The sequence below is a fragment of the Hemiscyllium ocellatum genome, chromosome 47 (genome assembly GCF_020745735.1).
Source record: "Hemiscyllium ocellatum isolate sHemOce1 chromosome 47, sHemOce1.pat.X.cur, whole genome shotgun sequence".
Taxonomy (NCBI): Eukaryota; Metazoa; Chordata; class Chondrichthyes; order Orectolobiformes; family Hemiscylliidae; genus Hemiscyllium; species Hemiscyllium ocellatum.
In genome coordinates this window covers 10,252,473-10,324,561 of record NC_083447.1, presented here as the reverse complement: position 1 = coordinate 10,324,561, position 72,089 = coordinate 10,252,473, and the positions used below count along the sequence as shown (strand labels likewise).

General features: G+C 45.0%; 1 protein-coding gene across 1 annotated transcript; it reads left to right on the top strand.

Annotated features, from left to right (window-relative positions):
- Nucleotides 1-28,953: 28,953 nt before the first annotated feature.
- rab4b (RAB4B, member RAS oncogene family) lies at nt 28,954-70,992 on the top strand. The gene is made up of 8 exons (XM_060856242.1): nt 28,954-29,050; nt 41,414-41,494; nt 42,337-42,451; nt 45,244-45,306; nt 54,345-54,499; nt 57,559-57,654; nt 59,420-59,580; nt 61,499-70,992. The coding sequence occupies exons 1-7, from the start codon at nt 29,035-29,037 to the stop codon at nt 59,533-59,535; spliced, it is 642 nt and encodes a 213-aa protein (XP_060712225.1). The 5' UTR covers nt 28,954-29,034; the 3' UTR covers nt 59,536-59,580; nt 61,499-70,992.
- The last annotated feature ends 1,097 nt before the right edge of the window (nt 70,993-72,089 follow it).

The window sequence follows — 72,089 nt, the reverse complement described above, 5'->3', positions numbered from 1 at the left end:
GCAAGGTGTCATGGAAACAATGAAGGACCCCGAGAGGTCATTAGCACTTTTGCCTGACTGGGTTTTTCCCACATTTTCCCAGCTCGATTTGTCATGGGCTGGGGCATGAAGGTGATTGAAACTATTTTGTGTTACTTAATTAAAAGAGACTTCCATTAATCGGTGCCTTCAGGCCAATGCATCGCCTGGTGTGATGTTCAATTGCACACAACAGGATAGGCCGCAGGCTTTTAACTCCTAATTTTCCTTCCTGCTTCTCTGTAAGGGCAGTGACTTGCAAGTTTTCAAGATATTCAGGGATACTAATGAGGAGGGATATTGTTTGTTTCCAAGGCCAGGCTGATTATAACCGGCCTTTGAGGACAATTTAAAAAATACTTTTACGCACAAGGACAATCGAGTTAAACACTTCCCCAGTTAATGGCAATTTTGCTCAATCATTTCTTAATTTTAATCATATATGTCAATTTTTGTTCACCAGCGGTATTGAGGAATGGGGGAGATGATGGCATAATGGATTAGTAATCCAGAACATCCCGTCAGTGTTCTAGGGAAGTGGGTGTTGAAATTTTAGAATAGAATTAGGTTTATTGTCATGTCTACTCAAGTTACAAAAGAACAGGAGTACAGTAAAAAATGTACATTGCCAGCAACACATAGCGCCATCTTAGGTACAACGTACTTAGGTACAACGTACTTAGGTACAATATATTAGGTACAATAGTACAATCTTAGGTACAATACTTAGCTACAAAAAAATAGAGAAAATAAAGAAGTAAATAAACTACATTACAAATATACTTAGCACAAGCTAGGAAAATTAAGAAATAAAGTGAAAAAAATAGGCATTACAGTCTTTCTATAAGCTCTGCCACATGGTCTGACTCAATAAATACAATAAAATCCTGGAATAGAGAGTTAGCCTAATGGTGACCAGGAAACTGCTGTCAATTATCACAAAAACCCCACTGATTCTGTAATGCCCCATTCAGAGAGGAAATCTGCTGTCCCAATGGGTAAGTGATATTCTGTCAATTTGGGTCTGGGAGAAGGACATCTACCAGGAAACATCCTTGATTTTTAACATTTCCGGAAGGGATACCCCAGGCCATTAAGTCCCAGATGCGGAGGGACAAACTGGCACCCTGCCCCACCATCTTTGTTAGTCACACAACCCCTCAACCGGTTGCAACAGGTTAATTCAGAAAGGATCCATTCTCTTGTGAAATTTTTCTATTCATTCACAGGATGTGGGTGTCCCTGGCTAGGACAGTATTTATTGCCCATCCCTAATAGCCCAGAGGGCAGTTAAGAGTCAACCACATCGCTATGGGTCTGGAGTCACATGGAGGTCAATTTCCTTGCCATAAGGGCAACAGGGAACCAGATTGTTTTTGGCAATGGTTTCATAGTTATCATTTGACTCTTTCATTCCAGATATTTATTGATTTCAAATTCCACCATCTGCCCTAGCGGGATTCAAACCCGTATCCCTAGAACATTACCAGGGTCTCTGGATTACCAGCCCAGTAATAATACTGCTAGATTAACACCTCCCCACATAGCGCCTTTGTCATAAAACGTCCCACATGGAAATTCACAGGATTGTAACCAAACAGGATCTGAGCCACATAAGGACACATTAGGAGTGTTTAACTTGATGAGGTGAAATTATAAAGTGAAGGGATCCTGTGATGAAAGTTTCATTCGGCAACCTCCTGAGGCTGAGAGAATAAATTGGCATTTTGCATTTCCACATGTCAGAAAGATTACATCACCTGTATCCTGGGTCTCGCCCTTTTGTTGGGGGGGCGGCAGGGTGGTGTAGGGAATGGAAAATTGCTCTCCAATTTGCAAACAGTAAACTCTTTGCCGCAGCCTCGGGCCTCTATGTAAAATTCGGCCATCGCTGCCAACCTTTGTTTGTAATCCTGTCTGCTCATTGAAAGAGGAAAGGAAGGCTTAAGATTTCTATGGAGACCACCTAGGCCGCAGTCAACTTTCATCTCGTCTCCCCTCGTTCAGGGGCCTGGGGCTGGTCTAAATCCTTTAAAAGCTCACCAAAAGGAAATGTTTTTGTCCTTTTTCAGACCGAATCATCCTGGGTTTTGAGGACAGATTCTGTTATTTGCGTTAACAGTTCAGAACCGTATTGGCCTTAAAATGGTGTCAGCCATCGGTTTAGCATCTCGGTCTGCAAACACTGTGCAACACTTTTTACAAAGTGATTTTGATTTGATTTTAGATTTTATTGTCGTATGTACTCAAGTACAAAAGGAGTATAGTGAAAAGTGTACAATGTCACCACACCCGTGGGCGGCACGGTGGCACAGTGGTTAGCACTGCTGCCTCACAGCGCCTGTAGACCCGGGTTCAATTCCCGACTCAGGCGACTGACTGTGTGGAGTTTGCACGTTCTCCCCGTGTCTGCGTGGGTTTCCTCCGGGTGCTCCGGTTTCCTCCCACAGTCACAAAGATGTGCGGGTCAGGTGAATTGGCCATGCTACATTGCCCATAGTGTTAGGTAGGGGGTGAATGTAGGGGTATGGGTGGGTTGCGCTTTGGCGGGTCGGTGTGGACTTGTTGGGCCGAAGGGCCTGTTTCCACACTGTAAATCTAATCTAATCTAATCACCGTAGGTATAAGAACGTAGGGACAGAATCTTAAGAACAAGATAAAAAGAAAGAATGAAGTTAAAAGTTAAACATTGCAGTGATTATTGGACAGTATTTCAAAATTAAGAAATGTAACTGTTCCAACACAGGAAACTATGCAGCCAATCTGAGCACAGGAATCTCACACAAACAACAAGATGATAAATGTTATAATTATTTCACAAGACATTGAGTCCTAAGATGTGCAGGTTAGGGCTGAATGGCCATGCTAAATTGCCCCTAGTCTCCAGGGGGGGTGCAGGCTAAGTGGATTAGCCATAGGAAATGCAAGGCTACAGGGATAGCTTAGGGAAGTAAGTCTAGGTGGGATGCTGTATAGAGGGTCAGTGTGGACTTGATGGACAGAATGGCCAGCTTCCACACTGTAGGGATTCCATGGTTCTATTCGTTGCCCGTCCCTAAGTGCCTTTTGGACCGAGTCACCTGTCAGGCTAGCTCAGAGGGTAGTTTTAGAGTCGTAAAAAACACAAAATCGCCGAAGGTCTGGAATCAGACGGCAGATTTACCTCCCAGAAGGGCTTTAGTTAAACCAAATGGCTCGTTTTTTTTAATGAGCACAAAATGGCAGCCAGAGCAGGACTCGTGATGTGGAGGAGCCCGTTGCCAGTGCCCGTTTGAGGTGGAGCTGGGCTTGACGTTTCTACAAGCAGCTGTTTCCAAGGAACCATGGCATGGGGATCAGTTGATCCCTGAGACTGACACGGACACGGTTTGGGGCAGATTACACCACCCCATCTCAGCTCCCTGGGACGGTGGGGAAGGGGCAGTGCCACTACCCAGATAGGAGGCTTTGCCAACAGGACTGGCTTCTCCCAGGTACAGCGCACTCTGGATCGTACACATGGCACACCAAGAACATCATAATTGGCTTCATGGACAGAAATGGATTCCATTCCATGAATGTGCAAGTCATCGGTGATCATCGTCAATAGATGTGAAGCTGGAAAAGCACAGCAGGTCAGACGGCATCTGAGGAGCAGGAAAGCCAACGTTTCAGGCCAATTCTGACCTGCTGTGCTTTTCCAGCTTCACATTTATTGACTCAGACTTCCCACACTGCAGTCCTTACTGTCTCCAAATCATCTGTGGTCAGCAGTGTCTTCAAAGTTGGCATCAGGCACCACCCAGGCAGCTGCCTGAAGGGGTCCTGAAGAAGGGTCCTGGCCCAAACGCGACCCACCTGCTCCTCGGATACCACCTGACCTGCTGCGGTTTTTCCAGTACCACACTTTACCGACTCTGCCTCTCCAGCATCTGCGGTCCTCCCTTTCTCCTGGCTGCCGTGACGCATATATCCTGGAGAACTCTCACGTTCACTCCGTTGCGACAAGGGCTGGATGCCCTGCCAAGGCTGCCTGCTGAGAGACAAAGGCTACCCTCTGTGTCTCCGCTGCACGCCCCTCCCCTCCATCTACCCCGACCTCAGGCCAGGATGGGGTACAATGCCGAGGGCCACAGCAGAGATGATGATCAGCCAGGCCAAAAGGGGGAGGCTCCGAGCTTTGGGCGTGCCTGTGATGGGGCAATGCAGTCTGCTCCCGACAGAGTGTGCCACACAATCTGGGTACACTGTGGAAGTGGAAGTGGAGCGGGCAAAGAGAGGGTTTGCTAGACACAGGAGAGCTGGGAGAGCAGGAGCAATCTTCCAAGAACATTGAGCAAGAGCAATGTCACCTTCTACTTGATCGCACCCGGCCGTGTCAGAGGCAGTGAGACGGGCGGGACTTAATCGACACCCAGTTGTCATCCCAGAAGGTTAGAGCTGTCAGCAGTGACCACTTATTGACTGTAAATTTGGACATGTCTGTAAAATCATAAGAACTAGGTGTAGGAGTAGGCCGTCTGGCCCTTCGAGCCTGCTCCACCATTCAGTAAAACCATGGGGTGGCACGGTGGGTCAGTGGTTAGCCCTGCTCCCTCACAGCGCCAGGGACCCTGGCTCGATTCCACTCTCGGGCGACTGTGTGGAGTTTGCACATTCTCCCCATGTCTGCGTGGGTTTCCTCCAGGTGCTCCGGTTTCCTCCCACAATCCAAAGATGTGCAGGTCAGTGAATTGGCCATGCTAAATTGCCCATAGTGTTAGGAGCATTAGTCAGGGGTAACCATAGGGTAGGGGAATGGGTCTGGGTGGGTTATCCTTCAGAGGGTTAGTGTGGAGTTGTTGGGCCGAAGAGCCTGTTTCCACACTGTAGGGAATCGAACCAAATCTAAGATCTTTTCATGGACTCAGTTTCATTTTCCCACCTGCCCACCATAACCCTTAATTCCTTTAATGTTAAAAAACTCTACCCATCTTTGCTTTCAATAGATTAAAAACTCTCAATTTTTACAGATGCATCACAGAAAGCATTCTATCTGTATGCATCACAGCTTGCTATGACAACTGCTCTGCCCAGGACCGTAAGAAACTGCAGAGAGTTGTGACCACAACCCAATCCATCACACAAGCTAACCCAAGAGGTGATATGGTAGCTCAGTGGATAGCACTGCTGCCTTCCAGCATCAGGGACCAGGGTCCAATTCCACCCTCAGGTGACTGTCTGCGTGGAGTTTGCATATTCTCCCTGTGTCTGCATGGGTTTCCTCCCACAATCCAAAGGTGTGTGGATTGGCCATGCTAAATTGCCTGATAGTGTCTATGGATTAGCCATGGGAAGTGCAAGGACAGGGTAGGGGTTCGGTCTGGGTGGGATGCTCTTGGGAGGATCTGTCTGGACTTGATAGGCTGAATGGCCTGCTTCCATGCTGTAAGGATTCTAAGATTTTTCCATCCACTGACTCCACATACACTTCTTGCAGCTTTGGAAAGGCAGCCAGCATCATCAAAGACTCCCTCCCACCTCCCAGTTATTATCTCTTCCGTCAGACAGAAGATACAAAACCTTGAACATACGCACTAACAGATTCAAGAACAGCTTCTTCCCCACTATTATCAGACTTCTGAAGGGATCTTTCAGATTTTTTATTTAATGTTGATCTTGCTCTTTGTGCACCTCCTCTGCACTGTACTCCTCGCTCTGTTCTATGACCCTAATGCACTTCGTATCATATGATCTCTGCCTGTACTGCACACAAAACACAACTTTTTGCTATACCTAGGTACATTGGACAATCTAAATCAAAGCAAAATCAAATCAAATCAAATTTGTTAATGTTTTCAAGGTAAGCAGTTCCAGTCTGTTCCCGGGGGTAAACTTTGTTTGTTTGTGTCTTCTTCACTTTCACAGTTACTGAATCCAAGTGAATCTTTCTGACTGTTTGAAGGCTTTCCAGTGCATGAAGGTCCCACCATTGAACAATGAGAAGATGTTGAGCTACGTTGGACACATGACTGACTTTCAGAGCTTCCAAATAAACCTGCTGGACTATGACCTGGTGTTGTGTGAGTTTTAACTTTGTCGACCCCAGTCCAACACTGGCACTTCCACATCCTGGACATTAGGGAAAGAGTAACTCTCCCTTAGACAGGATTCCCCTAACTCTGGCCTTGGGAGCATCTTCCATTTTCACTGTCCCTCCATTAGAGACTGTGTCTTCAATGGCCTGGCCCCTAAACAGAGGAATTCCGTCTCTTAACATCTCTAATACATCTCTCTCGCTCTCTCTCTCGCTCTTTCCCTCCTTTAAGAATCTCCTGCTAAACCAACCCTGTGAACCAATTTGGATTGCCCATCCTTAGTCCCCCATTATGTGGCTCAGTATCAGTACTGAGCCTGATCATTTCCTGGAAAGTGCCCTGGGAATTTTACAGAGCTAAAGGGGTTTTGGATGAAAGCAAAGTTGTTGTTGAAGCGTGTCTTTGAGCACCACATGGATATCCCCAACAGCACTCCTCGCCCTATCCCACTCACTCCTTATTGTTGGCAGTTCACTCATGAACAAGAATGAGTCGTGAAACATTAACAACAAGAAAAACAAACCCAGACAGAAAATAACAGGCCCAGCCCTTTAAAATACAAACCGCAGTGTCCCTAAAATAGTAATTTCCCGGGAAGAATGAGATGTTTACAAACCAGACCCACCTGGATTGCACCTGTGTGTTTGCTGTCAATATTTTAGGCCACCATGAGACGTTGTGTGTTGTGTGCACGTGTGCTCAGGAACGTGTGTGTGTGCGTGTGTGTGCGTGTGCGTGTGCGTGTGGAGGGCAAGATTGGACAGAATACAGCACCTGACTGACAGAAATGCCACCTTCTCCTCACACCATGTTCCCACAATGTGGCAGGCCTTGCCCAGAGTGGGTAGGCCGCCACTGCCAAGATGGCTGCCACTTCTCGTGGATGGTTCCAGCGATGTCACTCCATGTTGGCGCAGATGAACGAAGAACAAGGACAAAGAACAATACAACACAGGAAGAGGCCCTTCAGCCCTCCAAGCCTGCGCCGACACATTTTGCCCTTCCTTAGTAAAACTATCTTCACTTATAGGATCTGTATCCCTCTAATCCCTCCCTATTCATGCATTCGTCCAGGTGCGTCTTGAAAGCTGCTATTGTGTTTGCTTCCACCACCTCCTCAGGCAGCATATTTCAGGCACCCTCTGTGTGAAAAACCTGCCTCACACCTCTCTTTTAAACTTCCCTCCCCACACCTCGAACCTGTGTCCCTAAGTAATTGACCCCTCCAACCTGGGAAAATGTCTCTTACTTCCCACTCTTTCCATGTCATTCACAACCGTATAAACTTCTATCAGGTCACCCCTCAACCTCCTGGTTTCAGTGAAAAGAAACCCAGTCCGTGTAACCTTCCTTCATCGTTAAAATCCCCCCCACACCAAGCAACATCCTGGTGAAACTTTTCTGCACCCTCTCCAAAACATCCACATCTTTCTAGTAGTGTGGTGACCAGAACTGAACGCAATTAATGGTCATTGGAGTCACCCAAGAGACCCCAAGGTTCCCTTGTTACTCTCACTCCGTTCGAGGTACCCACCTCAGCATCAGTTTTCCCACTCCTCTCAGCCCTCCGCCCCACTCTCCCTCAACCCACTCCAGTCGCCAACTCCCCTCTGCTCTCCAACTTCCCTCTTCCAGTTCCCTCTTCTTTCACCCACTCTTGCTCTTTTAAGATACCCCAACTCCACTCTCCCGTTCCCCACTCCATGGTCCTCCCACACCACTTCCTACTCCACTCTCTCCCTCCACTCTCATATTTCCCATTCCATCTGTAACTCCACTCTGACCCACTTGTAATCCGTGTGTTGGTGGTTTAACTGGGATCTGCAGAGAATTCCTGGAATCAGTGAAGGAACATTGCCGTATAGAGTCCTACAACACAGAAACAGGCCTTTCGGCCCAACTTGTCCAACCTTGCCGACCAGTTTTCCTAAACTGAACTAGTCCTATTTTCCTGCGCTTTGTCCCACAGCCCTCTAAACCTTTCCTATCCATGTACCTTTCCAAACATCTTTTAATGTTGTAATTGTACCCACCACCATCACTGCCTTTAGCAGTTTATTCCTTACGTGCACCACCCTCTGTGTGAAAAAGTTGCCCCTCAGGTCCCTTTTAAATCCTTCCCCTCTCGCCTTAAACCTATGTCCAAGTCAGGATGTCATATGACCAGCAGAAGACTCTGGGAGTGAGTGCATTCCCATTAACTCAATGCGTTTGATGTTCTTGTTGGTCATATGACTCCCATTTATCCATCATCCTGATATTTGCTGACTAATGTTCGCTCCCTTTCCAATGGTGCCTCCATTTTTAGGTTCTAACCCTTGTTTGCAAATCCCTTCAAGGTCACTCTATCTCCATAAACCTGTTCATCTTCCCAGATCGCCAATCCCCACCAACTCTGACTTGGCCTTATCCAACATGCAGTTCCATCTAGATTACTAGATTACGAGGTTAGTGTGGAAACAGGCCCTTCGGCCCAACAAGTCCACCCCGACCCGCCGAAGCGCAACCCACCCAGACCCATTCCCCTACATTTACCTCTTCACGTAACACTACTGGCAATTTAGCATGGCCAATTCACCCTGACCTGCACATCTTTGGACTGTGGGAGGAAACTGGAGCACCCGGAGGAAACCCACACAGACACGAGGAGAACATGCAAACTCCACAGTCAGTCAGTGCACTATTGGCAGCAGCACCTTCAACTCTCCTCCCTCCAAAGCCTTCCTTCTCCATTTAAGGCTAAAAGACCATGAGAAATGGTAGACCACAGAGCTACTAAATAACGTCACCACTGATCTGATGCTGGCTTCAGTTCCACCTTCCTCCCTGTTCTTCAAAACATTGGGAACGCCACCCCCTGCAAATTCCCCTCTGGGCCACTCACCATCCCAACTTGGAAATATATCGCTATTCCTTCAGTGTCACTGGATCAAAATCCCGGAACTCCCTCCCTGACATCATTTTGGGAATTCCTACATCACACGGACTGGGGTGGTTCATCTAGCCAACACCTTCTCTCGAGCCAAAAAAATTGCAGATGCTGGGATCCATGGTAGACAGGCAGGAGGCTGGGGGAACACAGCAAGGCAGGCAGCTTCAGGAGGGACAGGCAGGAGGCTGGGGGAACACAGCAAGGCAGGCAGCATCAAGAGGGACAGGCAGGAGGCTGGAAGAACACAGCAAGGCAGGCAGCATCAGGAAGGACAGGCAGGAGGGTGGAAGAACACAGCAAGGCAGGCAGCATCAGGAGGGACAGGCAGGAGGCTGGAGGAACACAGCAAGACAGGCAGCATCAGGAGGGTTGATTTCTCCACCTCCTGATGCTGCCTGGCTTGCTGTGTTCTTCCAGCCTCCTGCTTGAACACCTTCTCTAGGACAACTAGGGATGGACTAATACTCACGTCTGCTATAAGAATAGTAAAAAGTTGCATCCTACTTTCTATGTTTTCTTGAATGTTACCAGGAAAGAGACTGTCTCTAATACCCTCCTTACTGTACCTTTGATCCCAGACCTCAACTATGCAAGAAATAATTGTAAAATTAAAGGCAGTGGAGACTGTTAAGGGAAGGAGTGGCACTCATTCTTAAACTTTATTTGATAACTTTTGCAAATCTCAGTCTTGCCCCTGTGACATTGAGGAAATGGGTTATGCCTGACATGTTCAGTGTAGATCTGGACCACACAATGAAGCGACAAATCAAAAATTTTACAAGCTACCTGTCTGATTAATGTCCCATGCTCCAAATGAGTCAGTGTCTCAAAGATGAGTGGGTTGTAATTAGAGTGCGGTGTGGCAGGGGGAGCTGTCACCCTGCAGTCTGTTTTGTGAACAATCCTCACTCTATCCTGAGGTTTCGCACTGTCCCCAGGTTGCTGCTGATGTTCTGCACCGGTTTGCCTGCTACCCAGCAGCTCCAGTAAGTTAAGGCACTCCCCTCCACTCCAGCCCCATGTTCCATTGTCTTTTATGTCACAATTACCTGCAGGGGTCTGGTGCAGCACAGAAGACATCGGAGGCAGGCTCTTTCTGATACTGCTCACAAAAGCGGCGGCACGGTGGCACAGTGGTTAGCACTGCTGCCTCACAGCGCCAGAGACCCGGGTTCAATTCCTGACTCAGGCGACTGTGTGGAGTTTGCACATTCTCCCCGTGTCTGCGTGGGTTTCCTCCGGGTGCTCCGGTTTCCTCCCACAGTCCAAAGATGTGCGGGTCAGGTGAATTGGCCATGCTAAATTGCCTCTAGTGTTAGATATGGGGTAAATGTAGGGGTGTGGGTGGGTTGGTGTGGACTTGTTGGGCCGAAGGGCCTGTTTCCACACTGTAAGTAATCGAAAATAGGAGCAGGAGGAAGCCATTCGGCCCTTCGAGCCTGCTCAACCATTCAATATGATTGTGGTTCATCATCCAACTCAGTCCCCTGTCCCTGCTTTCACTTTCACATAGACTTTGATCCCTTTAAGGTAAAAACAATGACTGCAGATGCTGGAAACTAGATTCTGGATCAGTGGTGCTGGAAAAGCACAGCAGTTCAGGCAGCATCCGAGGAGCAGTAAAATCGACATTTCGGGCAAAAGCCCTTCATCAGGAATACAGGCAGAGAGCCTGAAGGGTGGAGAGATAAGTGAGAGGAGGGTGGGGGTGGGGAGAAAGTAGCATAGAGTACAATAGGTCAGTGGGGGAGGGGATGAAGGTGATAGGTCGGGGGGGGAGGGTGGAGTGGATAGGTGGAAAAGAAAACAGGCAGGTAGGACAAGTCATGGTGACAGTGCTGAGCTGGAAGTTTGGAACTGGGGTGAGGTGGGGGAAGGGGAAATGAGGAAACTGTTGTAGTCCACATTGATGCCCTGGGGTTGAAGTGTTCCGAGGCGGAAGATGAGGCGTTCTTCCTCCAGGCGTTGGGTGGTGGGGGAGCGGCGGTGAAGGAGGCCCAGGACCTCCATGTTCTCGGCAGAGTGGGAGGGGGAGTTGAAATGTTGGGCCACGGGACGGTGTGGTTGATTGGTGCAGGTGTCCCGGAGATGTTCCCTAAAGCGCTCTGCTAGGAGGTGCCCAGTCTCCCCAATGTAGAGGAGACCGCTTCGGGAGCAATGGATCCCTTTAACACTAATTACAGCAAATGTTTTATTAACCGGTTCCTATGGGACCAGGAATGTGCTGGTTGATCAAATATTCTGTTGATCAAGTGGTCCACATAATCAATGTAAAAACGCACACTAAGTAATACAGGGCGCAGCACGGTGGCTCAGTGGCTACCTCACAGCACCAGGGTCCCAGGTTCGATTCCAGCCTCGGGCGACTGTCTGTGTGGAGTTTGCACATTCTCCCCGTGTCTGCGTGGGTTTGCTCCGGGTGCTCCGGCTTCCTCCCTCAAGCAAAAAAGATGTGCACATTAGGGTGGATTGGTCATGCTAAATTGCCCATAGTGTTCAGGGATGTGTAGGTTAGGGTGGATTGACCATGCTAAATTGCCCATAGTGTTCAGGGATGTGCAGGTTAGGGTGGATTGGTCATGCTAAATTGCCCATAGTGTTCAGGGATGTGCAGGTTAGGGTGGATTGGTCATGCTAAATTGCCCCATAGTGTTCAGGGATGTGTAGGTTAGGGTGGATTGGCCATGCTAAATTGCCCCATAGTGTTCAGGGATGTGCAGGTTAGGGTGGATTGGTCATGCTAAATTGCCCCATAGTATTCAGGGATGTGTAGGTTAGGTGCTTTAGTCATAGGTAAATAAAGGGGAATGGGTCTGGGTGGGATACTGTTTGGAGGGTTGATGTGGATCTGTGGGGCCAAAGGGTCTGTTTCCATACTGTGGAGATTCTATGACTTGCAATCTAATAGCCACCTCAAGTTCCCACTTTGACATTCTAAACGTCACTGATTAATACTTTATGTACAGCATAAATCACGTAAATAATAATGCAACTTTGAGTTAAAACGTACTCGCAGAGAGCTTCCTCATTCGCACCCTCAAATGCTGCTGCTCCTGCATCACGGCAGATTATGATAACATGGCAAGCGTACATATTTGAGGAGTATACGTTTGGCTAGTTTATCCAGAGTGCCTGTTCATTTAAGGTGCTGGTCAAAATCAATCTGTAAATCTCGAAAACAACCAATGTTTTGGCCTCACCTGCTTTCCAAGACAATGAATTCCACAGGCTCACCACTCTCTAGGTGAAAACATTTCTCCTCATCTCAGTCCTATCCCATAACTTTAGACTGTGACCCCCTGGCTCTGGAATTCCGCCCCCCCCTTCCCGGTTCTGTGTTTACCTTGTCTCTTTCTGTCCCTCACACCACCATGTTACTATTTCAATATGTATTCACACTCAAAGAACAAAGAGAACAAACAACAAAGGAAAATGTACAGCCCAGGAACAGGCCCTTCGGCCCTCCAAGCCTGAACCGATCCAAATCCACTGTCTGAACCTGTTGCCCAATTCCTAAGCATCTGTATCCATCTGCTCCCCACCTACTCATGCATCTGTCCAGACGCATCTTAAATGAATCTACCATGTCTGCCTCTACCACCTCTGCTAGCAACGCATTCCAGGCACCTACCACCCTCTGTGTGAAGTACTTGCCGCATGTATCTCTCTTAAACATTTCACATCTCACCTTGAAAGCGTGAAATCTCGTTATTGAATCCTTCACCCTGGGATAAAGCTTATCTCTATCCACCCTGTCTATACCCTTCATGATTTTCTCTGCACCCTCTCCAAAGCATCCACATCCTATTATACATGCAGCCGAACCAACGTTGAGTACAATTTTAACATGACCTGCCAGCTCTTATACTCAATACCACATCCGACGAAGGTAAGCATACCATATGCCTTCTTGACCACTCTATCCACCTGTGCAGCCACCTTCAGGGTACAATGGACCTGAACTCCCAGATCTCTCTGCTCATCAACTTTTCCCAAGGCTCTTCTGCTTACTGTATAATTCGCTCTAGAATTAGACGTCCCAAAATGCATCACCTCACATTTGCCTAAATTGCCCAACTCTATCGATATCCTTCTGTATTCTCTGACAGTCCCTTATGCTTTCTGCTACTCCACCAATCTTCGTGTCATCTGCAAACTTGCTGTTCATACCAACAGTGCCCTCTTCCAGATCATTTACATATATCACAAACAACAGCACTGATCCCCACCGACTTCCTGCTCTTGTCTTCAAAGCCACAGTCGCCTGAGTGCCATGTGACTGCACTAGTATTTAGATAGCAACTTCAACGTGATAAAATATCCCAAGATGCTTCACAGGAAAGTTGCAGAACTATGACACCAAGCCACCTGTTAGAACAGGCATCCAAATCTCTGGGTCAGTTTTGAGAAGGGGCGTAAGCATGGACAGGTGATTGAGGGACAGAGGGACACCTTGGGGTGGCATGGTGGTTCAGTGGTTAGCACTGCTGCCCCACAGAGCCAGGGATCTGGGTTGGAGTTTGCACATTCTCTCCATGTCTACGTGGGTTTCCTCCCACAGTCCAAAGGTGTGCAGGTTTGGATGGTTTGGCCATGGAACATTGTCCCATAATGTCCAGGGATATGCAGGCTAGGTGGGTTAGCCATGGGAAATGCAGGATTATGGGGCATAAGGCAAGATGCTGTTCAGAGGGCCAGTGCAGACTCGACGGACTGAACGGCCTCTTTCAGCGCTGTAGGGATTCTATAATCCCAGAGTATAGGTGCCGAGGCAGCTGAAGGTGCCACCACTTCTTGTGAGAAAAGGGAAATGGCAGAGTATATGAGGCCAGGGTTGCTGGGGAGAATAAGGCTCTGAGAGATAGATTAGATTACTTACAGTGTGGAAACAGGCCCTTTGGGCCAACAAGTCCACACCGACCCGCCGAAGCGCAACCCACCCATACCCCTAACCTAACACTACGGGCAATTTAGCATGGCCAATTCCCCTGACCTGCACATCTTTGGAGTGTGGGAGGAAACCGGAGCACACCCACGCCAATACGGGGAGAACGTGCAAACTCCACACAGTCAGTCGCCTGAGTCGGGAATTGAACCCGGGTCCCTGGCGCTGTGAGGCAGCAGTGCTAACCACTGTGCCACCGTGCCGCCCACACGGTAGAGAGGGGAGAAAACTGTGGAAAGGACTCACATAATCAACTGAGAATTGTAGGTGGGAGTGAGGACCAATGCAGGACACTGAGCACAGGGGAGACAACAGCAAGGGATAGAGCATGGGGTTTTGGGAATGAGTGGGTGGAGTTTTGAATGAGCTCAGGTTTCTCCCTTCAAAATAGCAACGCTTTGCCAGGGCGCTTTGCAAATATCACAGATGCTACTTTCTGCGGGAGGGGAGAGTAATCACTCACACGGGGCAATCAGTGAGCTCACATTCTGAATCGGAAAGCTGGTGGTTCAAACCCCATTCCAGAAACTGGAGAGCAAAGTCCAGGCTGAAACTCCCACACAGTGTTACAGGAGACTTGCAATTTCAGGGGGTGTTTGAAATATCAAGTGAAAGTCCCAGTTCCCCTCTCAGATGGATGTAAAAGATCTTACAGCACTTCTTCAGGGATGGTAGCAGGAGAGTAGAATCCAGACACCTAATGTCCACCCTGCATGTGGACTTATGACAGAACTATGACACCAAGCCACCTGTTAGAACAGGCAACCAAATCTCTGGGTCAGTTTTGAGAAGGGGCATAAGCATGGACAGGTGATTGAGGGACAGAGGGACACCATGGGGTGGCATGGTGGTTCAGTGGTTAGCACTGCTGCCCCACAGAGCCAGGGATCTGGGCTGAGGCTGCATAATTACAGGCATTAGTTTGAAAACAATGTGTTCGGGCACCTTCCAGAGCAGGTGGATACCAATACCTTTTGGGCCAGAGCTAGGGACACTGCCACATTGCCAACCCTCATTTGTACCAATCCAATTCCGCAAAATGTTTAAGAATTGTGTACTCAGGGAACTAATATCACTGAAGAAGCAATTTGCTTTTAAAAATTCAGTTGTTCAATTCCAGGTTTTGAGAGACTGGTGCTAGGTAATTGCAGAAATAAAGAGGGATAAAGCCATGGAAAGATTTGAAAGGAGGATGAGAATTTTAAAGTACATGTGCCATTTGACTGGGAGCTGGTGCAGGTCTGGGGCCACAGCAGGTGACAGACAAACAGGACAAGAAAAGATTTACAAGGATGTTCAAGGTTTGTGCGAAGATTTGTAGCTCGGGTGCTCGTTGTTGTGGTTCTGTTCGCCGAGCTGGAAGTTTTTGTTGCAAACGTTTTGTCCCCTGGCTAGGCGACATCATCAATGATGATGTCGCCTAGCCAGGGGACGAAACGTTTGCAACAAAAATTTAAAAGGATGTTGCCAGGTTTGGAGGGTTTGAGCTGTAGGGAGAGGTTGAATAGGCTGTGGTTGTTTTCCCTGGAACGTCAGAGGCTGAGAGCTGACCTTATAGAGGTTTATAAAATCATGAGGGGCATGGATAGAACAAATAGACAAAGTATTTTCCCTGGGATGGGGGAGTCCAGAACTAGAGGGCATAGGTTTAGGGTGAGAGGGGAAAGATTGTAAATGAGACCGGAGGGGCAACTTTTACACGCAGAAGGTGGTACGTGTATGGAATGAGCTGCCAGAGGAAGTGGTAGAGGCTGGTACAATTGCAACATTTAAGAGGTATTTGGATGGGTATAAGAATAGGAAGGGTTTGGAGGGATAGGGGCCGGGTGCCGGAAGGTGGGACTAGGTTGGGTTGGGATATCTGGTCGGCATGGATGGGTTGGACCGAAGGGTCTGTTTCCATGCAGTACATCTCTATGACTCTACGACACTATGACAGGTTAATGGAGCTTTAACAGAGGAAGGAATGTGAGGGACCAGCTGGAATGGTTAAGTCTAAAAATTACAAAGATTTGAATGAGGTTTTCAACAGTAGATAACATGAGGCAGTTGGGGGACAAAATTACAGAGCTGAAAATTATAGGGAAGCTGTTGATATGTCAGGCAGTGACCACACTTCCATAGATACTGAAATGGCCATGGAGTACATATTACTAGATGCTGTTTACACTAAGAACAACCACTGAAGCATTAGCCAGCTACAAACCCCTTTATGTGATACCGGGGGGGTGGCACAGTGGCTCAGTGGTTAGCCCTGCTGCCTCACAGTGCCAGGGACTCAGGTTCAATTCCAAACTCGGGTGACTGTCTGTGTGAATTTGCACATTCTCCCTGTGTCTGTGTGGGTTTCCTCTGGCTGCTCTGGTGTCCTCCCACAAGCCAAAGATGTGCAGGTCAGGTGAATTGGTCATGCTAAATTGCCTATAGTGTTAGGTGCATTAATTGGGGTGAATATAGGATGGGGGAATGGGTCTGGGTGGCTTACTCTTTGGAGGGTTAGTGTGGACATGTTGGGCCAAAGGGCCTGTTTCCATACTGTAGGGAATCTAATCTAGTGGTGCCCTTGCTAGACTATTAACCCAGACCCAGGTAATCTCTGGGGTCTTGGGTTCAAATCCAGTCCATGGTCTGACAGTAGAGTTTATATTTCAATACCATTTACAGCCATTGAGGTTTACAGCTTGGAAACAGGCCCTTTGGCCCAACTTGTCCATGCTGCCCAGTTTTCACAATTAGTCTTGTCCGTTTTGCCTGTGTTTGGTCCCTATCCCTCCATACCTATCCCATCCCCATGTACCTGTCCAAATGTTCCTTAACTGCTGAAATTGTACTCACCTCTACCACTACCTCTAACAGCCTGTTCCAGGCCCTCTGTGTGAAAACATAGAACATAGAAACATACAGCGCAGTACAGGCCCTTCGGCCCTCGATGTTGCGCCGACCCAAGCCCACCTAACCTACACTAGCCCACTATCCTCCATATGCCTATCCAATGCCCGTTTAAATGCCCATAAAGAGGGAGAGTCCACCACTGTTACTGGCAGGGCATTCCATGAACTCACGACTCGCTGAGTAAAGAATCTACCCCTAACATCTGTCCTATACCTACCACCCCTTAATTTAAAGCTATGCCCCCTCATAATATCTGACTCCTTTGCCCCTCTGCATCCTTTTGTATCTCTCCCCTCTCACCTATGCCCATTAGTTTCAATTAAAAGTCAAAGGTGACAATAAAACCATCGCTGATAGTTATTAAAACCATTTGGTTCAATACAGAGAGGACAAAGAACATTACAGCACAGGAACAGGCCCTTCGGCCGTCCAAGCATGCACAGTACTAAAACTGTCTCCTCTTCCAGGATCCATATCCCTCTATTTCCTTCCTATTCATATATTCATCCAGGTGCTTCTTGAATTATGTCCTTTAATTAATGTCCTTTGGGGAAAGAAATCCATCATCCTATCTTGATCTGGCCTAAACATGATTCGAGACCCACAGCAATGGAGTTGACTCTTAACTAGGGGGTGGCACGGTGGCACAGTGGTTAGCACTGCTGCCACACAGCGCCTGAGACCCGGGTTCGATTCCCGACTCAGGCGACTGACTGTGTGGAGTTTGCACGTTCTCCCCGTGTCTGCGTGGGTTTCCTCCGGGTGCTCCGGTTTCCTCCCACACTCCAAAGATGTGCAGGTTAGGTGAATTGGCCAAGCTAAATTGCCCGTAGTGTTAGGTAAGGAGTAAATATAGGGGTATGGGTGGGTGGCGGGTCGGTGTGGACTTGTTGGGCTGAAGGGCCTGTTTCCACACTGTAAGTAATTTAATCTAATCTATCCTCTGGGCAATAAATGCTGGCCTGCCCAACACAAAAAGGACACAAGCTAGTGTTCTGAAGGTCGTGAATTAAAATCCAATGCTGGCTTTTGGCAGGATTCAGAATGTGATTGATTAAAAACCGTGATTAATGAATTAATTAGAGAAAAAGTTACCTCTTTGCTTGTGTCAGTTTCCTGAGTTCAGAATTCTCAAGCACTGTGTAGGATTAGATTGGGAATTGTCTGCTGTGCAAATGAGGGTGGACGATTTTGACAATGTGGTAGTGTCCTTACCTCAGACCCAGAAGGTAGAGGTTTGAGTCCCACCTGCTTTGGGAAGATTGTTTTAAAACTAATGCCTCATATTATGAAGCCTCACACATACAGAGTGGGTGTTAAGGTTTCTGATGGGTGAAAAATGTGACCTGGGAATCTTTGGGGTAAAAAGGAATGAAAATTGCAAAGGAAACGATTTTTTTTAAGGACGGTTTTAAAGCACGAAGACCTTTAGTGACACCTTCAGGTCAGCACCAGTTAGTTCAGGGTGTTGGATAGATACCAGCAGGTAGTCATGATCTGCCCTCTGCTGGTGTGATCAATAAAGGAAAGTCATTGTATTGAGGAGAAAACAAATGCTGATCTTCACAGAAACAATCAGTTGCATTATTACAGCACCTTTGACAAGATAAAGGGTTCCAAGGTGCTACAAAAGGCAACATTTAGCATTGAGCAGCTGTTGCCCCATTTACAAGATGCACTGCGGAACCTTACCAAGGCTCCTCAGTCAGCATCTTCCAAACCCACAACCACCACCATTAAGCGCGGCAGGTACTAGGGAGCACCACCCCCTGCAAGTCCCCCTCCACACTACACACCACCCTGACTGGGAAATATATCACCATTCTCTCACCGTGACTGAGTCCAAGGTACAGAAGAGGAGGTGTTGGAAGTCTTAGAATGCATTAAGGTAGATATGTGTCACAAAAGGGATTGATTGGTTGGCAAGTCAGCTGCAATCCAGTTGAGATCCTGCCATGGAGAATGCAACATGGAACTATTGATCCCAATTTTTATGTAATTCAAGCAGCTCAAGGCCTGGATATGTTCCTTTACCCTTCAGAGAACAGGTCCCTGCATGTTGATTTATGTGTTTCTAGTGAGCATAGCTAAGCCAAATTACCAGAAGATTTGATTTGATGGTCTCCAGGACATTACCTGGGCCTCTGCATTAATATTCTTGTGATAATACCACTGGGCCGTCACTTTCCCTGTATTTGTGGAGAGCTAGTTAAGGCTGTAACATTCAAATTACACAGAAAATTTAATTTAATTTAGATAGTGTGAGATGCTGCATTTTGGGAAAGCAAACCTTAACAGGACTTATACACTTAATGGTAAAATCCTAGGGAGTGCTGCTGAACAAAAAGACCTTGGAGTGCAGGTTCACAGCTCCTTGAAAGTAGAGTCGCAGGTAAATAGGATAGTGAAAGAGGTGTTTGGTATGCTTCCCTTTATTGGTCAGTGTATTGAGTACAGGAGTTGGGAGATCATGTTGCAGCTGTACAGGACATTGGTTAGGCTGCTTTTGGAATATTGCGTGCAATTCTGGTCTCCTTTCTCTTGGAAGGATATTGTGAATCTCGAAATAGTTCAGAAAAGATTTACAAGGATGTTGCCAGGGTTGGAGTGTTTGAGCTACAGGGACAAGTTGAATAGGCTAGGGCTGTTTTCCCAAGAGTGTCGGAGACTGAGGGGTGACCTTATAGACGTTTATAAAATCAAAGGGGGCATGGATAGGGTAAATAGACAAAGTCTTTTCCCTGGGGTGGGGGAGTCCAGAACTAGAGGGCATAGGTTTAGGGTGAGAGGGGAAAGATATAAAAGAGACCTAAGGGGCAACTTTTGCACACAGAGGGTGGTGCGTGTATGGAATGAGCTGTCAAAGGAAGTGGTGAAGCCTGGTACAATTGCAACATTTAAAAGGCATTTGGATGGGTAAATGAACAGGAAGGGTTTGGAGGGATATAGACTGATTGCTGGCAGGTGGGACTAGATTGGGTTGGGATATCTGGTCAGCATGGATGGGTTGGACTGAAGGGTCTGTACATCTCTATGACTCTTTAAATCCCCAGGACCTGATGAACCATATCTCAGGACTTTGTGGCTAGGGAGGAATTTGCTGGGCCCCATGGATGAAGTGCCTGAAGATTGGAAGTTGGCTAATAGCGTGCCATTTTTCAAGAAAGGCGGCAGAGAAATACCTGGAAACTACAGACTGGCGAGCCTAACGTCCTTCGTGGGCAAGTTGTTTGAGGAGATTCTGGGAGACAGGATTTACAGGTATTTAGAGAGGCAAGGACTCATTTGGGATAATCAGCATGGCTTTGTGCGTGGGAGATGGTGTCTCAAAGAATTTGACTGAGTTTTTCGAAGGAGTGACCAAGAAGATAGATGAAGACAAGGCCTTTGACAAAGTATTACATGATGGGTTGTTGAGTAAGGTTAAATCTCACGGGACCCAGGGTGAGCTAGCCAATTGGTCTGACAGTAGAAGACAGAGTGTTGTGATACAGGGTTGTTTTTCAGACTGGAGTTCTGTGATCAGTGGTGTACAACAAGGATTGGACCTGGGTCTACTGTTATTCATCATTTATATAAATGATTTGGATGAGAATTTAGGAGGTCTGGTTTGTAGATGACACCAAGGTTGGTGGTATAGTGGGCAGTGAAGAAGCTTACCTGGGAAGACAGCGAGATCTTGATCAACTGGGCCACAGGCCTCAGGAATGGCAGATGGAATTTAATTTAGACAAATGAAAGGTGTTGCATTTTGGTTAGGCAAACCAGGGCAGGACATACACAGTGAATGGTAGGGCCCTGCAAAGTGTTATATAACATAGAGATCCAGGTTCATAGCCCCTTATAAATCAGGTGACAGGTAGAAAAGGTGGTGAAGAAGGCTTTCAGTATGTTTGCTTTCATTGGTCAGACCAGTGAGTGTAGGAGTTGGGACATCTTGTTGAAGCTGTACAAGATATTAGTTAGGGGAGAAAGTGAGGACTGCAGATGCTGGAGATCAGAGCTGAAAATGTGTTGCTGGAAAAGCGCAGCAGGTCAGGCAGCATCCAAGGAGCAGGAGATTCAACGTTTCGGGCATAAGCCCTTCTTCAGCGTTCCACAAGGGATGAACTCAGATTTCTCCAGTTTCCTCATTTCCCCTCCCCCCACCTTGTCTCAGTCAAATCCCTTGGACTCAGCACCGCCTTCCTAACCTGCAATCTTCTTCCTGACCTCTCCGCCCTCACCCCACTCCGGCCTATCACCCTCACCTTAACCTCCTTCCGCCTATCGCATCTCCATCGCCCCGCCCCCAAGTCCCTCCTCCCTACCTTTTATCTTAGCCTGCTGGACACACTTTCCTCATTCCTGAAGAAGGGCTTATGCCCGAAACATCAAATCTCCTGTCCCTTGGATGCTGCCTGACCTGCTGCGCTTTTCCAGCAACACATTTTCAGCCAAGATGTTAGTTAGGCCACATTCGGAGTTCTGGTCGCCCTACTGTAGGAAGGATTTTATTAAATTAGAAAGAGTGCAGAAAAGATTTACTGAGATACTACCTGAACTAGAAGGTTTGCTTTATAAGGAGAGGTTGGATAGGCTGGGACATTTTCCCTGGAGTGTAGGAGACTGAGGGGTGACCTTATGGAGGTATAAAAAATCGTGAGAAGAATACATAAGGTAGATAGCTGAGAATTTTTCTTCAAAGTAGGACAGTATAAAACTAAAGGGAATAGGTTTAAGGTGAGAGGGAAGAGACACATAAGGGTCCAGAGGGACATTTTTTTCACACAGAGGGTGGTGATTGTCTGGAATGGGCTGCCAGAGGTAGTGGTGGAAGCGGGCACATTTTAAGAAACATTTAGACAGGTAGATGGATGGGATAAACATAGAGGGTTATGGACCAAATGCAGGCAAATGGAACCAGTTTAAATTGTGAAAACTGGGCAGCATGGACAAGTTGGGCCAAAGGGCCTGTTTCCTGGAGATCTCTATGACTCTAAAGTCCTGGAACTCCCTCCTTATCAGCATTGTGGAAAAAGAGAAGCTCTGAAGTATAGACATCCTGGACTCAAAACATTAACTCTGTTTCTCTGTGTGTGTGTGTGTGTGTGTGTGTGTGTCTCTCCCTCTCCACAAACGCTGCCAGACCAGTTGAGTCTCTCAAGCACTTTCTGTGTTTGTTTTGCAATGTACAGTATGAGTAACTCATCACCCCCGCCATGTATGACGGGACCTGTCACTAATTCATCAGCCTGTCCCTGAGCTTTCAGCTGCCTGTCCTTGCCCCTAAGATGGCATTGTAAGTAGCAACTTTGGGGTGGCACAGTGGCTAGCACTGCTGCTTCACAGCACCAGGGGCATGGGTTCGATCCCTGCTTCAGGTGTGGAGTTTGCACATTCTCCCTGTGTCTGCATGGTCTCCTCCCACAATCCAAAAATGCGCAGGTTAGGGTGAATTGGCTGTGATGGATTGTCCATAGTGTTCAGGGATGTGTAGGTGAGGTGCATTAGTCAGGGGTAAATGTAGAGTAATAGGGTGGGGGAATGGGTTTGGGTGAGGGGGTCCTCAGAGGGTTGGTGTGGACTGGCTGGGCTGAAGGGCCTGTCTCCACATAGTAGGGATTCTATGACTGGTAAACTTTTCACTGGACTCATGTGAGAACGTGTGACAATAAAGCTAATTCCATTCAGTTGTTCCAAAGTTCAACAGAAGTTTGTTCTAGACCAGACCAAACGCCCTAAAAATATATTAAGAAGATAGCCTCGACCCTAACTTTTTCTTATTTTAAAAGGGCAAGTGTAAGGCATTGTGTTCTGGACACAATTTGATTGGTCAAACCACCATGCTTGAAGCAAAACACACTTTATTCATACATGATGGTTAAAATACAAACAAAATAAGAATTTAAAGAAATTAGCTTAACTGTAACTCTATCAAATTACTTCACACAAGATAATGTATATGTTCACTATCACTGATTAATTGTTCCAAGCTAGTAACGTCCCGTAAACCCACTCCTGGCGAACTCAAATTCAGTACAATAGATGGTCTCACATACAATTCTCCAGTCCAGGAAGAAATAACATCAAGAGAAAACTCAGAGAGAGACAGAGAACTGAAGTGTTTTGCTCTAGCAAGTAGAAATGTATAGTAGCTTCCAAACCCCAACAGCTGCAAGTTAAACTAAAAGCCTAGTTCTGTGGGAGGTTGGCCCCACCCATTCAGGCTGCTTCTATTGTTCCAGCATTAAAAAATCCAAGGCCTCACAAGCTGTTTATTGACTTGGAACAGACCAGTCAGCACCTCTATATCGACCTCTCTTCATGGGATGATCACAAATTTGAGGAGTTCATTTTTCGACTCATGGCTTTGCAGCCTCGTAGCCTCGACATTAAGTTGACCAATATCAATGATAACACCAAGAACTGTGGATGTTGGAGATATGAAGCTAACAAAAACAGAAATTGCTGGTGAAACTCAGCAGATCTGGCAGCACCTGTTGAGAGAAACAGCATTGACATTTTGAGTCTTCTTCAAACAATCACGTCAGCACTGACCCCCCCCCCCACACACACACACACACCACCACCCTTCCATGGATAATGATTCAACTGATTCCCATTTACACCTCCTCTCTACCCAGCACTCGTTTCCTACCCATCGTTTTACTATCTCAGAATGATTAAATTGTTCCACCACAAATGGAGGCCATTCAGCCCAATTAGTCCACACCAACCCTCCATACAGTGTCCCATCCAGACTCACCCTATCCCTGTAACCCTGCAATTCTCATGGCTAATCCACCCAGCCTACACCTCCCTGGACACTGTGGGAAGTATCCCCTGGCCAATCCACATAACATGCCCATCTTTGGATTGTGGGAGGAAACCGGAGCACCCAGAGGTAACCAGCAAGGACAAGGGGAGAACGTGCAAACTCCACACAGACAGTCACCTGAGACTGGAATCAAACCCGGATCCCTGGTACTGTGAGGTAGCAGTGCTAACCACTGAGCCACTATGTCCCCTGAGTTTGGTGCATCTCATTCACATGTTTTACTGATTTTCCTTTCTGGGTCATGCCTTGGCATTTTCAGTCCTTTAATGAGCAGGAGGAGCTTTTCCCAAATCTCCTCTGTCCAGTCCCCTCATGATATTGAAAACACTGAGATAGTTTCCTAACCAACCTGTTTAGAGGTGTTAACTCATATCTCTGGAGCTAGTGGGACTTGAACCTGAGCTTCCTAGCTCAGCAGTACAGACACTACCACTGTGCCAAAAGAACCTTCCTCAACATTTGCAGATATATTTCTCACAAACCTGTTCAGAGATGTTATTACACCCCTCTGCACAGGCCTCCTGGCTCAGAGTTAGAGAACAACTATCACTGATGCTTGTTGGACTAGAGGCCTGTGACTAGTGGAGTGGCTCAGGAATTCAGTGCTGGGCCTTTAACCGTTTGTTATCTATATCAATGATTTGGATGAGAATTTACAAGGCATGGTTTGTAAGTTTGCAGATGACACTAAAATAGGCAGTATTGTGGACAATGAGGAAGGTTATCATAAATGGCAGCAGGACCTTGATCAGCTGGGGAAGTAGGCCGAGAAATGGCAAATGGTGTTTAATATAGATAAGTGTATTTTGGAAAGTAGGAGTTGCACAGTGAAAGGTAGGGCCTTAAGGAGTGTAGTGGAACAGAGGGACCTTGGAGTTCAGGTGCACGGTTCTCTGAAAGTGGAGTCACAGTTAGATGGAACAGTGAAGGAAGCTTTTGGCACATTGGCCTTCATCAGTCAGGGCACTGAGTATAGAAGTTGAGAAGTTATTTTGCAGTTGCATGGGACATTGGTAAGGCCGCATTCGGAGTATGGTGTTTAGTTTTGGTCACTTTGCTACAGGAAGGACATTATTAAACTGGAATGAGTGCTGAAGAAGTTTACAAGGATGTTGCCAGGACTCAACATGGACAAGCTAGGATTTCTTTTTTAGAGCTTAAGAGACTGAGAGGGAATCTTACAGAAGAGTATAAGATCATAAGAGGCGTGGATATGGTGAATGCACTCAGTCTTTTTCCCAGGGTTGGGGAAGCACGGAGTAGAGGGCATCGGTTTAAGGTTAGAGGGGAAAGAATAAAAGGGAACCTGAGGGGCAATATTTTTACATAGACGGTGGTACGTGTATGGAATGAGCTGCCAGAGGAAGTGATAGAGGTTGGTACGATTACAGCATTTATAAGGCATTTGGACAAATGCATGGATAGGAAAGGGTTAGAAGGATATGGGCCAAGTGCAGGGAAATGGGGTTAGCATGGATGGACATTTTGGTCAGAATGGACCAGTGTGTGCTGAAGGGCCTGTCTCAATGCTGTAGGACTCTATGTCTCTGTGACTACCACTGTTCCACAAGGACTCTTTTTGAAAATATCTATCAGATCTCATGTTAGCCATCTCCTCTTCAGGAAGAACAGCTCCAAACTCTCCAATATATCTTTAGTAACTGAAGTTTCTCATCCATAGAACCATCACCTTTTGCCTTGTATCAACATCCCTCTTGTCATTCAATTTATCCTGCCTCCCCGCTCACTACAAAGAGAAATAAATTTCAGAACTCACCCCCTAATGTGAGTGTGTGTGTGCCCCTACACCACACGGACTGCAGTAGTTCAAGAAGGCAACTCACTGCCTTCTCAAGGGGAAATTAGGGACAGGCAATAAGTAGTGATGTAAACGCCTCATGGATGAATTAAGAAGCAAGACCCTCCTTAAACTCCTCCCTTGGAACTGTTCTAATGCTTCAAAATGCTAATGAAAGACCATAAGATATAAGAGCAGAATTAGGCCATTCGGTCCTCCAAGTCTGCTCTGCTATTCAATCATGTTCCTCAACCCCATCCTCTTGCCTTCTTCCCATAACCTTTGACCCTCTTAACAAGAACTTATCTATTTCTGTCTTAAAGACACTCAATGACTTCTGCGGCAAAGAGTTCCACAGACTGGTCACCCTTTGGCTGAAGAAATTCTCTGAGTAAACGTAGGATAGGAATGAGAGAAATAAAAGTCAAAGACTTCAGACAATGGGGATCTGAAATAAAAACACAGCGTGTTGGCGAAACTCAGGGTAACATCTGGTGGTGTCCATGGAGAGAGAAACGGAGTTAACATTTTGAGTTCAACACGTCTCATTTTCAGAACTGAAGGGAACGATGATTTGCAAACTGTTGACGAAGAGGAAGAAGATGCCAGTGCACCAGACGGTGCAGTTGTCCAAAACAAAAGCCAAAGGGAGTGGTAGTGGTAGTGAAGGAGGAATTGAGATGTAAAATAGGTGTTAATAGTAGGTGTGGGGAGATCAGAGCTGAAAATGTGTTGCTGGAAAAGCGCAGCAGGTCAGGCAGCATCCAAGGAGCAGGAAATTTGACGTTTTGGGCATAAGCCCTTCATCAGGATGAAGGGCTTATGCCCGAAACGTCGAATTTCCTGTTCCTTGGATGCTGCCTGACCTGCTGCGCTTTTCCAGCAACACATTAATAGTAGGTGTGACTAGTAGCAATAAGAGTCATAGAGTCAAGGAGTTTTTACAGCCATCATGTCAGTCATCAAGCATTTATCCAGTCTAATACAATTTTCCAGCACATAGCCATAGAGTCTTAGAGTTATACAGCATAGAAGCAGACCCTTCGGTCTGGCTTGTCCATGCTCACCAGATATTCTAAATTAATCTAGTCCCATTTGCCAGCACTTGGCCTATATTCCTCTAAACCCTTCCTATTATATACCCATCCAGATGCCTTGTAAATGTTGTAATTGTACCAGCCTCCACCAATTCCTCTGGCAGCTCATTCCATACACGCACCACCCTCTGCATGAAAAAGCTGCACCATAGGTCCCTTTTAGATCTTTCCTCTCTCACCTTAAATCTCCATGGCCTTTTATTCTATGGAGTTTCAAGTGCTCATCTAAATATTTCTTAAATGAAAATGGGTCAGTTTTGGTGAGGGCAAAGTATGGAATTGGTAGATTTCTGGAAACTAACATTGTAATGGGGTTTGAGGAGAAAACAGGAGAATTCTGCTAAAACAAGGATGAGTTATGATCAGATTGAATGGTGAAATTAGCCTAAAGGGCAGAATGGCCTGCTGCTGCTTGTATTCTCAATGTACCTGTGTATTTCCTATTCAAACAGTTTAAGGATTTTATTACACATTTCTGGAGCAGGTAGGTCTCTGCACCTTAAGTATCTCCACTAATGTTTACAGATAATTTCTAATCAACATGTTTAGAGATGTCATGACACATCTCTGGAGAAGGCAGACCTTGAACCAGGGCCTTGTGAGTCAGAGGAAGGGTCATTACCATTGCATCATAACAACCATCCTCTTTTTGCTCATTTTTTTTATCCAGCAGTGCTCTTTTATGTGATTGAACGTATTTGTTTTCTATCCATCACTAAGTCCACTTGATTGTTCAACTATTACCCACTACCAGCACATCATCCGTGATCTCCAATTGATTATTTATATGCAAAGCCCATTATATCATCATTGGCAGTCCATCATAAATGAGGATGACTCTCTTCCAATCTCAGTATGAGTCTATAGGCGACTGGACAGACTGATGGGGCTACTGCAGCCTCTATTACACTTGGGGTACAAGGTGGTCACGGGAAGGGGTGGGTGGGATGTTGTTGTGGCAGTGTGTTCCTTTCGCTATTCTCACCTGGCTTCCACTTTTCCCAACGGCAAGTCTCGAGGTGATCGACACCTTCTGGATGCTCCTCCTCCACCTTGGACAACCTTGGGTCAGTGATTCCCAAGTGTCAGTAGGAATGCCGCACTTCACTCAGCGAGGCCCTCAGGATATAACTGAAGAGCTTCCTCTATCTTCCTGGGGCTCGCCTGCCGTTTCAGAGCTGGGAATAGAACACCTGCTTGGGGAGTCTCGTTTCGGTCATGCGGATGGGATGCCCAGCCCATTGCAGCCAATCGAGGGTGGTCAACGTCCTTGATGCTGGAGATGTTGGCCTGCTTGAGGACACTAGTGTCGGCATGTCTTTCTTCCCAGCAGATCCACAGGGTCTTACACAGGCAGTGTTGGTGGTTCTGCTCCAGCGCCTTGTGATGCCTGCTGTAGACTGTCACATCTTACAGCCATATAGGTGGGGGGACCCAGCACACCTCTGTAAACCATGAGCTTGGGGTTGCATGCTCAGGTGGCCGAAGGCTACGCTAGCACACTGGAAGGAATGCTGGATCTCTTCATCAGTAGCTGCTTTGGCTGACAGGGCAAGTTATTGGAAATGGCCTGCCCGTAGACCTTGATGATCAGGATTCACTTCACAATGCCAGGCCAGGTTGGTGGAGGACCTTCGTCTTGGGGATGTTCAGGGTGAGACCCATGCTCTCACATGCCTCAATAAAGGCACTGAGGATGGTCTGGAGTACATCCTCAGAGATTGCACAGACACAAGCATCATCCATTTACTGCAGCTTGATGACTCTGGTTGGGGTGACGTTTTGGCTGGAAGGACAGCGGAGGGTGAACAATTTCCCGTAAGTTCTGTAAGGTAGCTCCACTCCAGCGTGAAGCTTGTTGGCGCTGAGGTGAAGCATTGCAGCAAGGTGGATCAAGAACAGGGCTGGGGGGGGCCCTGCTTAACACAGATCCGAACGGGCAATGGGTTGATGGTGTCACCAATTACTGTTACCACAACCTCCATATCATCATGGAGCGGCAAAGGATGGTACCAACTTCATGGCACAACCAAAGCGAAAAAGAGCACTCCATAATGCTTCCAGATTGATGGTGTCAAAGGTCTTTGTTGGCCTGTTAAGGGGCAATGCAGACAACTACAAATGGTACAAGATCAAAACAGAGTAAGAATTGACTTTTTAATCAAGACTGGGGGTGGGGGGCTTGAAACCACACCTTACTAGTCCAGAGGTAAGAACACTACCAATGACCCAGAAAGACCTTCCACAACATTGAGACATCAACCTGAAATGCATCTGAGGGACCTTTGAGGCAACGTCATGACGCAGGGATGAGCCTGTTACGTCTTGACGTGTAGACAGTCAGAAGCTGGGCCGGGTGACGTGATGACGCACTACGTTGAGGTAGGAGGGCGGGGGGAAGGAGAGGACGCCGCCGCCATATTGAGAGCGAGCTCGGGACACACCGGCTCCTGTCCCCCTCCCACCCCAAAGCAACATGTCCGAGACTTACGGTGAGTCAGTCAGTCAGGGAGGGAGACAAGGTCTGTCCAGGCCCGCCGGTTACCGGCCTCTGGCTAAGAACGAGCGAGGGTCCCCCCGCTGTCTTGTCGGGGCGGGTGGCCCCACAGCCGGGGCGGAGGGCCCGCGGTGTCAGGGTCTGAGTGGGCCCCGGGCCCCATACCCTAGGCCGGGGTGGTGGCGCACTGGGCCCGCGATCATGGCCGGGTATTGGAGCCTGCGGCCTGGGGAAGTTACTCATTGACAATCCACAGGAGCCTGGGGCCCTACCTCTTCACCCCCCACCCTCTCCCCCTCTTCCCCCCCCACCCTCACCCCCCCCCACCCTCACCTTCCTCCCCCTCCCCCACCCCCTCCCCCCTCCCCCACCCCCTCCCCCCTCCCCCACCCCCTCCCCCACCCCCTCCCCCACCCCCTCCCCCACCCCCTTCTCCCCCACCCCCTCCCCCACCCCCTTCTCCCCCACCCCCTCCCCCACCCCCTTCTCCCCCACCCCCTCCCCCACCCCCTTCTCCCCCACCCCCATCCTCTACCCCCACCTCCGACATCCCCTTCTCTTCCTGACCACCTCTCTTGTCCCTGACTCCCCCATCATCCTCCTTCCCTGACCCCCCTTCACTTCCTCGCCAAACCCCCTGTCATCTTTGTCCTCACCCCCCCCCCCCCTTCCCCTAACAAATTCCTGACAGACCCCTCTTGAGAACCCACTCATCCTCATTCCTTATAGTAGCCAATCTTCCTCTTCTCTTCCTGGCTTACTGTGCCCTGTTTGGTCCCTCCTGTCATCTATCATTTGTGTTCCAACTCCCCCCTCCATTACTCCACCTTCATTAACCTTTCAATTTGGCTCTTTGGTTACATTTTTGCTTCTAAACTTGTCACATTTGGCATTATGGTACTCCTGGCAAATTTTATAAGCTGAAAGGCGTTGTAGAAATAGGTGATTATGATAAATCAAAAATGTATCTCCAAATAACTCCATAGTAGATGAGTTTGAATGTTTATTTGTTTCTGTAGATCAGTGGAATGTCAATTCCACTTTAGATTTTGCCACTGCTTTAGTTTATTTTTCTTGTGTGAATCTTTTCACTCAAGCTCCTGACACTACTTTCAGAGGTTATATTGGAGTTGCTAACCTGATGCTGATGATCAAGGGTGAGATGGTGCTGTTTCACTGGTATGACGCCAAGGAATTTATCAAAGAGCTGTGGAGATTTCTCCTGGCTGAAATCCATCCCACTGCCAATTCCAGGCTGGTGTTTCATTCATTTGTTACTTGGGCCCCAATCTAGAGCAAACTGTCTGTTTTGTTTCCCAATGTAACAGTAACTCCACTCAGAAAGGATATGGTCATGAGTATTCAGACATCCTGATGTAATATATTCAGCTGTCTTGCTTCATCAGACTTGGTGATGCCTTCTGACCTGTCACTTGATGGGATTGATGAACACTTCAGATGGACATTTGAAAGGGGTGGAAAATATAAGAGCAGAAGTTGATGAGCATTTTAATTCTTGCAAAGGGACTCATGTTGCCAAACCTTCTCATCTTGTATTCATCAGAACACATGTAAGAACGCCAAAACACTGGTAACAATTTTATCATACAGAGGAAAAGCAGTACTGATTGGTTGGCAACTCAACTCTGGTTAGCTGAGTGTTACCATGGAGAAAGTAACAGGGAACTACAAACTCCCAGGGAGTTCTCTACAAACAAATTAATTATGTCCAAGCTGTATGTGTTTTTATCAATTGCCCATGATCTTAGGGAACTTAGTTTTCCAGTTGTTTTCTCCCTAGCAATGCCTCTACCAATCCAACACAATTTGCCAACCAGTCAGCACCCAGGAATATTAGTTATTGTGATCTTTTGAAAATTGGTATTCTTGTGTTTGTCCTGATGAGCAGAAGACTCAACAATATGTCTCTCATCAAGATCTATGTTCTCCAATACCAAGCAACATATTGACTTCCATTGCCTGTACCTTGTTGCATGTCATATCCTACACAAATATCTGCACCCTTTCTGCATCGCCTAGTTTGAGGGAAAGTTAACAAGGTCTGGAAAAACAGTTTGGGAAATGTCCTGTTTTTGACTTACTGACGCAATAGTGAAGTTTGTAATCATTACTGTCAACGTATTGTATATGTCAGCTATGAAATTAAACTGCTGTGCTAATCTCAGGACTGTGAGCTATGCTGGAGGCTGCGTTATATACTAATTCTGTGACTCTGTCATTTGTGGCAGCCTTCACCCATTTGTACTTTGGGTTTGATTGAGACATCAAGATCCGGTGAATGGCAAAAGTGAATGTTGGCAGCCTGTTTGTCCCTGCCATTTGTCACAGTTTAGCTTGACACCCCCATCCCAACCACTCCAAGTGGGAGCGCGGTCAGGTTTCTGTGATATAAAACGATCGTTACTGCCCACATGATCACCTCAGCAAACCCAGAAGACTATCTACAGTTGTCCTTAAATTGGGCAAAGTTAGCTTTTTAAAAACTCCCAATTTGCTCAGAGGAAAGAAGTCGAAGCTATCCCTTCCACCAGAAACAGTTGAGGAAGGCTTCTTAGTGGAATTTGTGCACTTTTTCCAGGTCACACCGAATACATTGTACAGGTGTTAGAAGTGAAAAGTTTCTGATTTTCCTGAAGTCCAAATCTTGCGATGAAGAGGATTTCCTGTGAGGAGAGATATAGTTGCCAAAGCTTGTGTACCCTCAAATTCAGTAGAATGTAAGAGCATCTTATTGGGACAAACTAAATGATTTCAGGGGGCTTTGATTGAATAAGGACTGAAATTAGTTTTTTTTTTAAATTCCAGGGTGCATTGGCTGTTCAGTTATATGTATTCAAATTAGATTTGGGAGGATTGTTAGATATCAAAGTATATATAAATTGAGCAGCAAACTGCGGGAGCGTTTGTTCTCGTTTTCTAAATCAGCTATCAGGTTATAGTAGTGGTTGTCTTGAGTTTATTAAAGTCTGGGCCATGTGTATATTTCAACATTCCTCCTTTATCACCACTTCTGCTTTCTTACTGCACTGTACAGGATATCTTTTCATGTGATCTGGCAAGTATTCCCGTCCCCAGTGTGACTAGCTTTCAACCTGCTGAGCACAAGGAAGTAAATATAGGTGTGCTAGGTTGGTGGAATTCAAGGTTAGCAGTTCAACTGAAGGACAAGGTGCAGAGTTAGCTCCCAACAGAGAACTTTATTCTCTGTTTTAAAAATTATAAATTTTGTAGTTGTTTAATTAACTACAAAACAGACTTTGATTCCTGGCAATGAATATAGAGCTTTTAATTCATTTAAAACTTAGAAGTATTTGCTGAAACTACTGTATTTTGTAGAGAAGGAGCAGAAAGCTTGCCTTTATGTATTAACTTTCCCAACCTTTGAGCTTTATAGTCAATGCAGTACTTGTGTTACAACAGCAACTATTAAACATATTCTTCAGCGTGTGCACTGTAGGCTGCCACGATCAGCAACTGAAATAAAATTAAAACATGTTGAAGAAGCTCAGCAGGTCTAGAAGCATCTGGAGAGAGAAAAGCAGTTAACATTTTCAGTCCAAGATGGTATTACTTTGAAACAAATGTGTTTCTTTGCTCCCTCTGTACTTCCCTCTATGTGTCACTGTTCCAGCACTTTCTGTTCTCATTTCAGGTTTCCAATGTCTGCAGTAGTCTGCTTTCATGATTTTTTTTGTGCTGACGGTTGATGGGTAGGAATTAATATGGGGCTCTGTTGAGCACTATCCTGTTCTTCAAATAGTGCTGTGGCTTTTTAAGATTTTTGAGTGGAAAGGTGCCTCACTTTAACCTCTATTCCAAAGGAAAGCACTGATAGCACTGCCACGATGCAGTCTGGTTCATGCATTCTGGTCCTTACAATCATAAGCCCCCAAAACATTTTGATTCAGAAGTGGGGGTGCTCCCTAATGAGTAATGTTTTGTTCTACTGTTTTCCTGTTCTCAGGAACAGTCATCCTGCTTGTGCTGGTGTTGGGAAGGGGACGGTATTGTCCAATTGTTTATATTCTGTTTAGTGCTTCAGTTACAAAACCGAGGCAGATGCTTGTGATATTGGACCTTTATCACTCGCTGTAAACCTGTTGGACTATGATCCATTGTCGTGTGATTTTTGACTTTCCCATCATTGACAGGGTGTTGACTAGGAAGTTCATTCCCTGTCCCAGTTTTTAGGGTTTCCTGATTTTGATTGGCCTGATGTTGGGAATGTTACAATGGGAAAGAGACAGTTGGGGCTCTTTTATCCAGTGAATTGGGTGGAGGTATGGGTTTATAGCCGGGGTAGATGAACTTGAGGGGCTGATGGATAGTGAGTGAGACTGGATATAAAATGCCCTTGTGGTCTGCTGCCAAAAAGTTTGTGCCTTTGTGACCCTGTGTTGTGTCCCCATGTCTGGATAGCTTGGCAACCCTTGCTATAAGTTCACGCTGTGAGGTTTCTGCTGTACTTGCTGGGTGTTGGACTACCCCATTGTGATTCATAACCTTCACATGGAAAGTGAAATTGTCCTGTAATGGGAACTTCTCATGATTTGAGCAGCACAAGTTCTGCTCAAAACCATTTGATCTGCAGCCAGCCACTGGCTAGGAACAAATGGCAATAAAATATCAATTGCCTTCTGGAGTACAGTGTGTCCCTGTGGACATTGCGTGCTTTGTACTGACTGTGGTCATTGAGGAGAGTGAGGCTGGTACACGGCAGTACTTGCTGGTTCAAACAGCTGAGTGTTAGAGATGGGTAGTAAGCAATGAGTCTCTGTTTTCAGGCTTGGTTTGCGTCATGATCCTGCAGTGCATGTGCCATCTGTGAGCTGCACTGTACCTGCGTGCGTATTGGGTGATAGCAGCCTGCAGCTCTTATTTACTGAACGGATCTCAAGAAATAAAAGGCTAACTTTTACAATGTTGACTCTGTAATACTTTTCCTGATACATTTTGTTTAATTTTCTGCCCTGCCTAGACCTCCAAATTGCTCCCACTAGAGCTATTTGGTGAAGATTTTGACCCCGTAGCATCTTGTGAAGCTCAGTGGCAAATTTTTGAAAATGCTTCTGTGAATGCATTCAGATGCTTTATTAAGGTGCTACAAGGATGCAAGTTGTTATGTAGGAGTCTTGGAACGTGTGGTGTACACTGTTCCTGATTTGCGAATAGAGTTACTGTTTCTCGACCGTCTGGCTCTGGAAGAGAGGAGGAGGTATCATCACCACACTTCGTTCTCTACTTCCCACATGTATCCATTCTGGTCGGATTAATTCAACAGGATCTAGACACAACTGGCTTTTTTTTCTCTAGAGCTGAGGCACTGAGTTCAGCAGTCTCACCCAAATCGTCAACTTGAGATTCAAAACTTAATCATTAGTTTCCAGCTGTGAATTATCCGCATAATGTGGTAAGCATTCACAGTGAGTGAGGGTAACCTCAAAGTGTCTGGGATTTACAGGCACCTTGTTACGTAACAGTAAAGATCTACTCTCTCTGCAGGCTGTAGATAGGAATGTAAACATTGCAGAGGCAAAAATACACATTGCTGGAAAGGCTCAGCAGGTCTCTGAACTCTGATTTCAGGTTGAATGACCCTCCCTCAGACCTGAGGTAGGGTCGTTTGATCCAAAAAGTTTACTCTAATTTCTCTCCACGGATGCTGCAAAACCTGCCGAGCTTTTCCAGCAATTTCTGTTTTAGTGTCTGATTTGCAGTATCCATGGTTCTTTTTGATTTTATGTAAATGATGCAGGTTACTTTGTTCAGGAACTGATGCAGGAGATTTTCTTTTTCTTTCAACGGTGGAGCAAGATGAGACCCAGTCAACTGGAGGGAAGGTTGGAGATAGCAGGTTGCCATTTACTCACCACCGGGTCTCTCAAGCTGTTATTGGCTGATCCTCAATTTGAAAATGATGTTTACTCTGTTTCTGCCTTGGATTCTCCTGTCGCTGCACGGGCCAGTTCTTAACCCACAGATTTTGGGTGCACTCGTTGGGTATTGGGATCCAGGGTGCAGGACCCTCACTTCCTTTTCTTGCCTTCTCAGCTGTCCCTCTGCCTTATGAAGGCTTTGGGCCTCAAAGTGTAGTGGGCAAGTTGACACTGTTTTGAGCAACCACACTTCAAGGAGAGTATATTTGAAGCAGTTGGTTGAGAAGTTTGTGTGATTTTATTTTGACACCACCATTGTTGAGATGATTGTGACTGGTCAGCATTTGATGAAATTCTGTGATGACTTGGACCATCTTTGCATTGTAGCTTTCTACTGTCATAGCCAGTGAGGTGCCTTACCTTTGTTAGCCTTTTTGACTGTTGATGAATTTTGGGCCTTATTTGGCCTGTTAATTTGACTATTCTGTCTCTGTGTCTGTTCCACCACATCCCTTCACTCCGCCCAAGTGCGAGTGCACATACCCACCCCTAACCACCGGTGATGGCCTTATCAGGCGCAAGGAGCTCCCAGAGGCATCTTGTAAGGGACCATCGGAATATAAAAGGCTTCCCAACCACAGTGTGCCTTGTGCTAATGCTAACTGCTGGTGCTGTGACCTGATTTGAGCAAAATCTGCCTGGTGTCGGTTTAAGGACAATTGCCTTCTGTCCACAGTGGGAAATGTAGTGCTTATTTGAAAATGAGGTAGCATTACCGGCAAGATTTAAATGTTTTGAGCTGCTGGATGAATGAATTTCCAATCTGTTTAACTTTTTAACTGCTCCCATAGTGCCGTCAGAACATTTGCTGCCCATTCCCTGGCCAATCTGATGCGTGCAACTGAGTGGGTTGCTCGGTAAAAGCAATTGAACCAACCTTGTAGTGTTAAGTCGAGTCATAGACTGAGAATTGTCAGCCCATTTATCCCAACATTTCTGTGCCAGTGTTCAAGCTACATGCAAAGTTCTTTCCATTTTACATTGGCAGATTTGCTATGTTAGCAATCAACCCAACAGTTATTTGTTAAATTCCATTTCATAACATGCCAAGATGGGATCTGAGCTCACCACATTTCTGTGATGGTCCAACACTATTAACCTGTCCCCACAAGAGTTAGGTTTATTTGACATTCTGCTGTTTGGCCTTTGTAGCTCAGCAAATGATGGGCAGCAGGCTTCCAGCCTGTGTTTTCATTGATCTTAGCTGTAGCATTGTGTGCTGGTGACTTGCATTTTGGACTAGCTCAGAGACCATCGTGCAGGACCCTTGCAGGTTGCCAGTGGATGTGTTGGCATTGTTCCCCAGCAAGATTAGGATAAATGTCCTGGTAATAAACCGAAAGCTAAGACGCGACAGTTGTAGGGAGTCCAAAGTTAGAGATCCTGTCAGAATCCCTTTTAAATCCATGAGTGAAATGAGATTTAAACTTTATTGCTAATCTGTGACCAAAGTCCTGACTGCTGCTTGTTAAAATGTATGCATCTTCAGTTTGTGTTTCTTGTTTGTATTGAATCAGCAAACCCTAACCCAACTATGTTGATATCATTTAAGGAAGTTAACTTGAGATCACGTTTGGCTCTGAAGTGCTGTCATCATCTCCCAGCAAACTGACCCATTCATTAAAATTGGCCATGTGATCACCAGTTGTTCATTCATTTACAGGAGATATGCCCCTGGAGTCATTGCTGTGCACATTGCCATCTTTTAAGGATCGTGTGGGACAGGATAGAAAGTTTTAAAGTTGGCAAAAGGTGAAAAATAAGTTATGCTTGACTATTTGCCCCTTGTGACTCTCATGATTGCCATGTTTTGGACAAAACAATATTGCAATTTCATTGGTGAGTTGACAGTACAAAAACTCCTTCCCCTCACTAGATGAGATGAATTGCCTCACTGCAGACAAGAGCAGCATCTTAACTAGGCCATGAAGACCAACCTACCAGTTTTCTAAGCTTGCTTCACATATTTGTTTTTAGATCTTTTTGTATTCACACTCAAGTGGGTTTGATTGGCACTTATTGACCATCCTTAGTTGCCCTGGAAATGGTGGAGTCTGCCAACTTCTTGAACCGTTTCAGGCTGTGTGGTTAGCGACCTGTCCATATGACAGAGAGAGAGTACAGTTGAATGTTCTTCACTTGATAATTCTGAAATTCCTTTGATTCATCAACTGGCCTCTGAATGCAAAGCGTCCTGCAATTTTTTGAATGATTTTCATTGCTGTTTTGAGACTAAGATTGGAAGAGTCTTGGATTGATGCAGATAGTTTCCCGGTGTCATTGCCTACATTAAAAATGCTGCTTTACAGGAAGAATCTGCAAGTTAATAGCATCAAAAGTTAATCACTTTGAAAGGTAGACAGGGTCGTTAAAACTGTTCCATGCACTGCTGCAGGCCTTATGCCATTAAGTTAACCACACGGCTCCTCAATGACTCAGTCTGCCTTGAGCCACCCAGGGTTACTGGGCAAACACTGCTCAATTCCTGCTCCTGGTGACAGTCCACTAAAGGGTGCTGAACAGATCTCCACAGGATGGGTTTGAACATGAGAACAAAGTGCATTTCTACAGTGCACTAAGCTAATTGCGATGATCAAAATCCGCAGGATCGTTGTTTATATAGTCATATAGCACGGAGGTAGACCTTTTGGTCCAACTCGTCAATGCCGACTAGGTTTTCCAATCTAAACTAGTCCCATTTGCCTATGTTTGACCCATATCCCTCTCAACTTTTCAATTTGTGTACCTATCCAAATGTTTTTTAAATGTTGTAACTGTACCTGCATCTGCAGATACAGTTCATACCAGGAATGAAGCAGCCTATATGAAAAAGTTGCCCCTAAGGTCCCTCCCAAATCTTTCACCTCTCACTTTTTGAACATGTGCCCTCCAGTTTTGGACTCCCCTACCCTGTAAAGAAACCTTTGCTATTCATCTTGTCTATATACCTCATAATTTTGTAAACCTCTGTAAGGCCACTCTGAAACTTCCTACACTCCAGAGAAAGGTGTCCCCTCCTATACACTCTCCATATAACTCGAGCCCTCCAGTCTCAGTAACATCTTGGTAAATCTCTTCTGTACCCTTCCAATTTAATTCCCTTCAACCAGCACTCTACATAATATTCCAAAAGTGGCCTCACCAACATCCTGTGAAGCTGCAATGTGACATCCCAACTCCTATACTTAGTGCTTTGACCAATGAAAGCAAGTATGGAGTTTCTGACCTAGAGGTGCACAAGGCCTCCAGGACTACACTCCCGATATTACAGGAAGACTGAGAAACTTCTGGGGGAAATCTGATTAATTGGATTATTATATAGAGACAAATCCTCTAGTTACCACAGCAGTTGGACCTTTTGTTTTGATCATTCACATGATGTGGGTGTTTCTGGCTGGGCTAGCATTTGTTGCTGGACCTCTTTTATCTTTTGAGAAGGTGATGGTGAGATATCTCCTTGCACTGCTGAAATCCATTTGGTGTAGGGTATACCTGCAATCCCTAGAAGGAAGGAGTTCTATGACTTTCACCCAGTGACAGTGAAGGAATAACAATGCATTTCCAAGTAAGGAATATAAGTGACTTCGAGGAGAACTTGCAGGTGAATTTGCTGCCTTGTCCATTCTAAATGGCCGTGGTCATGGTTGTGGATTATTGCAGTACATTTTGTAAATGGAACATGTAGTTACTATTGAGTGGCAGTGGTTGAATGAATGAATGTCACCACATCCACAGATATTTGAATGATCTGTGTTGGATTTGTCCTGCATTTTCTGTAGAGATCATACCTGACCTAATCTCCACATTCAGGTAAATGTCAATGTTGTAACTGTGGTGGAGCAGTTTGGCAAGTTGTGTGAGACGTTCAGAAGTATAAGTCTTCAGTACAATTGCTAGAATGTTGTCAGGGCCTATAGCCTGTGCAGTATCTAGTGCTTTCATCCATTTCTTGATGTCACATGGAGTGAGTCAAATTGCCTGAAGATTTGCATGTGAGATACTGGGTGTGTCTGGAGGAGGTTGATTTGATTATGCACCAGGTGCTTTTTGCTAAAGACTGTTGCAACTGCTTCAGCCTTACCTTTTGCATTAATGTGCTGACCTCCTTGTTTTATGTGAATGTACTTGTGCAGCGTCTCCACCAGAGAGTGGTTTAATTGCGTGCTGCTATTCATGACTGGATGTGGCACGGCTGCAGAATTTAGATCTGATCTGTTGTTTGTGGAGTCGCTTAGCTCTATCTGTCACTTGCTGCTTATGTTTTAGACGGAAGTAGTTCTAAGTGTAGCTTCGCCGGGTTGCTATCTTATCTTTGCTTGGTGCTGCTCCTGGATTACCCTCTTGCACTCTTCACTAACTAGGGTTGACACCTCCTTCTTGGTGAAAGTGGTAGATTTGGGTGATATACCAATCCAGGATGTTGCATTGGCTTGGAATACAATTCTGTTGCCACTGATGGCCTACAGCTCTCATGGATGCCCAGTCTTGAGTTGTTCATTCTGTTTGATGCCTATTCCATTTAGCACAGTGATAGTGTCACAGAACATGAACGGTATTTTCAGTGTGAAAGCACATCTTCATCTCCACAAGGACTGTGCAGCAGTCACTCTCATCAATATAGTCATGGACAGATGAAACTGAAAGACACATTGGTGAGTATGAGGTGAAGTGTGTTCCCTCACTGCCTGCCACAGACCCAATGAGCAGCAATATCCTTTAGGACTCGATCAGCTCAGTCAGTGGTGGTACTGCTAACCACTCTGGACATTGAAGTCTGCCAGCCAGATTCTTTTCTGCATGCTTGTCGTCCTCAGTGTTTTCTTCAAGTCATGTTCAACAGGGAGGTTAATTCGGCAGTCAAGGCAGGACAGAACAAAGCAACTAGCTGGAGGTTTCCTTGCCCATGTTTGACTTGATGCCATGAGACCTCCTGGGGCCTGGAACCCATGTTAATGACTCCCAGGGCAACCTCTTTGACTGTCTACCACTGTACTTCAACCTCTGCTTGATCTGTCCTGCCAGTGGGACAGGATGTACCCAGAGATGGTGATAGTGTGTCTGAGGAATTGTCAGTAAAATATGACTCCATGAGTATGATTGCCAGGTTGTTGCTCAACTAGTCTGTGAAACAGCTGTTCTAATTTTGGCACTGGCTCCCAGACTTTAGTGAGCAGGACTTTGCAAGATAAACAGGGCTGTAATCTCCTTAGTTGCTTCTGGTGATGGTCCATCTAGTTTCGTTCCTTTGTTTTGAGACTATCTTGTGGTTTATACAAATAAATGGCTTGTTAGGTCATGTCGGAGAGCAGTTAACAGTATACCATGTTGCTGTGGGTCTGGAGTCATGTGTGGGCCAGACCAGATGAGGATGGCAGTTTTCTTCCTTAAAGGGTTCTAGTGAACCAGATGGGTTTTTATGAAAATTGATCTCAGGCATCATAAGATTTGCAATTTTTACTTTCCAGATTTTTTTTTATTAATTTCAAATTCTACCATGTGACATGGGTCCTTACCTCGGTCTCTAGATTACTAATCCAGTGACAATCTCACTAGGTCATCGTCCACCCCTTTGGCTCCTTAGTTATATATACACTTCCTGATTGAGAGCACTCTGGTTTCCCTCCTCGCTGCAGCTGATGTCAGTGGGTGAAGAAATTGGCATGGCTGTGGATTTTGCTTGGCTACCCAGTGACCTCCAATTATGTTGTTTGATGCAGAACTCTCTTATTGTAAAGACTTAAACTATTTGCTAGTACAAAGGTGGCACTGCCACAAAGAAACCTTTCCCATCACAGCCAGGCAGGCTGTTCGCCTGTAAATCCTTCCATTGCTTGACACTGCCCTCCAGGGAGGAGCACGAAGCAATGTAAATAACCACTGTGGGGCTTTTGGGGAGGAGGCAGCAGGTCGCAGGTCTGGCACGCCAGGTAGGTGTGACCCAAAGCTGGCATCAAAAGCAAGGGATAACTATTCAACAAATAAACGTGATAATATTGTAATCAAATAAGGGTGGGGGTAGACAGCAGGCAGGAGCACTGACCTCAGGAGTGACTGTGTGACTTGGCTAAATAGGAGTGATTAGAAGTTATTTTGGGAGGCATGGGGCAGGACGCATGACAACATGTTTTTTTCACTCCGCTCCAAAGTACGTGCATAGATTTGTTTGTCTTTGCCTTGAACAAGTGCTTGCAAATGCCCCAAAAATGTAGCACTGACACTTTATGGTAAGTGTAATGTGCTGCTGTTGGATTTGACATGGGTCTGTTATTTGGCAGTCTCAATATTCAATAGCGTAACTTTATGTATGCTATATCACTTATAGGTACATACTTTAGTGTCCAGACCGCTTACCAATTTTAATCTAATTTTTAACATGTTGATTGTTTGTTTTCCCTCTTCAGATTTCCTATTCAAGTTTCTGGTAATCGGCAGTGCGGGAACAGGGAAGTCATGTCTCCTCCATCAGTTTATTGAAAACAAATGTAAGTTTGGGGACTTGCTTTTTTGCCGGTTTGATGACAATTGAAGAAGTGTGGATGCAAATGCTGTGTGGGGCTTTCCCTGGTAGATTTAAATTAGGTCATAGGGCTAGTAATTTAGTGTATCTAGGGGAAAGGGAATCCACTCCCCTCTCCATGTACTGTGCAATACAGCCATTTGATGTGATTGAGATTTCCTGGTCAACAGTTTTCTCTCCACTCCTTGGAGTTGTACCCTCTTGCTTGAACACAGCGGTTCGCAATCCTATCTCACTACGTACTTACATGTCACGTGCACCTAGGGACTGACTGAGGTCGAATGGGCTGCATTGGCACGAGTGGTGTCTTCATAAAAACAGTCTACTTTTCTATGAATTGCTCATTTTCTTGAGATTCCAGATTTGATAGGAACTCAATCTGAGTGAATAACAGATATAAACCTGCAGCTGCCAACCCAAACTCAATACATTTGGTTATGATTCAGGATTTCAAAGTACAATCCTGCATTTTAAGACAACTGTAACTAGGTGATCTAGTGTTTGAGCAATACAACACAGGGAGCAGTGCTGTCAGATTCCAAGACGCACTCGCCTCGTGCAGTTAATAATTTCTGGCTCAGTTTCAGAATGAAATGTCAGGCTTGTGTCAGCAAACCTGTTTGAGGGAAAGCAGTCTTGCTACCTTGCCCAGGTCTGCTAATCAATGCAGGCTGGTAGCCAGGTTAAATTTATTTTTTGAATAAAATGTATTCATTGTTAACTTGTTAAAAGGTTAGCAAAATGTCATGTTTTATGTTTCTTAGCCTTTGTGAGCCTTTGGTTACCATGTCAATACTCTGTCTCCAGTCAAACAGGATTCAAACCATACGATCGGTGTGGAGTTTGGGTCGAAGGTAGTTAATGTAGGGGGCAAGACAGTTAAACTACAGATCTGGGACACAGCAGGACAGGAACGTTTCAGGTGAGTAGATCAGTTCTCTGTGTGTTTGCCATGGTAAAGAATTATATCACTTGTAAGTTAGGTAAAGCAGGTGAATGTAAAAACTCAGCCTACTTCTTTTTGTTCTTGATTCTTGATAGAAGCACAAACTCTTGATAGGTTCTTCACTGTCAAGGGGATCAAGGTTTATGGAAAAAAAGGGGAGAGTGTGATTGGGAAACTTATCAAGCATGATTGAGTCTACTCGGTCATTCAATGGGCTGTGGTCTAATTTCTGCTCCTATGTCAGTTTCCATTCTTTCTGCCTGATGCTGATTTTGTTTGGAAGTGGTGTCCACAACAGGGTGAAGAAATGAGTGTGTGGTGAGAGTGACTGCTTTTGACCTGAAGTCTCCATTTGGTTGAGTGTGTATCAAGGAGCCCTCTCAATACTAGAGTCAATAGGAATCTGAGAAAACTCTACATTGGCTGGATTCATAAAGGAAGATGGTTGTAGTTGTTGGTGGTCAGTCACCTTGGCTTCAGGCTATCTGTGCAGGAATTCTTCAGGATGTATATTTTCTAATCAGCCCATTCAGAGATGACATTGCATACCTCCAGAACCTGAGTAGGACCTGAACTCCGACCTCCCAACCTAGAGAGTGAGTTGGCTGTGGGACAATCTTCAGCTGCTTCATCAATTACTATCCTCCTCATTAGGTTAGAGGTATGGAAATTCACTGAAGAATTGTGCAATGTTCAGCACCATCCACAACCACCGCTTTCAGTGCTTTGTCCAAGCGCTGTTCAACATGGAGGAGTACTGATTTGTCAGATGAGGGGAGAAGATAGTACAAGGTTATCAGCAGGGGGCTTCCTTGTCCATATTTGACCTTGGGATTTCATGGAGTCTATGGTTAATGTTTAGGATTCCTAGGAAAAATCCTTTCCAACATCATACCACTGTGTCACCATTTCTGCTGGGTTTGTCCTTCCATTTGAGAAGACATGAACAGGGATGGTGATACTGTTATGTGGACATTCTGTGAAAGGTATGATTCCTTGAGTATGACTGTCATGCTGTTGCTTGACTAGTGTGAGACACCTCTCCCAATTTTGGCACTGGATCCCAGATTTTATTAAGGAGGACTTTATAGAGTCGACACGGCTGTTTTTGCCATTGTTGTTAAGATACTTTCATCAGTGCCAGGTGGCCTGTTCGATTTCATTCCTTTTTTCCTTTCTAGTGGTTGATACACAACTGGATGGCTTGCTAGGCCATTTAAAAGGACAGTTAGAAGTCAACCCCATTGCTGTGTGTCTGGAGTCACATGTAGGTCAGACCAGATAAGGACAGCAGATTTCCTTCCCTGCAAGACATTAGTGAACCAAATGGGTTTCTAATAACAGTCAACGAAAGTTTCATGGTAAACATTAGACTTTTAATTCTAGATTTTTGTTGAATCCAAGTTCCACCATTTGCTGTGGTAGGATTTGAACCCAATCCCAAAGAGATCACCTAGCTCTTTGGATTATTAGACCAGTGACAATACTACAAGGTCCCCCTAAGTTAACAGATGTCAGGAGTTGCTTTTAAAATTGTTTGGATCTGTCCTTTGCTATTTGAGTGTTATGTAGTGTTTGATCCCTACTAACCATTTTTGCCACATGTTAATTCTGGATGTTAGGAATAAGCTGTATGTGTATTGTAAATTGTGTTACTAACATTGGTTTAGCATTGTATAGTAAAACATGGTTGTTCATTCAGAACAGTGGAATCTTGTGGTTTTACTCTCTCAGTTCACTGGATCTCACCTTTTGTTTGCCTTAAAAATAAAAACTATTGGTCCCTAATCAGATCGTAACATGAAGTTGGCAATCTGATCATACCATTGGTGCATGATGGAAAATCAGATCAGATCGCCTTTTTGGAAACTCTGCACCTATGGGTTTCTGATGAGAGGGAGGTTGAGTTTGGCTGCGATGCTTCTGATAGACAAAGACACCTCTCTTAATGAAAAATTCCATTGAAAGGTACTCTCATTCAGAATAGGCCCTTGAAGAAGTTCAGCGTCAGTGTTGGTGTTTTGAGAATTTGAGGAAATAGTGAGATCTAGTTAACTTCACCTCTAGGATTATCCTGATTCTGTTTCTTGACCAGTATAAACCGTTTTCCTACACACACTGCACTTGCTTCTGTGAATGTAGTTGATGGGCTTTGTGACTGACAGGGCAGCTGATTTGTTACTATGTTCCAGAGGTGCACTGGGTTGCTGAAATAAGATAAATGTATTTCCCCTAGGGAGTAGTACCAGCCTTCAGAGTTGTCATCCTCAATATTGTTTAATATTTGGCAGTGAAAAAGTGAGACAATAAGAATGCTGCATGGAGCCATGTCCCAGTTCAGTACGAAGTAAATAACTAAGTTCATACCTAGTGCTAGAGGCCACTGTGAGCCATGATTAGACCGTTCTGCATAAATCCCCCCTCCATTCATTCCCTCCCCACCTAACCAGAGATTGGAATCACTTGTACTCACGTACCTGCTATTTATTCTAACATCTAAAGGCAGTACCTGTTTACTGGTTTATGGGTCCTATCAATGCAATAGTTCTTTGGTTTGCTGAAATGACTGTTTTGCAGTTATAAACCTGCACAGAGTAGGCTATGATCACAACCGCTGGGTCATTATCCTCACTAACTGAGACCAATTATGATGTCCTTATTGCTGTTGCTGCTGCTAAGATAACTCTGCATTGACCCAGTTCGGCTCTGATATCGTTCTGCGTGTTCCTTTGGAGGGCACTGCCTCATCTTTGTCTGGTCTCTTTCAGATCGGTAACACGGAGTTATTACAGGGGAGCTGCAGGTGCACTTTTGGTTTACGACATTACAAGGTGTGTACCTTTGTACTTTTCTGTTCAAAATGCATATTCAGATGTAGTTCAATTTTCAGGCTTTTTGTTTGAACGTGGGAGTGAAAACATGTGCCAGCTTTTATGATCTCCAGGTTAACATGATCAGATGTTTTTCAATTTCTGTATTCCTATTGCTTCCATTGTTATGCATTTGGGTAGTGGCCTTGCTCCATTGGTCGCTCAATAAGAGTGAGCATCATTGGAGTGTTTGCTAGTGGATGACATCAGTCCCTGGAGTGAACATGTCAGCGAGAGTCAATAAATAGTGATGCAGAGTGGGAGTTCCGGTGTTGTGGTGAAGTAAGCGCTGGCTGTAAAATCAGATTGTCTTTGACTGAGAATGGCTGCAGCATAGAACATGGAGTGAAACTGGAATACCTTAATATTAGGGATGAATAGGTTGCCTTGAGGAAAGGTGGCTCAGTGGTTAGCACTGCTGCTTCATTGTGCCAGGACCCAGGTTCAATTCCAGCCACTGGCGACAGTGTGGAGTTTGCACATTCTCCCCATGGGCAGGTTAGGTGGATTAGACATCGGAAATGTAGGGTTACAGGGGTAAGGTAGGCAGGTGAGTCTGGCTGGGATGCTCTTCGTAGAATTGATGTGGACTTCTTAGGCCGAACGGCCTGTTTCCACGCTGTAGGGATTCTGATTCTATGAAAGATTGGACAGGCTGAGCTTGTTTGCACTAGCTCAGAAGATTGAGAAGTGATTTGATTGAAGTATATACCATCCTGAACAGTCTTGTCTAGGTGGACATGGGAATGACGTTTACTTTTTTGGGTGACCCTCATAAATAAGGGACACTTTTATTTTTACTGTCAGGGTGCCCCCACAGGCAGAGGATTGAGAGACTTTGGAACACACTGCCTCAGAAGGTGGAGGAGATGTGGTCATAAATTTTTTTTAAGGCAGCGATAAATAAATTCTTAGAGGAGTCCAAAGTTATTGGGGGTAGGCAGGAATGTGGAATTTAAAATGCAAGCAGATTAGTCACAATCGTATTGAATGGCAGAACTAAGTTTGAGCAACATGACTAAGATGTAGGCCATTAAGTCAGTTCTGCCATTCAGTAAGATTGTGACCGATCTTCACCTTTTACTTTTCTCCTCCCTCCCCATAAACCTTGATTAAAAATCTCTTTAATTCAGTCTTGTATATACTTAACAATGTAGCCTCTACAGACCTTTCTGATAAAGTATTCAACAGATTAATTACTCTCGGAAGAAATTCTCCTCATCTGTCTTAAGTGATGACCCCTTAGTCTATGATTATGCCCTCTGGTCCTAGAGCATCTATCCTAGCGAGCCCTCACAGAATCTTTTATTTCAATAAATTCAATTCTCGTTCTTCTGAACCCCAATGAGTGCGTGCCCAACCTCCCCATCATCTCATAAGAAAATTCCTTCATCTCTGAGATGGACTTAATGAACCTTATCTGGACTACCTCCAATGCCACTATAGCCTCCTTTTAAATAAGGGGACCAAAACCGTTCGCAGTATTCTACGTTTGGTCGACAGAAACCGACCCTTCTGTCCAACTCTTCCGCTCTGACAAGACATCCCAATCTGACCTAGTCGCATGTGCCAACGTTATTTGGCCCTTAAACCCTTCCTATTCATATACCCATCCAGATGCCTTTTAAATATTGTAATTGTTCCCACCTCTACCACTTCCACTGGTAGCTCGTTCCAAACATGCACCACCCTCTGTGTGAAAAAGTTACCATTGGGTCATTTTTAAGTCTTTCTCCTCTCACCTTAAACCAGCACCCTTCCAGCCCAGGCTATTCACTCTAACCATGCTCCTCCTGATTTTCTAAACTTCACGTCACCCCCTCATCTTCCAATACCTCGGGGGGAAAAATGTCCCAGCCTATTCAACATTTCCCTATAACACCACCCCAAGATTTCTCTCTTTAAATAACCCATTCCTGGTGAAATAAAGGCCAATATTCTATTTGCTTTCCCTATTACTTGCTGAATTTGTATTCTAGTTTTTTCATGATTTGTGCAGTTGCACTTGTCTGCAGTCTTTTTCCATTTAAATAGTATTCAACTCCTCTGCTCTTCCTGCCAAAATGAATTAAATAATAGTGGCCCAGTACTGATCCTTGTGGCACCCCTACTAGTTACAGACTGACTCCTGACAATGCTTCCCCAGTCCAACTCTGTCTTCTATTAGTTAGCCGATTCTCTATCCTTGTTTATTTACTACCCCTAACATACAGGGTCATATTAAGCAGCCATACCCTAGTACATTATTCTTTCAGGAAATCCAAATATATTATATGTATTTGTTCCCCTTTATCTATCTTGTTAACTCTTCAAAGAACTATAATCTCCTTTTCAGGTACATTTTTCCCTTCTTGAAGCCATGTCGATAAGTGTGGCACTGAAAAAGCACAGCAGGTCAGGCAGAATCCGAGAAGCGGAGAATCAACATTTTGGGCCTAAGCCCTTCATCAGGAATGTGCCTTCTTGAAGCTGTGCTGATGTTTATTATGCATTTCTAAAAATTTTGATATTCCATCTTTTGTAATCTAGCATTTTCCCAAATTAGACTGTCCTATAGTTTTTTTTGAGTACAGATGTTATGTTGGCAGTTTTCCACTCCCCTGAGACTTTCCCAGAATATAAGAATTCTTGGAAAATTATTAGCAGTGCAGCAACTATCCTTGACATTCCTTTAATATGGAGTGCAACTCACCTGTGGCCTATTGGCCTTTAGCCACATTTTCTCTAGTCCCTTTTATCTAGTAATGGTCATTGTTTTAACTTTGTTCCTTGACTATTTAGTCTTTTTTGAATGCTGTTTGGGTCTTCTACCTTGAAGACTGATGTCAAGTATTCATTCAACTCCTGTCTCATTTCTTGGTTGTTCATTATTTCCCCAGCCTCATTCCATAAGGATGCTGTGTTCACTTGCACCTCTCATCCATATTGTATCTTTAGAGAAATTCTTGCTATTTAGTTTTATATTAGTTGCTAGTTTGCCCTCAAGTTTCATTTTCTGACTATTATCGTTTTGATAATTTATTAGCTTTTAAAACTTCCCAATCCTTGGACTAATATTTACCATATTGTATGTTTTCTTATTAACAGTTTTGATGCTATCCTTAGTTTTGTTTGTTAACCATGATTGGTTGATCCCCTACCTAGAATCCTCCTCTCTCATTGGGGTATATCTTTGTCATTACCTATGAACTATTTTAAGCACCTGCCATTATTCATCACCCATCTTTTCTGATGAACACTTTTGTGCCAATCTATTTCAGCCTAGAGTACAAGAGCAAAGAGGTGATGGTCACCTGTTTTAAGGCACTTGTTATACTTCAGTTGGAGTATTATGTACAGTTGTGGGTACCACATTATTGGGAAAGATGCAAATGCATTGAAGAGAGTGCAGAAGTGATTTACATGACTGGTTCCAGAAATGAGAAACTTCAGTTACGAGGATAGATTGCAGAAGCTGGGACTGTTTATCATGAAGAGAAGGCTGAGAGGAGTTTTGGTAGAGGTTTTTGGTTAGAAATAATGTATAAGTGTTGGGGAGAAGACAGGAGATTGGCAATAGGTAATCTAATTTGAAGAGCTGGAGCAGAAATGCTAGACTGATTAACAATCCTGTGATTTTGTGAACCCTGGCGTTGGGCAGCCTTTCAGACTCGCCTGAGAGAACAATATCTGTCCCACTAATTATACAATCCCCTCCCACTTTTACATGCCTATCTCCCACATGCTTAAATGACTCACTGTACCCATGGTGCAATGGTCAGTTTTCCCATCCTCCCTGCGATCCTGGTCTTGCTAACCCAGTGCAGAATGGTCTACTTCTGCTTCGAAATAAAAATATGTATGCACAGACTCTTCCTATTCATTTGGTATTATGTTATTCGGGTCAGAGTAGTTAATTATTAAACTACCAGAAAAGGGCGTGTGTCTCTTCTCTGGAAAAGAAGCTCTGAGAAGTAGCCTAATCAAAGTTTTTGAAATAATGAAGCAGTTCAGTAGGGTAGACTTAGGTTGCTGCCTGTCTGCTTTCACACTCCTGAGCTTTGCTGTCCCACTGGTGACCATGCCTTAACTGCCTGCGTCTCAATTCTGAAATCCCGTACTAAGCATCTTTTCTGTTCACTCCTTTAAGACACTCCTTAAAACAACTTAAATATAGTCCTCCTAATGCAATGAAACATACCAAGGCTCTTCACAGATATTATAAAACAAAACGTCACATAAGGAGTGTCAGAAAACTACCTTTGAACAAAACCTCTTCATCAGGTGTCCCAAAATCTCTCCTTAAATTGTAGTTGTTACAGCGTTAATGATGCACCTTGAAATTGTTCACTGCATTAAAATTACATTTTAAATATTGTGAAGTTATCCAAAACCAGAGGGTTATGGATGTAAAATAAAAATAATCTGTTGGAAATACTCGAGACAATCTGGCAGCATCTGTCAGTGTGATCCACCACCTAACGTGATTTCCCTGGAACCTTTTCCAGCTGAATTTACCCCCACATTTGAGTAGCTTCTTCACCTTTTCCCCTTTTTAGAGTCATCGAATCCCTACAGTGTGGAAGCAGGCCATTTGGCCCATCTAGTCCACACTGCCCCTCCAAGAGCAGCCCACCCAGCCCCACACCCTTACCCTGTCCCCATAACCCCACATCTCCCCTGGCTAACCCACTTAACCTGCACATCTATGGACTGTGGAGGGGGAAGCTGGAGCACCTGGAGGAAACTCACGCATGCACGCATAGGGAGAATGTGAAAACTCCATTCAGACGGTCGCCCGAGGGTGGAATCAAACCTAGGTCCCTGTCGCTGTGAGGCAGCAGTGTTAACCACTGAGCCGCTATACTGCCCAAATAAAAGGTGTTGCTCTGAGAACTGACATGGGTCCAAGCTGTGCATGGCTTTTTTGTGGGATATCTGGAAAATTCCTTGTTCCGGTCCTCCTTGCGCCCTTTCTCATCTCTCTTTCCAGTATGTTAACAACTGCAATCATGTCATTTCCTGTCCTTGACCTGAACTGAAGCATTCTGTGAAATTTGAGAAATCCGTTCTGCTAAGAGGCATCGATGTGTAATAATAACTTTCTTTCTGCATTGATACAGCCAGACCAACTGAATATTTCCAATGCTTTGCTTTGATTTGATTTCAGATTTCTACTACATACAGCACTTTGCTCTGATTACAAACATAAGAAAGTCATTAATAAATCCAAAAAGAAGCTCTAGAAAGTTCTCGGCCAGAGAGTGATGACAGTATGGAACTTGCTATCACTTGGAATGGTTGAAGCGAGTAGCATGTGTCCCTTTAAGGAGCAGCTGATTAAACATACAATCTCGAGAGAAATGGCAGAATATGCTATTTGGGTGATATAAAGTAAAGGTGGGAGGAGGGTTACGAAGCACAAACACTGACATGAACAAGTCAGGTCTGTTTCTGTGCTGTGATTTCTATGTAGTAAAGGTTCATTTAGGGAGGTTGCATGCAATAGTAATATCACATGAAAGACAGCTTGGCACTGTGAGCTGCAATGTCTCGATACTCTTTCCTGCTGTTACTTGCTGTCCATTCTGCTGCATGTCTGTGTCATCAAACCAGATTGCGCCTGAATATGATGATTTCCTAAAACTCAACCATTACCTGTATTTTGGGCATTGAGCTACACAGCTCATAACATTCTTTCCAAATACTGCCCAGAATTTCTAATTGTATGAGTCACGTGGCAGCAGTTGGCACATTGGGTTGTTCCTGCTTTGCAGCATTTCATATTTGAGTCCCGGGTTCAAATATCAGATAAGGCCTCATTTACTGTCTGTTTTTGTATTACTTGGTTGTGTTTAAAGGACTTGTGTGGTGCAGTGGTCGTGTTCATACCTCTGGGTCAGAAAACTCATGTTGAAGCCTTGGCTGCAGAAGTGGTGCAACTTGTTTGAACAGCTGGTTAAAAATAAATCTCTCCAATCAGACACAGATCGGGAAGTAATACACTCCTACCATTGTACTACACTGGCAATGTACTTGATACCTTGTATCAATAGTAATCAACCCAATGACTACAGCACAATCTTAATTGTTAATCTGGGAAAAGGAACTCCTTCACTTGTAATGCACAAACCGATTTTAAAACCAGCACATTAGCAAATAAGTAGCTTAAAAATTCTTAAGCAAAGCAGTAGCTGAACACATGGAAATCTGTGACTGCCAAACTAAGTGAACTGCTGCACCCAGCAACTTGAGTAGAGAAGTATGGTTGTCCTCGTGAGGGGAAATTGATAGACTGAAATGTCAATCAGAGACCCTCAGGGGGAAGGGGGGGTGGGGGTTGGGGATCAGAATACTGATCTTCTTGCTGCTTGTATTAGTACCTCTATGCAGCTGTAATAACTGTACTACATCAGTTTGCTGTCAGTATGAATAATGCCTTCTGTGTGATAGCTTTATCCACCGCATCTAATTGGGTGGATTCCCTTGACAGATACTGGCCACTTTGCAGTTGTGTTACCCAGTTCAGAATGACAGTGTTTTAAAATTTTCTTCTCAAAAAATCTACCCTTTCCATAAGCAGCTGAATCTCCCAGTAATTGAAACTTCTAGTCATGTGTGTAAAGTCAGTGGAGTAACAGTGCCACTAGTTGCTCTGCCATCCTTCTGCTCACTGTTAAAGGCAGTCAAACTATGTTGTTAGATCATATCATTCAAGCTAAAACTAGGAGCTGAATTTATTTACAAGCGCACATAATGTCATTAAGTGGCAATGCATAAGAAGTGCTTGTGGTATAATTCTCCTTCAGTAAACATTTCCAAATAGTAAATGGTTCTTTTCAGTCCTTTCAATAATGTTTACTCAAATTAATCTTTAAATTACAGAGAAACCTCGATTATCTGAAGGACAGGGACGAGGAATGTTTTGTTCTGTTAATTGATGTCGGATAACATAGTTAGCCACACATGGGGACCTTGCAATCTTGTTTGGCTAATCCAAAATTCGGTGAATCAAATGCCGGATATTCTAGATTCTCCTGTATATTGTAGGGAAGACTGCGCAGGACCTTCCAACCTGTTTGGCTAGCATGCATAAGGAAGTAAAGATTATAAGCAAACCTCACCAGTCCCTGAGCAGCTTTACTCTGTAGGTTAAATTCTTTATAATCAAGCACTTTGATATTAATGATTCCTAATGTTTTGTAAGGATATACAAATGAACTGTGCCCTTTCAATCACTTGGTAGGTTTGTTGTCCTTCACAATTAGTCTTGGTGCCTTTGCCTTTGGGGCCATTTTCACTGAAATATCCATTGTTCTTTCAAGAATCAATGGGTGGTGGCACAGTGGTTAGCACTGCTGCCTCGCAGCGCCAGAGACCTGGCTTCAATTCCCACCTCAGGCAACTTGTTTGCATGGGTCCAAACATGTGCAGATTAGGTGAATTGGCCATGCTAAAATTGCCCGTAGTGTTAGGTGAAGGGGCAAATGTAGGGGAATGGGTCTGGGTGGGTTGCTCTTCGGAGGGTCGGTGTGGACTTGGTGGACCGAAGGGTCTGTTTCCACACTGTAAATAATCTAAAGTAAGTAATCTAAAGAATTATTCCTGCCCTCTTAGTGCAAAACTGTAGTCTGACCCATATCAAACAGTCTCCTCTTCTCTTTGAGACTGGAGAGTGTCTGAGTAGTATTTTGCTGCTAGACACCAATTTAAATCATCTGTTATAATGACTGAACTCTGTGGCACCACTCTATGCAGCGTTTGTAAAATATGATTTTAGTCTGCCTAAAGTTCCTGACATAGTACATCTAGGTGCTTTACATATTTTTATTTTATTTTAAAAGAAAGCACTTCACTCAAACCTACCAAATGCGCTGCAGTCCTGCTGTCAGCTATACAATAGTAACATCTCCAGTTCCCTGAACTTGTTCCCATTCTTGCCAAAACTTCATTGTGTATAAAAGGATTGTTTAGATCATTATATACTGAAGCATAATTTGAATAACCAGAACTATGGTAAATGTAAAATACTGTCATTGCAGTACAAACAAAATGACCTTTGTCAGGCAGCATCTGTGGAGAGAGGGTTGCAATTTTGATGGCTGTTGGCATGAAATGTTCACTGTTTCTTTCTATACATGCTATCTGACCAGAGTGTTTTCAACTTTGTCTATTTCATGATAACTCTTGGAAAATACTTTGTTTCCAATCAAATTAACAAACGTGACCACTCTCAGCTTATAGTTATCTTCCTTGCCCATCATTCCCTTTTCTCCCAAACCCCTTCCAGACTGTCGCATTACTGATAGAATCGAAAACAAACCAGTTCCATCAGACAAGTTGTACTAGCTCACTTGTATGACATCTTGAAGGGAATAAAACATTCTAAGATACCTTGAGCTGTAGGTCCGAGGAGCTCCTATTGAGTCCATGCAGATTCCAGTTTTGACATTTCTGAAGTCCTGTACATGGTTGTGGTCACCAAGGCATTCTAGGAATACCCTGGCTATAGATGCAGCAACTTGATTCAGGAGACTTGACTTATTGTGTACATATAATGAGTGATGAAATGCAGGCTAGGAAACCTCAGACTCATAAACTTTGAGGACTTTATAGAAATTGTGATGCTAAGCAGAGCTGAGAAATGGAGTTGTAATGTTATGGCTAAATTGAGCCTCAGGTTGAGAAACTGATTAAAAAACCTCTCCAACTGTTGGCTTGAAGCGTTTCACGGTGAACTGTTTATGGAACAGTCTTCCAGCTACAGTATTGATGCAACATTGGAAATATTGAAGTTAAGTGCTGTGATGACAAGACTGTTGGTTTTAGTAGAAAGGTGAACAAAATAGACCAGTTGTTCTGGCATCTGCACCGACCTTTTCTGAACTGGTGAAGTTAAACAGTGATTCCACACTTGTAAAGTAGAGGGGGGGAAAAGACGAGGCCATTAAGGCACTCGTGTTCTGCTATTCATTGAAAGTAAATGTAACTGATGGCCTTTGTTTCCTCCTTCTGTGAAGCCGTGAGACTTACAACGCGCTCACAAACTGGCTGACGGACGCCCGGACGCTTGCCAGTCCCAATATCGTGATCATTCTCTGCGGGAACAAGAAGGACTTGGATGCAGATCGAGAGGTCACGTTCTTGGAGGCGTCTCGCTTTGCACAAGAAAATGGTAACTATCTACCCGGTCAAGCTGAACACTTTGTTTTTGGTTTTACCCTTTATCAGTCAGGATGGTTTTAATCTGGCTAAGCCAAGACCTGCCATTTGGAGGAACCTGTGACAGAGCAGAAAAGCTTTTGTAAGGATCAAATTTTGTTCTATCCCAGCCGTTGATTTTCATCCTTTCTCACGCAAGCACTCTTTACCCAAAGGACATTCTTCAGTGGTTGCAAGCATCTCAGTTGAGCTTTATCCTGGCTTCATTCAGTGTCCACAAAGTCACTGTTCCAGCATCAGTCATTAACTACTGATCTGTTGGGGGTTTGTAATCATGATGGGTATTTTATGGCATCTGTTCAAAGCATTTGTTTTTGTCCTGGCTCCGATCAGCAGTAGAACATGGGAGCACTGGAAAATTCCTGATCAGGTGGGGGAGGAAAAGTAAATACATGACCAAAGCTGCCATCCCAATAAAGGAACAAAATCTGCACCCTGTCTTTGAGTTTTAAGTTTTGCTAATCTAGAGATATGGACGTTGGTTATGGTAGCTGGGTTAAGAACGGAGATCTAAATATGGGTCCATGATCTCCAAAACCTTGGCCATACTAGTCTGGATGCTAGCCACCAATCCCTTTTGTTTTCCTCTGGCCCAGGGGCTATTCCCCAACACACTGCCTGAAAGGGTGATAGAAATAGTGTCTTTCAAAAGAGAATTGGGTACGTAGGTGAAGAGTATTGATATGCAGACCCTTGTGAAACCAAAGAGAGAGAGAGGAGATGTATGCTTCTATGAATTTGATAGTTCCAAACTTGTACCGTGGGCTGAATGGATGACAGTGGGGGCTGCCATTCCAGGCATTCATCTCCTCAGCCCTGTGCAAGCCTGCCACCAAGAGACGCACAGTGAGTAAAAACTAAATCTTTATCGCCCTATGCAGAAGCATCTTTCAGTCCCAGAAGTCAAACCACTCTGTTCAGTGAAAGATTAGTCAGTTTGCATCTGTGAGAGAATTGTTTCTTTGGGAATTTGTTTTAATAGGATGTGAGGATTGCCAGCAAAGCCAGTATCCGTTTCCTATCCCTGATTGCCCCTTGTGAACTCTGACTGACTGGGCAGTTTCTGGATTCCCATGTAGACCAAATGAGTCTGAACAGCTGATGTCCTTCCCCTAATAAAGCAGATGGCTTTTTATAACAATCGACAGTTTTTATGGTTACCATTACCAAGGCTAATTTTCAATTCCAAATTTATTGACTAAATTTAAAATTCTCCAGCTGCCATGAAAACATTTAAGACCGTGCCCCCGTTAAGAACATTATTCAAAGCTCTGTAGACTTGTTGGAGCGATGCCAGCAGCTTTGAAGGTGACAACCATGTGGAAGCAGGGAAATGCAGACCCCATTAGCCTGACATCAATTGTCAGGAAAATGCTAGAACCACAACAAAAAGATAAAAATGGTAAGGTTGGCAAGAGTCAGCATGGGATTATGAAACGGAAGTCAAGCTCAACAAACTTCTTGGAGTTTTTGGAGGAGAGGTGGCACGGTGGCTCAGTGGTTAGCACTGCTGCCTCACAGCACCAGGGATCCAGGTTCAATTCCAGCCTCTGGCGACTGTGTGGAGTTTGCACATTCTCCCCGTGTCTGCGTGGGTTTCCTCCGGGTGCTCTGGTTTCCTCCCACAGTCCAAAGATGTGCGGGTCAGGGTGGATTGGCCATGTATTAGGTGCATAAGTCAGAGGGAAATGAGTCTGGTTGGGCTACTCTTCAGAGGGTTAGTGTGGAATGGTTGGGCTGAAGGGCCTGTTTCCACACTAGTGAATCTAATCTAGCTAGCAAAGTAAATAGAGGGGAACAATGGGTGTGATTAAATGCCTCGAACCAGAGGAATCGTAGATCATAGAATCCCTACAATGTGGAAACAGGCCTTTTGGCCCAACATGTCCACACTGACCCTCTGAAGAGTATCTCAACTGGACCCATTCACCTATCCTATTACTCTACATTTACCCTGACTAATGACCCTAACCCATAATTTTGCATGACCAATTTACCTAACCTGTACATCTTTGGACTATGGGAGGAAACCGGAACACCCAGAGGAAACCCACACAGACACCGGGAGAATGTGCAAACTCCACACAGTCAGTTGCCTGAAGGTGGAATTAAACCCGGGTTCCTGGTGCTGAGAGACAGCAGTGCTAACCACTGACCATTGGGCCATCCTGTAACTCTGCTGATTGCAGAAGTAAACAGAAATCAATGAAAGATGTTGATAGTCCATTATTAAATTACTACTGTAAAATGGTTACATTCAGCCTTCTATTGTCTGCACTGGTTTTCTTCATCTTTGAGATGGATACTTGGAATGAGCAGGTGATTTATGAGGATAGATTAGACAGTCTCTGCTCGTTTCTGCTAGAATTGGGAGCGCTTGATTGGAATGTATAAGATCCAAGGTGGGTCTGGTAAGGGTACTTTTTTGTTCTTTGGCATCTGGAAGAGTGAGGTGACCTCATTCAAACACTGTTCTAATGTACAAATGTCTTACAGGATTTAGCAATGTTGATTTGGGAAGGATGCATCTCCTGCCTGGGGATGTCTCAAATCAAGGGCACACTCTCAGAATAAGGGACATGTCGTTTGAGAACGAATGAGATTTCTTCACTGGTTGTGCATCTTTGGAATTCTGTGCTGTACAAGGTCTATTATTGAGAATATTCAAGACTGAAATCAATAAATTTCGTCATCTTAAAAACATTGAGGGAAATGGAGATAGTGCGGGAGAATGGTGGTGGGAGATCAGCCATGATCTCAGTGAACGGTGAAGTAGACTTGATGGGTTGAATGGCCTCCTGTTCCTGTTTGTGTTCTTATTAGCCTGGGTCTCTGGATTGCTCATCCAATTACACTGTAACCATCCCCTCCCCGAATTGAAGCTGTTTTCAGATACATTGGTACCAGCTGCGTGCACAGAACCTTTGGAGAGAGTGTCAGGGCTGGGTGGAGCCTGGCGTCTGTTTCCTTGCTGTATGACTCTGACTCTCAAGGTTGTGTTTCCTGATGCAGAGCTGATGTTTCTGGAAACCAGTGCGCTGACTGGAGAAAACGTGGAAGAAGCATTTCTGAAGTGTGCTCGGACCATTTTAAATAAAATCGAATCAGGTAAAATAACTTAATGACATGTTTTTTTTCTCCATTATTTTAACCTGCTGATAAATCAGTTATTTCTGATTCCACTTTCTCCTTCTTTGGCTTTGCCGAAGAGCAGTAATGGACCACACTTACTCAAAAGTGGTCGTTCTTTTCTTGTTAGATCAGATGCCAGATGTTGGTATGTTGTTCAATCGTGGCAAGCATTGCAGTCAAATGTCACCTGATATCCAGGTGTAAATAATCTGTTTGTGGTTCCTGACTAGTAACAATTTATAGTGTGTATAATGTATCTGACTACTGACTGCTCCCATTATGTCTGATCCAGTTCTTGCATGGTAAAAGACTTCTCTTGCTTTTCTCCAGCTGAACCCTTAATTAAAAAGAGAGAGAGGTTCGTAATTTTTGCTGAGACTAGATCTTCCAGCTGTAGTGACTTGTTAAAGATGCCACGGTACAATCTTGAAACAGTGGTGCAATCCCACCACATCCTTGTTCTCTAAACACAGTGGCAAAATGGCTCTGTGGCACTGTGATTCAGGGGAATTCATGTGAAACCAAAGTTCCACTGATTTCCTATCTGGCTTTCCATCTTCTATCCTCTAAACTTGAGCTCAGCCAAAAATCTGCCCACATCCTAACTTAACTTTGTCCTCTGTGCTTGCTATCCTCCATTGGCAAGCTTAATTTTAAAATTCTCATCCTTGTGATAGTGGAATGAGGCCATTGAGGAATTCTGTGTCTGGGTTTTCTTGCATTCTTGATTCACTTCAATTCCAACCTTTGGTTTCTCTCTCATCCTTCCAGTCTTGAAGTAGTTCATAAGATCTATCTTTGTTCAAACCTTTTTTCACCTGTCATAATATTTCCTTCAGTGGCTGAATGTCAGACATTGTTTGAAAGGCACGAGTGATGATTATGAATTTAAAATAAATAGGCGATTAGATCTTTCAAAGTTGGAGGGGAGTGAGGATGCGGTATAAACACAAATGCCCTTTAATTGTATTTAATAAACCAGCAAGATGATATACTGTCTTTCTGATGCAGCATATTGTTAGGTTGTTAAAGGGGTGATGTTTTGGTGAGGTTCAGAGCCTTGGGGTCTCCTCACTGTTCTTGGTATATTGACACCATCAGGATTAGTTTACCTGGATGACTACTCCTCTGGATCTGCTGTCCAGCCATTCTGGTTTGCTAACTGTCAGAAAGCATTGGAAATGAGTCAATTCTCGTGCTGCTATGCAGTCGTCTTCATTTCCATAAACCCCTCCTGTCACTGAAAATTGACTGAACCCACAAGTGACCATTCCTTCGCATGTTACTAAGTAAGAGAACTAACACACGTGCATGTAACGTTTGGTCGCATAATCCAGTTCTGCGACCAGTTGGTTTGGAGGAGTCACTTCTGTCTCAACACTAACTCTGCTTTCTTTCTCTAGGTGCTGCCAGACCCGCTGAGTTTCTCCAACTTCTATTTTTGTTTGAGGAATGAGAGCACTGCCCCTTTCTAGCCCAGCAACACTGTGACCAGATGCCTGACTACTATGTAGTCTGAAAATAACTAACTCTGCACAGCTAGTGGGTCTATTCTATTGGGTGATACATTTAACCCAAGTTGAGCTTGTGGTTGTCTATTTCTCTGTTAAAGGCAAGTTACCCCAATCGTTTGTGCTGGAGTTGATCAGGTTGTTTACACATGTTCTGTGTGGTGAACACAACAGCTCTCTAAAAGAGGAGGAAGAGAAAACTGATCTTTTCTGTTTTTGCAAACCTCCAGGTGAGCTTGACCCTGAGCGCATGGGCTCAGGAATCCAGTATGGTGATGCCTCGTTACGCCAACTGCGGCAGCCTAGAGGTATGCAGACACAAAACAAACAACAGTGCAACTGCTAGGCACAGTGGCAGGGACCTGATGCTGCAGAGCTCACAAAAATGGAGGTGAGTTTACTAAGCGCTTGGTAAAGACTTCTCTCGGCATGGGGGATCACAAGAGTGGGACTGGCTACTAGTGAGGTTAAATTGTTAAACAGATTACACAGACTAGTCTTGAGTACCTGTGAGTATAGAAGCCTATGAACTTAAACTGAATTAGCTAAGGTGATTTAATGGGATTAGATTAGATTCCCTACAGTGTGGAAACAAGCCCTTCGGCCCAATAAATACACACCGACCCTCCGAAGAGCAACCGTCCCAGACCTATTCCCCCTACGTTTACCCCTAACACTATGGGCAATTTAGCATGGCCAATTCACCTAACCTGCACATCTTTAGACTGTAGGAGGAAACCAGAGCACCCGGAGGAAACCCATGCAGACACGGGGAGAAGGTGCAAACTCCACGCAGACAGTTGCCCGAGACAGGAATTGAATCTGGATCCTGGCGCTGTGAGGCAGGAGTGCTAACCACTGAGCCACCGGGGACGATACAAAGAAATCCATTTCCTTTGAGCAAAAGTCCGTAACCTTAGACTTAAACCATTCAGTGCAGCCGTGATGTAAGAAAGCACTTCTTCACATTAAAGGATAATGAAAATCTGAACACTGCTTCCCACCACGGTCCCAAATAAAGAAACTGGTGGAATGGGTCATTTTACAATTGCAAACTGAGATTGATGGGCTTTTATTACAGAATGATATTAAGGTAGGTGAAAATAACCAATTGCCTAAAGGCAGATCAAACTCTGGCGTTGAATGGTCATCTCCTGTACTTTGGCACTTTGCCAGAAAGCTGGATTTAAATCCTGAAATGGTTCATGGAGTGCCATCTTTCAACCCAGTCATAAGGGTCATGTGTGAAGTTCCTGTGTCTGTGTCCGTGTCCCCCAACAGCACAAAATCATTATTGTGGAGCGAATTGTCGTTTTTGAGAGCCAGAAGAGAAGATGGTGTCATTTTGTTACTGAATACGGTGGAGAAATAGTCTACTGCACTGAGCCCACCAACGCAAGTCCGATTGAAATAACAACTGACAGAAATGACGGTTAAATAATAGGTGGCTTGTTCTGAAGTTGAAGCTGAGACACATTTGTGAACATTATAAAGTGGTTTATTCTGTGTATCTAACCCCACATTGCTACTGACCTGCAAGCGTTTGGGGATAGTGTAGACAGAGCTCTATTCTGTATCTATCCTTATGCTGTTGGGTTTCCTCTGAGTGCTCCAGTTTCCTCCCACAGTCTAAACATATACAGGTTTCGTGGATTGGCCATGTTAAATTGCCCCTGGTTAGGTGAATTAGCCATAGGAAATGCAAGGTTACAGGGATAGGGAAGGGAAGTGTGTCTGGATGGGATACTCTTCAGATGGCCACTGCAGACTTGATGGGTCAAATTCCCTACTTCCACACTGTAAGGTTCTGTGACTCTATGCTTCTGCCTCTGTCCTGGGAGAGTTTGACGGAATCAGTATTGCGGGAGATTTATTTACATTTTAATTTTAAAAGAATAGAGGGTACTTTACTCTGGGTGTCTAGCCCAGTGCTGTACCTGTCATGCAGTAATGGGGACAGTGTAGAGGACGCAGTATTGACGTTGCGAACACCACTCTGGATGTACCTGTACCAAATGGACTGCAACGGTTCAAAAAGGCAACTCTTCACCTTCTCAAGGCGGATGAGCAGTAAATGCTGGCCCAGCCATGTTTTAGGATGTTTTAGAGTCATACATTAAATACTTGTTGCCTGTCACATAGTTATGCAAATACATTAATAGAGTATGATTAATTATTAAATATGTTAATACATGTATGTACATTATTATTTATTTACTACATTTTACAAGTGTTTCAGAAGCTTGAGAAAGGAAGCTTTTGCAGTTTACGTGTCAATGCCTCTGACTTCATTTTCTTCTCTTCAATAGTGCTACAACTCAATCAGTTTGATGGAAACTTTAGAACCAGAGGATGAAGCACTGGCCTTGGCATATTTTTCTGGGGGTTGGTGCCTTGCCTTGAGGTCTAATGATCCAGAGCTCCTACCTGTACAATATAATGTGTGTCATCTGCCTGTTTAGTGAGCTATCCTTACAATTCCAATGTTTTATATAACTGTATTCCTTTCAGTTGACCTTCCTAGCCACGTAACTACACAGGGTGCAAAGAGGAACATATAATTTCTGCTTTATAAAACAAAGTTGAAAGTGCACATGAGATGATGTGAAACAATTGATCTCTCGTTGGGCTTTTTGTTTGTGAAGTGATAGTCAATTCATAGCATATTGGCCGACTCTGTGCAATAGACTGTATTCATCACTGCCACTGAGTATGTTGATTATTCAAAAGTGGCTTTTGTATATAGAATCCATAATTTCCCATATAACATAACCATAATGCTACTGGCTCAATATAACTTTTAATTTAACTTTCTTAACCAGGAACATGTTCATTTGGTCCCAGTCTGTGTCCAGTGTTGGTCAACACCTCCTTTTTGCACTGGATGACTGGTCCGTTTGCTCTTACTTCAATCACCAAAGCCTGTTCTGGTTTTGTGTTTTAGTTGCCTGCCTCCTAATCTACAATACTCCTTCCCTCACCTCAAGCTATCTTGATTGTCTCTTGACATTTCACTTGACTTATATGTAGGAGTAACAGTGCATTTTCTCTGGAGAGTTTTGCAACCGGTCTCTCGGTATTCCCTTTACTTCTGCCTCACTCCATTACCCTCTCCATGCCTCGTGAGGGAGTTTAGGAGAATACAGAGCCAGAGATAGTCCACTCTTCCCCTCAAGCCTGCTTCACAATGCCGTTAGATTATAGCTGGCCCAGACTGTAGATCTATTTAGCTGCCTTTGTTCCACGTCCCTCCAAGCTTCTACGCAACAAAAATCTGATAGTCACTCTTTGGTTTTGATTGACCCAGCATCCACAGCCTTGTGAGGATAGTGTTCCAGATTCCCACCTTTTTTTTGGGATGGGAAAAAGTGTTTCCGACTTAGGGGCAGGTGTTCGTGGAGAGGGTTGCAGTTTGAGCAGAGAACTCGGGTGAGGGGAGTGCCCATCTTCACTCCCTCCTGTGTTGTGTTGTCTTCCTTTCCTGACTTTGGTTACAAACGGAAGCTAGAAGTTCCAGATCCTGTTGCTGTTCTGGTATCAGGGGGTTAAACCCTACCACCACTCATTTCCTGTCTGGGTCATTGGAGGTGAATCCCTTTCCTGTGCCGCCTCATTCCCCCTCATAAAATGCCAGCTGGTCAAATGCTTTGGTAACCCAGTCTAAATATTTAATGCATTTAAAAGGAAGTCACCTTGGTACCCTACAGCTAATGCAATGTTTGTAACTCCTTTTACTGTGCTGTTAAACCTTGGAGCATTAACCTAAGCCAAGAAAGCAACTGACTGAGTAAATTTTGATTCATCAAGTTATTGAGCCCAAAGCTGATGGAAAGATTCTGTCCACTGGGACCAAAGCAGCCTCAGGATGTGCAAAGTGGCAGATTTGGGTCCAGCTTTTGCTTTGAGAGCTGTTGCACCACCTATCATACATCTCTCTCTGTCTGTCCCTCCCCACCCGTCCATCCCAACCGGACAAAGAATTGCCATTGCTGTAAGTTCCTTTCAGACGTCAATGTGAGCCTGATTGTTCCTTGAATAATATTCCTGCTTCTGGATTGAATAATAGGCTCGTGTTTCAAAGGAAGTTTTGTAATGGTTGTGACTTTGATGCAATGGTCACGTTGCATCAGCCCTCGATGTATCAATCCAAATAGTCTCCCAAATACCCCGCCCTGGAAAAAAAACACCCTCCATCATTGACATTTCATTTATCAGGCCATTTCTCTCAAAACTCTACCACAGTAACAATATGGCCTGCATGGGTTCTGAGACAGCAGTGAACAGCAGGCTGGAGCTGTAAATATATCTGCACTCCCAATTAGTAGATTCATGAGCTATTAATCAGGCAGAACCAAGGTCCTATCAACTCTTGTCTGAACAGTTGGTCTGTACTGCGAGCTGGAGTTCCTGCACCTGATCACTATGCGCTGTGTCCTCAGTTTGCAAACAGCAGGCTTAAACTTGACTGTGCTAGTAATTCCCTCCACCTCAACCCAAGGTCACCTTTGAGATTGGGGATATATGTACTGACAACTTTTTGCCTGTATTGTTTGCACATTCACTGATTGATGTTTTGCAGATGCCCTTCTCGTTCTTTCCAAGATCACCTTTAACTTAATGTCCTCGTTTGTTTCTGACCCTTGCTCATAGAGCAATTATACTCCTTCCCAGGTAGGGAACATCAACAATTGAACTGTAGTGTGATGCTTCTTGATTACAGTCTTGCCCTATCATTTATCTGTCCCTAATGCTTTCCCCAGTAGAGCAATACATCAAGTGCTGGACCTTGGTCAGGATATCACGTTTGAGCTAATGAGAGTTGAAATTCAATAAGTATGCCGAAGTTCTACAGAACTGTGCTGCTCCCCGATGTCTAGCATCCTGTATGACTCTATTCCATACAGTACTGTTTTACAACTTTACAAAAAAATTCCTATCTAATCCCACCATATAGAGCTGCCCTCAGCTCGACCTGATCTGACTTGAGTTCTCACCAGCTGCAGCACGTTCCACTCGTCTGAACCCGATGCGGTTGAGATTAGTTTCCTAGTTTACAGCAGACTCGGCCTGAGCCGGACTCGAACCAAAGTCGACCCATTGAAAAGGAGCTTGAGCTTGACTCTGAACTCATCTTACCATGCTGGCTTTGCTCAAACGTTCTGACGATTAAAACCCCAGCTATGTTTCCTACAGTGATGGAGGTGAATAAAGAAGGTTTTATAAATATATACAGGAGAGAAACATTGCCTGTTGTAAAACTCTGGGCTTGTGTTTGTTGTGTTGTTGTAATTGCCCTTCATTAGGAACATGTTGGTTTGCCATATTCGTGTGTGTAAAGAAAAGGTGATACTTGGAGTTGAAGCCAGTTGCAGCACACTGGGGGAGTAATGTGTGAATGACTGGTGAGGACATTATTGTACAATGAACCTGTTTCTCCACACACGTGCACACTTTAATATGTAGTGGTTTATTCAAAGTACGATTGCTGTAAAACAGAATACTGTTTCCTCAGTGAAACTGCCCAGCTTAAACTTGATTCAGTTGGTCTTGGCTTATCGTGTGGATCCGTTCCACACAAACCTCTGCAACTGGCATTGGCGGTTATTGTGGTCAAATAAGGAAACCCTTGTGTTAATGTTGGATAGAGATATTCCAGAGTTTAAACCCCCCCTATTGGCAAAATACAAATGAGGCAAATGTGAGATGATTTCAGAATGCTAAAAACGCATCAGGGGTTAGGATAATGATTAAACCGCAGTTCTAGACTTCCGGTTTATGAAATCGCTTGACCCTCTAGTATGTTGCAGAATTGGTTCACACAGGCCGTATTTGGTGGCGCAGACCCTACATGGTGCCCAGCTCTGTCGAGGCATAGCAAGCCAGCTGGCGCTGCTGAGGTTCATCAGGTGACCTTCCTCTGTGCCCTTTGGCCTGCTTCTCCATCTGAACTTTGACCTTCAGCAATGGAGGCACCAGTGGTGGTAGTTGGGCAAGATTCCCTGTCACTCCACCTGCTTCCCCTTTACAAAGAGCACAGGAATTCTGTGCCAGCTCCCCTTGGAGAAAGGGCCCCTTATTTGTGTGAATGGCATTGCCATTGCCTTGTTTTCTGTAATTGTGCAAAGGTATTTTTCTCTGAAGTAACAGGTTTCCAGTAAGAACAATTGAAAGCATGTGTTTGCCAAGTAGGAATAGCAAACATGACCCTCACTGGATATTGCACTCTGCCCAGAATTGGGTATTGGGCTATGCTCTGGGTCAGTGGCCATCACCAGAAAGCTGGCACCACTACTGTACAAGCTGGTACAACTGGATGCTTGGCATTTCTTTCAGCTCTGTAGGCTTTCAGTTTTCTGGGGTGTGATCCCAAAGCTGTGGAAAAGCTGCACTTGTTGTTCTGTTGCTATAATTTGAGGAGGCTTTCTCAAACATCGGAGTCTGTTGGCCTTCCTGCAGCAGCCGGCAGTAATGTTTTGTCATTCCACCACTTTGATGTGCAGAACCAAGTTAGCAACTCTGTCCCCTGGACTCGGCTCCCTGTCGCAGCTGTGTGTGGGTAGGTCTTAGCCTGCTGGTCAGTTGATGAATGGCTCACTGCCCTATTTTAAACCCACTGATGGATCTTAACACAAAACGTTTTCCTTGGGTTTTCATGAGCCCATTTAAATGGAAGGCTGGCTCCCTTTTATCATTAACCAGGAGCCTTCCCCCAATCCTTTGTAAGTGGCATTTTTTAAAATCCACCATAACCAAAGAGAAGCTGCCAGTTCTTTTCCTTTCCTCTGCTACCTGACATCTCTCTGCGCACCTTCTGTGCACTTGCTTCTCTTGAATAAAAATGCAACCGATCACTCCTCCTCTGTCCCTCACTCGTGGGGTTGGATGAGGCACAGGAATGGGATCAAAATGGAATCTTTGGATAACTAGTAGCAGCAACAGTTTCCTTAACATTAAAAACAATCTTGCTTGTGTTTACCCCTCCCTCTCTCTTCAGTCATCGGACTGAGATGCTCAGCTTTGAAAACCTTTTAGATTTTCTTACACTTGGAATTGTATCTAACAAATGTATAACATGAGTGGCCCTTCGTTTTTAAAATCTATTGGTTTTTTTTCCCCTTTTTCTGAATACCAGGTACTGTTCTCCCCCAGTTGTGCCTGATGCAGTCAGTAATGTTCGAATATCATTGATATACTCCTTGCCAGGTTTGCCCCATGCCGTTTCTTCATGTGCCTTCGGGTTGCATCCACTGTCCAGTCATTTTAACACTTATCAGAAGTCATTTTCTCCCACCCTCACTCCAACCACCAAACCGATTAATGCTGGTTCAAAGCCTGTGTACTGGACCATCCACTGGACTGATTGATTTTTGCACTGTGTCTGTAGCGTGTCACTGGAATACTCATCTTGTTGAGGGTCTGATCCCCTAGCAAACTATCGGGAAACTTTTAAAGCTTTGCACTTAAAACATTTGAAGCAGCGAGAATGTCTTGCAGTGGGTGTGTTTAGGTGAAGGCCCGCTTAATCCAACCCTCCACTCCAGATGTGTGGGCCATGTGGTCAGCTGGAAGGCTGTGTCTCAGTTTTGTGGTGAGCCCTGGGGAGAAAGGATATGTTGCTGGGGAGGAAAGGTGGGGAGAGTGGGGCTCAATGCTGAGGGGCTGCAAAGTGCTGTATTTCTTATAATAGTCTCTATAACTGGGAAAGGGAGAGTGCGGGAGGGAAATGTACCCGTTTGCGTGGTGAGCATGTCTTGCCCCAGGCCACACCACTAACTTTCTTCCTAAAGCTGCACTGTATTGTCTGTAAGCTGTCATTATTTTGTTTTGTTGGTGAGTTTGGGTGCATGCTGATTTCCTCATTGCCCTGCAGGTGTTAGAGTAGTTGTGTCAACCCATTGCACAATGCAGAAACCATGGTTACACCAGAAAGTGCAGTTGGCCTAACCAACATAACTGTCAGTTCTCCTAACCTAAGTTCTGCATGTGCTGCTTTCTGAAGTCTTTGTGCCCCTTTAATTGACATGCAGTTATGTTCCACTTATTAGTCACATGGTTTGTTTGATGGCTGAGAGTGAGCGAGCGTGTTTCCCTATAATTTTGTAGGTAATACAGTGTAGATGTGATCTCCCATCGACGTTATCGACAGTCACTCAGGGCTGGGGTGTTGACTCTGGCACTAAGCGTGGTGATGCTGGTTTGCTTTATTCCCTTTCCTTTTTTCAAAACAAAAAGGAACTGGATGGCACCGCAGTGAGCGAGCAGCCAGCTGGTTCACTCTGGTCAGACACGAGTGATAGCGTTACTATGACAGCCCAACACCTTTCAGCCTTTGTTCCAGAATTACAGTGAGTATGGGGCAGAGGATATTGCTGGGGTATCTCAAAGCTGTGTTCATTTCCTGTTTGAGCACTGGAAGGAATCTATCCCAGCCACAGCCACACCCAGAGGAGAGCTGCCACTGATTGCTCAGGTGATTTGCCACCCCAGTGCCCCCTCCTGTGTTATATCGGTCTTTACTTACATGAAAGCCTAAACACTGGATCCTTACACCCATTATGAAGCCCAAGTCTCTGGAGTAGCAAACAGCACCGACTCTCTCTAGTTCTACTCGTGCTGCGTACCCCATGAATTATTTTATTTTTTAAAATGCTATGAATGAGGCAATTTTTGCAGTTGTCTTAATGGCCAGTATGTATATTTGAAGCCCAGTTTTGCTCTGTAAATAGGTCAGGTTTTTGACTCTGCCTCCTGTGTTTTATGCTGCTTTTTTTTTGGTCAATGTTATTTATTTCTGTGTATGTTTTTGGTTGTTCTGTGATTATAAACTGCTCCTCGAGTGTTTGTGTTCATTTGAAGGAAGAGGTGTTAAATCCAGGCTACCTGAGCTCTAAATCGAACTGGGTAGCAGAGCACTTGAGGCTTTCATTTTGCTGACACTCCGATTAATTCACGGGTGGGTGCTGTAAATCCGCTGCATTGTACAGTTCTCATCGGCTGTTTCTCGTTGCACCGTCCTTCCAATAGACCCAGCTCCTCCTCACCTTGTCGAGGTCGGAGGTCTTGGTGACAGTAGCTTACCCTTTCCGTCCAACCCTGCAGCCGATGTGATTCATTCCTGACACAGCTGCTCAAATGAATGAGCGTCAGTGAAAGACCCTGACACTTCCTTTAACCCAGGACCACTCAAAGTAAACGGGGAGGGGGAGCAATTTATGGTGGAGGGGGTGGGGTCACGAGTTCTCAGACCACCCAAACAGGCCCATGTGGTCACACTCATGCCTTGAGCATTCACTTCTCTACTCTTTTACCTCTTTGTGAATTTTGCAGAGTCCTAAGCTATCATTGCATCCTAACTCCCATAGCAACAACCCTTTGCCTGTATCCCTCTATTACATGTTCCCTGATACTGAGCTCGCTTGCCTGTTGCCTCCTTGGTAGTGCAAGTTTGGTTTGGTGGGGTGGCTGGTCGTGATATTAGAGTGTGATGGGAGAGGAAAGTGATTAGTCACAAAGCAGCAAGTGAAAGGACTTCATTTAGCCCAACGAGGCTAGCTTCTTGTGTATGCCCAAGTGGAGGAGCTTTTAATGTCCGTCAGTCACTCACTGAGACCAGCTGCTGTGGCACAGTGCAGCTGAGAGAGATGGAGGAAAGGTAAGTTGCTTCTCTCTCTCCCCCAGCCACCGTTGATCGGTGAGCAGTGGATTGTGTAAATAGAGCTTTTTGTGTGTCCCATTCTCCCCATTGCCACCTTCTGCTCACTGTCTTCACTGGAGAGGGTGGAGAAATGAGGGCGCAATCTTGTGGGATGTCATCGGGAATCTGGCCCCTGGCTGGAACAGGAGCAAGGTTGCTCATTGACCACACTAGAGTATGCAGTTTGGATGAGGGTACTTCCTGGGAACGCTGCAGTCGAGTTATCCAGATGTGCTTGCAGCATCTGGATCTGCAATTTGTGCCCCCCTACCAACTCCTCGGACAGCTGGATTCCTGTTTACCATCCCCAACCCCTCAGAACAACTCCATGTCCTGGGTTTCACTTGCTATTCAGTTTAAAGACCTCGTGATGTACCCCTGCATCCTGGGCTTTGATTCTTGTGGCACAGGACTGATTGACAGACGGGTCCCATGGCTCCAGTATTCTCCACTGTCCTAAGTTGCCAGTGTTGAAGTTTTTGGCTTTCTATTTAAAGCGCCCAATTGCAGTTTGCCAGTGTGGAGTGCAACATGGGGCACACAAAAGGCTTGAGTGTCAGTCTCTCCTCCCTCTATAACGTCAAGAGCATCAGTGTTCCACTGCTCCTCTTGCTCTGTTTGTGTGAAACTCCGTCAAGCAGAGGATCCAACTGTCCTGCGCTGTTGAGGTGTGCCAGGGAGGGCATACGCTGGGATATTGCTTTCCCCTGTGCCCATCAAACCAAATCCAAGGGCAGTGTTCCAGTACTGTTCAGGGAATGCAGAATAGAAACCTGTGTGTGTTTGTTTCCACACTCCCCTTTCTGTCGTGGGAGCTGCATGATTTGAGGATGTTTTCTGTGCCCTTTGCATTCCTGTTGAGCTGTAGGCCTGTTTTATTTGGTGTTTGGCCTTGCATGTGTGTACAAGTAGGTGAGGTTAGACTTCGTGTTGGGAAAGGTTCTTCTGTGGTGACACATGAGACTCAGCATCTTCTCCCCGCCCTTCCCCAGAGGGCAGTGTTTGTTAAAATCAATCTAGCGATTGGTGCGGGTCTCCATTCTGGGTGTCCAAAGGCAGCTGCTGTGCTCAGAAAGATGCCTCATGCAGTTACTTACTCCTGGAGACTGGAGTTATGCTCTTCCGTTCTGTTTGTGTTCATCACCGTCACTGGGTGAGGGATAAAGACCTCATGCAGACACACGCCTCAGCCCCCCACCAGTGACACTCCTTGAGTATGTGTACCTGCATCTTAAAACTCTTTTCACCCTGAGAGTTCAGCTCGTGGCTAATCTTGCTGGTAACCTACCCCCTTTATACTGTGGTACACATTAGACGCAATGATAGCGTGTCTCCCCTCTCTCCCCTCCCCCGACAAACTGTCTCATATCCCACCCCTGTGTGTGCAAACCTTCTTATAGTCTGAAACTAGCTGTACAGGAAATACTGTTCGTTCATTGGCCAGAGGATGATCCACACTCCTGGGGGTTGGTTGGGAACTCTGATTAAGTGATCAATCCTGGGTGAATAAGACAAACTATCTGGTCTCTGTGGCCTCGACGTATGGTGGGGGTGTCAGGGAAACTAATCGCCACCAAGTTACACACATTGGCCAGCAGCCTTCCCACCATCCCTCTGAAATTCAGCCACGCAAGTTACTTTGAAGATGCTTTTAATAATTTGAGCACATGTACTTAAAAGAGACATCCCTCGCTTTGTTTACGCCAACTCTTTTCCTTGCCATCATTGTAATAAAATGTGGGGGTGGCGGCATTCTGGAAACTTCCACTGCAATCACAGGTGGCTCAACCGTGATCTCAATGAGTCTGGATGACTAACAGTGGAAGCAAAATGCAGTAACCTCTTGGGGGTACCATGGCCTTCAATATAAATAACCTGATGTGTACAGAGACTGCGCTGTAAAATCTAATGAATAGCACTGCTGTGATTCGAGGAAAAGAGTGAATCTGCAATAATTCCTTGTGTTAAATTGTTTTTGGATTTATTTTTGCTTATACATACATTCATACATAAATTGCAAATTTTTTTTTAACAGCACGTTGCCTCAGATGTACCAGATTCCTGTAACAAAGTCATTGATTTAATTAAAACATATCAACAAATACCTTGTACTGTGTCCTCGCTCTGGTCTTTGTGTGCATGCAGGCAGATAACAAACTGGGTAGAATCTTAGAATCCCTACTGTGTGTAAAAGAGACCATTTGGCCCACGTACAGCACTTGTGCATGTTCTGGTTCCCAGATTGGTTTTCATGACCAACTTGTAGCTACTTCCTACCAGGCTACCTGCTGTGTTTTCACAGGGCGTTGCTCTGTCTTGCACCATTCGCTCGCTCTCTCTCGTGCACTCGCTCACGTGCACAGTTGCGCTCTCACGCTGAGGTCCACCCACCGGGTAGGGCAGAAGGGCAACTGACCCTTTTGTGGGGTGTGGGGAAGGAACCTTTCAGTTCATTTGAGGAGTGCTGAATAACCTTGCATTCCTGGCTTGGGTTGAAGGTGACAAAAGTGTCGTCCTGGCAAAGGAATCTTGTGGAATTCTAGCCCACCAACCCCTGAGGATTGCCTTAGGATTGTGGCCATACTAAACAAATCTGGAACATAGAATCCCTACCCTGGAGAAAGAGTTTGGGTTCATTCTTTCCCCCCTTGGGCCGTCGGGAGTTTGAATATTCTCCCCGCGGTCTGTGTGGGTTTCCTCCAACAATCCAAAGATGAGCAGGTTAGGGTGGATTGGCCGTGTAGTGTCCAGGGTGTCCATGGGAAATGCAAGGTTATTGGTGGGGGGGGATTCTCTTCAGGAGCTCGATGCAGACTCGATGGGTCGAATGGCCTGCTTCCACACTCAGGATTTCATGCTTCATGCTCACCTCGGCCTCCCCAAACTGTTGGCATTTCTCTGCATTGTAAACCTGCCAGCCAGGCAACAACTTGATAGGAAGAACAAGAGTAGGTCATTTGCATGCAAGCGCACAATTCTGTAGGGTGCAGGAAAGAAAGGCTGACCAAGAGGGGTACGGAAATCACTGAAGTTGTCAGGGCCCATGGAGAGAATGGCATCTGAGAGCCCAGGTTTTATAAACTGAGAAAGGAAGTAATGATGAGCAGCTACAAGACATTTGTTGGGCCTTAAATGGAGTGCTGTGCCCAATTCTGGCTGTCTCTTTTTGGAAGAGGTGAACATTTTAAGAAGCGCAGGAAAAGATT

Coding starts and splice junctions, on each gene's coding strand:
- rab4b (XM_060856242.1), top strand. Junction 42,452..45,243: donor GCAGGACAGGAACGTTTCAG/GTGAGTAGATCA, acceptor GGTCTCTTTCAG/ATCGGTAACACGGAGTTATT. Junction 57,655..59,419: donor TTTAAATAAAATCGAATCAG/GTAAAATAACTT, acceptor GCAAACCTCCAG/GTGAGCTTGACCCTGAGCGC.